Raw genomic sequence first — 72,089 nt, forward strand, 5'->3', positions numbered from 1 at the left:
ACAGCCCTTAATCACAAAGCATCTCAGAGGCTGCACAGACCACAGATTATTGCAAACCACAGACCATTTTTACACCATCCCCTGATCTAAAACCTACATGAGGGAAAGGAAAAACTGAAAAACCTCAACATGAGGAAATTGAAGAAACCTTGAGAAGGGACCGCACATGAGGTAATAATTTACTGTTTTGGGATAACTTTGCTCAAGTAATAATAATGAATGACAACGTTTTAACCTCAGTAATAAGTATGTTTTCTGTAAAGTCCACATAAAAGATGTGTATGAGAAAATTGCATAAAAACTTTAGTAGTCAAAGAAAACAAGTTTGAGGGATTTCAATAGCCATTGAAAGTCTAGAATGCAACAATCTAAATCAGGATTAGACAAAGGCAGACTGCAGAAATTTATTTGTCGGGGTAATGTTCCAATTAGTTGTGCAATGAAAAGGAGTTGGCGTGAGAGAAGTGAAATACCAAAGAGAATTACTGCTTCAAAGTAAGCAAATGTTCTCCTGCGAGTGACGATTAAGCCAAATTCTTGGAACGGGAACTTTATTTGACAGGAAAGAAGAACTTTGAAGTTGTTTTACATGTACATGCTTGCCCTAAATAGAACAGAATACAATTGTCTGTGTTGGCATTAATTTCAACGTAGTGTACATCGTTTACAGCGAGATTTGACGTGGATGAACATGTAATGACGTAAAAGATAGAAATAAGAGAAAGAATATTACGCTATGAGGGCATTGACAATTCGTGTTTTGCTGCATGTTCAATCTCTTGGATTTCGGACCGAGTATTCGAATGCAAGAAAAATTGAGCTGTAGAGAGCATTTCAGTTGAGAATATTTATTACAAAGTTACAAAATAAAATAAGACAGAGTGCACTCCGGACAAGATGTTCAGGGGAGTGTTCTCCTTACAAAAGGCAAGGAGTGTGTTCCCCGCCTAAACAAATGGCTGACCACAGTATCTTTAAGAAAGGGGCGTGGATTGGCAAAATGGAACATGAAGCTCTAACCGACACTTCTTGGAACTCAATGTACAAGATAATAAAACTGCACACAGCTGAATCTTCTGAATCAAGGTTGTATGATAAGATAAGGCTAAAGTATACTGATATGAAAGGATACATTCTTATAAATACAATGAGTTTATACTCCATAAAATATGTCAAAGTGATAATGTCATGTTTATTGAAAAACTAATACAGGTATAACTGGAAAACTGATTACAAATTCAGTGATACATTTTAAAAATCTTACAGAAAGTAAAATTGACATGGCTGTTGTGTGGTCTATTTTGTATATACGTCGTAAAATAATGCAATGACATCAGCAGCAACATTGTTTGACTTCTCGCTGACTAGTAAGTAGTCAGAAAACCAGCAGAGGTGAGTGGGGGGGATGGCTCAAAATGAAACCACAGTTTCCCAGTTTTTCCAAACGAACTGATTCAATTTTGGGTTGTGTGTTTTGTTAAAAATGACCACCGATATTTGGAGTAAATTTTGAACAACTGTCCCTTTTAATTCTTATTAAAAAAAATCAATCTTTGGGAGGTTACTTATGCAAAATATGTTCCTTCATCACACATTTTGTTTGTTGTATTGTTTCTTAACCTGGTTTTGATCGAGTCAGTCTCTGGGTTCAGTGGAGCCTCTGCCGCTAAAGTGGTTGGACAAAAATATTTTATCTAACTTTGCAAATTTACCCCTTCTTGACAACTGTGTAAGCAAGATCGAAGATATGTCTAGAATTGGTGCGATTTCTTTACCCATGAAACTTAAAAAGGTAATTGTCACGCAATCAAATAAGTTAGTAAGTAAGCTAGTAAGTCTATGACGGGTACTTCCTTGCATGGGCCTCATTCATGGTGAAGGATTTTATACATTTGACTATAAGGGATTTTATACGATTGAATAAAAGTTAGATTTATTGAGTGCAATGAAGATTTTCACTGAGTGGGCTTCAGGTCAGGCTGTTCCAAATGCGGAACAGCGTGACGTAGAAAAGCTCAGTCCATTTTTGAGCCGTGGAGCCCGCGTGGGGGCTTTCCTGGCACGCCTATTGGAGGAGCCGGCACACCAACTTGCGGAAAAAACGTGGGCCAAGAGAAGGAAGCAGAAGATCGAGAGAGGAGGCTTGACAGAGACTCGAGCGACACTAATTCGGCTAATTCGGCCATATTGGATGGAGTTCACTTAGTTAAATTGTTTAAGAAATTAAATCTGCCCCCGTGTGGAAATGCCGGGGTCTTGTCCATCTTTTCCTTTAAAAAAGGAGCGCGCATTTTTAAGTGAATGTAGTTTGTGTTTGGTTAATAGAGTCAGATAACTTATTCGAACAATTTGGTAAATGGCACATTTTAATGATTAATTCCTAACACTTGCAAGGGTCAGACAGCCATTCACATTTTATGAGGCATCAGAAGAAAATTATGTATACCTTGATGATGATAAATACATGGAAATTAAGCAGAACCAGATTCAAGAGCAACTATTCAGAACAACAACGCTATAGACCTTTTGGTGTCAATGAATGGAAAAGTTTCCAGTTATTCCCAAGAAAGGCTTAGAGTTTTCTATAACATTACTACATATCTTTGCCAGAAATATTTTTTAGAAAGTTAGACATAAAAACTACAAAAAGAAAACATCTTTGCCGTGAGAATTTCTCAGTGTAGCACTCGCCAAGGTAAAATCACGCATACCTGAACTTTGCCCTCAAAGGCAACAGCAGAAGTCACACTGATTTGCAGTTCTGTAATTAACTGTGCATTCATGCGCTATATTGGTTTTGTTTTGCGTGGTTCATTTTGTGCACCAATAGAAAAATTACATGTCTTGAATGTTAAAAATACTAATATTTTACTTGACACAAAAGTAGGGTTCGATGAATGCACCCAAGAAACTGATGAGGTTCGGTATCTCTAACAAGGTTAAGAACTACTGTTTTAGAGCATGTCAGACCTAATCAAAAGTGGTGTAAAACTATTACTTGCCAACGGTTTCTTAAGATGTCAGAATCTGGCCCGCAACTTACCATCAGAGGGTGCCAATGGGGGCGTGTGGAACTGGGCACACCTGCATTGGATCTCCCCATTGCTTTATATCATTAACCTGACCTTTATATTGACTTGTTGCACAGCACACTCCATCAAGTCATTTCCATCTTTCCCTTTTTTTGTTATCTTCCATTGTCTTTTCCATTACCTTCCCCTTCTATGTCAGGGTTGGTCCATTTCGTTTTTCTGGTTTGGATAGTGTGTCTGGGTTTCTCTTCATGCTTCTCTCCCCTGTTCAAGTAGGGAAGGACATGTTCCCTGTTGCTGGGGTGAAAGACTGTCTGACACATCCAATCTCAAAGCGGCGAGGAGAACATCCCTCAAACGCTGTCGTCCCTGTTCTGGCAGTAAGAGACATGTACCCTCGGCTGCCTCGAGCCCCTGTTCTGGCAGGGAGGGACTGTCTGCTGCAACCATTCCCTGTCCTGGCGGCAAGGAGAAAGTCCTTTGGACACTTTCGTCCCGGTTCCGCAGGAAAGGAGATTTACTCTTGGCCGCCTCCATCCCAAGAACTGTCTGCTACACCTGTTCTCTGTCCTGGCGAGAAAAGGGTTTCTTGGTGGCTTCTGTCCATGTTTTTCCTTTAAAATTTTGAACTCCCTGTGTAAACACTGAACACCAAGGCTGCAAAGAAAATTTCACTGGCATTTCATGCTAATGACAATCTTAAATCTTTAATGTTTCGGCGGGGGAGGACTGTCAGCTACAACCTCCGCAATTGTGTATTTTGTTTTTGAACCGTCCGGCATCCGGGCCTTGAGTTAGGATCTAGCACACCACATACCGCCAGAGGGCGCCAACTCTGGGGTTTGGAACTAGGATTATCGTTGTCTTGTTATCCCTATATATTGGTATGTTGTATTAGATAACACACTGGGTAGACACATTTCCATCTTTTGTCCTTCATTTTCATTGTGTTCCACTTCCATGTCAGGTTTGCTCCTGTTTTAGTTTTCTGCCTTTGTTCATTGTTTTTGGCCACTTATTTCTTATTAAAAACCATCGTTCTTTTTTGAGCACCCCAGCCTTCCTTCATGTTTCCCTGCGTTTGGTTCGACCTGTCGAAACCCAACATAGGTCTACTCCAAGATTCACCGGCCATCTCACAATTATTTGAGGCTATGTTTCAACTAAATATATCCTAGGAGTTGAGATAAAAGAATGTGAACAAGGTGATTGACTTTTTCAATGGGGTTTGTGTGTACTGACAACCAGCGTCCTTTGCTGACCTCACACACTTACGAGGAATGCGGCTGCCACCCCGGGCACTTACAGCTGTTTGCTGAATGCATTCCACGCAAATGACGATGTCTTTCTGTTGCCTTTGACTTCCTAAATGCCAAACTGGTGGTAGTGGTAGAACTTCAACTGATACCTGTTTTATATTTTTGGTCGGTCGTGGGTTGGAAGAGATTTTCTTGCACGATTAGGACTATATTTCAGCATCTAAATTGGATTAAACTGGATTTTTTTCAATGCATTCGTTTTACTTTTCAATAGACTCATTGTGCGCAGTAGCCGGATTGTGCTACAATTATTTAGGGACTTTGAACTCAATTCATCAAATCAGACCATTGGTTATGCTGTTCCTGCAGGAGTTAGAATAATGAAAAAAATTGTATTTTTAAAGGAAACGTTTTCAAGCTACAGTATAAAGAAAAAATGTTACATTAATTTATCTTTTTTGTATCTGTAAAGTGATACTAAAATATTTGCTAACAATTCAAACACAGCATTAATTTAAGTACTGTGTTTGAAGAATAGAAGCTCATAATTAACATACACTTATTTTTATCCATTACTGGGGGTGACCATTTTGCTACTGGTGAAAAAGTCATCATGATTGAGCAGAGCTAAGGTTATGACCAATAACAGGCAGGAGGAGGAGTACAGGAAATTGATTCAGGACTTTGTCCGATGGAGCGACGCAAACCACCTGCACCTAAACACCACCAAGACCAGAGAGATGGTGGTGGACTTCAGGAGAACCAGAACTCACCCGGTTCCTGTAACCATCAAGGGAGAATGTGTAGAATTTGTCCAGACCTACAAATACCTGGGTGTGCAGCTGGACAACAAACTGGACTGGACTGCCAACACAGAAGCTCTATGTAGGAAAGGGCAAAGCCGACTTTACTTCCTCAGAAGGCTGGCCTCCTTCAACATCTGCAAAAAGCTTCTGAAAATATTCTATGAGACAGTAGTGGCAAGCGCCCTCTTCTATGCGGCACCGTGTTGGGGAGGCAGCGTCAAGAAGAAGGATGCCTCTCGTCTCAATAAACTGGCTAGGAAAGCGAGCTCTGTTGTGGGCAAAGAGCTGGACAGCCTAACAACAGTAGCTGAGAGACGAGCACTGAAAAAGCTGAGGTCAATCATGGACAATCCATCGCATCCGCTACACAGCATTATCTCCAGACAGAAGAGCAGTTTCAGCGACAGACTGCTGTCACTGTCTTGTACTACGGACAGACTGAAGAGATCTTTTCTTCCTCATGCCATGAGGCTCTTTAACTCCACCCGGCAGAGTAAAGGCCCACATTAAACCACACCACCTACATTGGATATTACCGAATCTTACTGCAATATGTATTCTGTGTAGCACTATTTAGTTACTCTATATAACACGCTACAGTGGGCATTTGCACGTCACACTGGGTATTTGTATATTGTATTCTTTTGGCTTTATTATTGTACTGTTCTCAGCTCAGGGATGCTGCTGGAAATGTGAATTTCCCTTAGGGGATGAATAAAGTATCTATCTATCTATCTATCTATCTATCTATCTAATAACGTGCTCTCTGACGTAGACCCATAATTACAAATTAAATTCAGCTGAACTACACTTACAGTAGTGTATTTGAAAAGAGAAACGCAGTTAAACCACATTAATGTAATTCATTTTTCTTTGTAAAACTGGAGGGCACCTGTGCATACACTTCTTCACTCACATCATTGTATAAGACAAGCAGTAACAATTGTGTTCTTCCACTTTAAAAGGCTCTTGCTCTTTTATTCTATGCTGTAAATGGATATTTCATTTATAAATCTAAATGTATTCGAGAGGGTTTAATAATGACTTGGACTGCAAAACGTTCCGCATTACTGAATTCAATATAACCTTGGACCAAGTCAAGTATAAGGTTGGAAGAAAACACGTGATTTTTTGTTTGTAATTCTTTTTAGCATTAATAGAACTGCCTTTATGGTAAAACTCAAGCTTCTATGTTTTTCAGCTTTTCACTAACAAGAATTGGGGCGGCAGTAGCTCGGGAGCTAGAGCGCTTGTCTTTGGAGTGCAGGTTAGGTTCCCGGATCCTCCAAGTTTCATGTCAAAGTGTCCTTGGGCAAGACACAAAACCCCTTATGCCCCAGGTAAGCAGGTAGGTGTCTTGCATGGCTGACGCCACTATCGGTCTGTGAGTTTGTGTGTGAAAAGGAAAGTGTGAAGCACATTGTAAAGCGCTTTCGGAGGTCTTCAGTGACTTGAAAAGCGCTTTATAAATGCAGATAATTTACCGTTTCTATTTTCGGACAGCAGTTAAAACTGGAGCCATAAAAACTGTTCACTTAATAAAAAGTTTAGTCTGTTAAAAAAGACAGATTTAGCATATTGTTTCATCAAAAATATTACACATGACCAAAACAGGGTTGCCCAACTTGTGAGAAAGTCTTGGCTTGCGACTCCACTTCAGCAAGGATTAAAATAATATTATCTTGGAGTTATGGGAATAACCATCATGCACCCCTGTGCTGTTAAAAAAAGAGGGGGGAGTGAAAAAAGGCTTGACTCATACAAATGAAATGTAGTCGGAGGTTGAAAAATCTCGTAAACTAAGAATACTTAGAGTCGATCCTTGTAAAAACATCAACAGAATGTTATGTGGGAATCCAATGCTCACCACTTGAAAACCTCACCAAAAAAAAAAAACGCCTGAAGTCAGAGGCAAATGGGAAAAAATATAAAGAACTATCATAGGTTTTGAAATTGTATTTGAAATATGGCATGTATTTACAAATCAAATAAATTTGTTGTGTTTTGATACATTTATGTTGGCTTGGAGAGGAATGGGCACCACCAGGCTGTACTTGGCTCGACCGACTGACCGGACGACCAACCAACCGACCGACCAACCAATGTCATAGTCTCTCATAAAGTTAATTGCAATCCTGTCATTTGAAGAAGAGTGTGAAATGCCTGTACTGAGATTAATTTCCTGTCACTTGATGGCTTTATGGTCCCCTGCTGCACAATTGTGACTAAACACTGATTTTTATGTTTTTTTTAATTGTAACTTGTGAAAATGTTATAATTTATTAATTTATATTTGTGAAATTGCTCTTCAAATAAGAGGCTGTGTGTGTGAATGTTGAGAAATAAAATTAATAGAAATATTATATATTAACTAGTGCTTTTAGTGGCAAAACTAATTCTTTATTGATTAAAATAAAAACAATATTTATTAAAATAATAATAAAAATACTTAAGGGACCTTGTGTAATATTTAGCTCCTCCTGATGGTAAAAAAATGTAATTTATTTAAAAAATATAATCTAAAAGTATTTTTGAAAATTAAGCAAAAGTACATGAAGTATCTTGCAAACGAGCATTATTTAAACCCCCTTTAGGTGGATGAATTTGCATTTATTTCAGTCTCATCTGGAAGAAGCTGACATAGTTTTTGCCATCTTCCAGCTACGGAAACCCTATAAAAACAACCTAAACATCTCAAAAAGCTGGGAAAAATATTTGGGATTCAGTCTATCTGAATGTCCGAGTTTGTATTATTACTTGAGCTTTTTAGCACTCATTTTCTGTTGTACTACACAATAAAGGGACATCTAGTTGTCACAAATACACACTGTCCCCTCAAAAATGTGAATCAAATTGTTTTTATATTGTTGCAGTTTTAAACTGAATAGATTTCTTCTGATTTATGTTCACAGCCTAGGGATAGGCGATATGGCAAAAAAATATAATGTCCCAGTTTTAAAAAAATCTTGATTTTATAACAATTCAATACGAATAAAATCTTCATGACTAAATAGGACATTTCTGACCATCTTCTATTTTAGGAAGTAAAGCTTCTTTCTGGACTGGGTTTAATTTAAATAGTGACATTTTCTTTTCAATAGAATTTTGCATTGTTAAACATGAGGCATTAGTGCAAAGAACCTAGTATTGGTGGCTAGCGGCCGCGTCCATACTGTTAGCATTAGCAGTTTTAGTCCGTCTCACCAGCAATAGCTGCAAAATTATTTGGCATTGACTACCATTGGCTAAATCAAAGCTAGCCACCGAAGCAATAGTATTCGCAAATGAAGCTAACGGCTGTCTTCGTGAAAACATAAGATAAATCCAGGTACTGCTGCATCAGAATGCCATCCAATGATTTAAAAGTCTTTGAGTTTTCGAAAAAACTGTTTGAGTCCTTCAAAAAATTGCTAAGAAACTGGCATTAATGGTTAGCAGCTGCGTCTGCACCGTTAACATTTGCAGCTATGCTCTGTCTCACCAGCATGAGCTGCATTTCGCATTAAACCATCCCAAAGATAGGGCTCCAGCACCCCCGTGACCAATGTTCCATCTAAGCTGTGCGAGTTCGCAATCGCGCACTGCCCGCACAGTCTCAGCGCACAAGATAATCTATCCAGCGCAATGTTCCCTCTAAATTGCGTGTGTGCGCAATTGCGCACTACCCAGAGCTTTTCCGCGCACAAGAAAATCTAGCCAGCTCACAAAAATCAGGGCTCGAAATTGCTAATTAAGAAGCGAATTAAGTCAAAGTTACAGTGCATGAAGGTAAAAATACACAGGTTTCCCTGACCCTGCTTTCTAAATGCAGTATCTGGATGTCAATGTTGAAGTAGAACGAAGTTGAGTAAAGTCAGTAGAGTTTTTCGAGAACCGGCTTCTTCAGCTCAGCTCACTAAAAATGGCTCTTCAGGTTGTTTTTGCTTCTTTAATCCCTGCACGACCAAATATTGTGTAAAATTGTGCACAAAATGACTTAAAGAAAGGGGGAATAGAAGAAAAGAATACCAAAATGAAAAAGGAGTGAAAAGCTTAGAAAAAAGAAAAACAAAAGGAAGAGAAAAAAGAAGGAACATTTCAGAAAAAGTCAGAAAAAAATAAAAGAAAGAAACAAAGGGAAAAAAGTAAATAGAGAACAAAAAGAAAAAAGTAACAGCTAGGAAAAAATAAACACAATGAGATTTTTTTAAATGAATTAAAAAATGGAAAAAAACAGGGAAAAAGAAGAAAAAAATTGTGATGCATTCAAATAATTTCCAATTATACCAAGTCAATCTTGTTGCCAACATTGTACCTCCACTAAAAAATGTGATAAAATACAGTTCTGTTTCGTTCAACTGACTAAATAAGCCCCCCAAAATGTTAGTATTATGCCACAAAAGATACCAGGAAAAAAAAGAAACAGAAATCTTGTGAAAGAATTGTTGTAAACCAGGAAAAAAAAGAAATGGAAATCTTGTGAAAGAATTGTTTTAAAAACAAATGACGTTTGTAGGCCATACAACCTTTGCAATCGTACATCAGTCAATTCATTCAAAAGTGAAAAAAAATGTTGCATTGCCGGAAACTCAGCAAAATGTAACTTGATGTCAAGTTTTGGACATGTTTGATAATAGGTTAGTTGCCACATTTGGGATTGCTGTTGCTCACTGTTGTTTCAAGCAATGCTCACCGACTTTGTGTGAACTCTCAGACCCGTGGAAAATTAGAGGGAACATTGCCCGTGACACTAGTGATGATAAGCGGCGAAGAAAATTAATGGAAGGACGATTTAGCATTGAATACTACATGCAAAGGCTAAAGCCACGAAAGCGATACTTTTTGCCAATGCGGCTAGCAGCTAGCGGCTGTGTTAACAAGAATATCAGCTAAATCCAGGGACTGCTGAATCGGAACCACGTGTTACGATAAAACGATCTTTGAATGTTTGAGAGTATATGATCTTGTTTGAGTCTTTCGCAATTTAATATGACTTGTCGCCCATGCTGAGTGGTTAGCGCGTTTGTGGGACAGTTATGAGGTAATGGGATCAAATCAAGCTACCAGCCTTCCTGTGTGGAGCTTGTATGTTCTCCTCGTGCTTGCGTGGGTTTCCTCCAGGCACTTCGGTTTCCTCCCACATTTCAAAAACATGCATGTCAGGGTAATTGGCCGGTTCAAATTGTCCCTAAGTGTCAATAAGCGAGTGAGTTGTCCGTCTCTGTGTGCCCTGCAACTGGCTCGCAACCGGTTTAGGGTGTCCCTTGCCCACTGCCTGAAAGATAGCTCTAATGGGCTCCAGCACGCCCGCGACCCTACTTAGGATAAGCGGTGCAGATAATGGATGGATGGACGTTACGCATGCTTGTTTGGAAAGAAAATAATTGTTGTGAGTTGTTACTCATTTAAAGGTATATATTAGATAATTACATACTGTTATGTATGTTTATAAACCTTTCAATCTCAACCAATGTACTCATTGCAAAACAGACAATGTAGAATAAAAACAAAAACAATGTGTGTGAAAAATGTTAATTTTATTTACAAGATAACACAAACACTCCTTTCAGCATTTGTGTTAGTTATTTCATCACTTGCAGTAAATTCAGTGTTGATGATTATATGTAGCTGTGCAAGATTGATCGATAATAACATTTGCTTGTGTAGCGCGACAACAATAGCAAGCTACAATGACGTCGTGAAGAGGGCTGCAAACCACTTTAAAACAACTTGATTATTTTGAAACATCATTCCACCCTTCTCGTGAAAGCAGCCCATACTAATAACACATCAACAAACGAACACTGAGGAAGCCGGGGGTGGTATTGAACTCCAGATGTTCGCAACGCCCTCACATCTGCAAACCATCTCGGCGAAAAGCACCTTCCCGTTTCCGTCTTTCCCTCCTCTTCTCCATTCCCGGGATGGTCTCGCCCTCGGCCGCTTGCACAAGTCTTCCATTGTCACCATTAAATGTGACCGGCTTCACTCAACTGTGGCCAATGTCGATAATAAACGTTTTTTGGCGGGTGTTTTGTTTTTTTGGTTTGAATGTGACTTACTCAAATCTTCATGTCTGTATATATGCCCCCTAATGTTCTGGATTCTCCAAAACCTCCAAAGCAGACCTACATCTTCACAACTATGTGAAACTGACTATTTTTGGCGAGACACTGATGGTGGCTCGGCCTCCCTGAGGACCATATTAGGAATTTTATTCTGAAGTTTAAAAAGATGGTATTCAGAGGCTCCTTCAAAGCTGAAATGTGGAATGTCTGATTGTTGAGCAAGGCGTATGTCCTTCTAAAGCGTTTCTTAATCCAGCATGAAGTATGCGTAATGGGAAAGAGGTAGGTCCAGCAGGGTTCCTTCACTTGGTTGTTAGTCTTCATATGAAGAGGATAAGTAGAAGAAAACAAAGACAATGCACAGTCTCAAGTCCTTCACAGCTATTGGCGTGATTACCATTACCTCATTGACTGCATAGGATGATGCTAGACGCAATTAGCAGAAAATGAGTAATGAAACGATTATTTCAATTTAAGTGATGACAAATTAATGACACTAACCTCTTGAGACCCAAGCCCTTGCTTGATGTGCAATAATGTACATTCAAGTGTACGGCAGGTCTTCAAAATGTAGTTTTGCAGGACTGTTAGGTTTTAAGTTTTGCTTCTCGTTCTTTGTGAAGTTAAACAACACTTTTTCAAAGTTGGTGTCCATAACTCATCACTGCAGCCTCTGTCAAACTGCTTGTGTGTCGTGTGCACAATTTTTTCTTTCTTAGATACGCTCTTTTTTTGGACTGTATTGGAAACAGTCGTTTCACCATTTTCTTCCTAGAATAAAAGAAAACCACGTGCACGGGCGTGAAAAAAAAATTCCTATATTGATATTGATCTGGATATTTTTTTGGGGGGGGGACAAAATGATGCATTTTGTTGTTTAGAACAACACAAATGATTTTTTTAACAATAAAAATAACCCTTGATTCCCAAGTGTGTTTGGTGTTTGTGTGTGTGTTTTTGTGTGTGTGTGTGCAATTTGACCAATAGATTATTGTGCAGAAACAACATGATTTTGATGAGTTTGAAGGAAAATTTCTTTGGTTGATTTAAAATAAAAAGGGTTATGTATATAGCGTCAAATCTCTGTTTGTTTTGACAATTGGGTTAAATTTTATTTTTAAAACTTTTTTTTAATAAAACAATATAATTGTTGGGACATTTTCTAACAAAATCAGTTTTGTAGGAGATTATGTAGCGTTTATTTATTGTTTTTTCTGTGCGCAATACAACCCGTTTTTTTTTTAGTTAACTTAGAGGAAATGCTTTTGATGGCTTTGAAGGAACATATTTGTATTTAGTTTCAATTGTTATTCACAAAAGATTTTTGTTTTGTAAATAGTCACCCAGTTTTTGGTGGGGATTTTTTTTCCTTCAAAGCAACCCAGGAAGCAAGGTCAAATTAACACAAGTAGCCAAACAATCAACGTTAGACCCAAAGTAGGTTACAGAAAATGTTGTACCTTTAGTGATTATAATTTTGGAATTGATTTTGGTTTAACACATCTATTCGTAAAATTACTCTCAGTCGTCTGTCTTTTAACAAGTCGACTGACATTTCCATCAAGATAAAGGACCCACATGACACCCTTGTCGAAGATACACAATCGGCCTGTCGCGTCCCTTAGGTTTCAACACTTTTCGGCAAAAACATTGTAAGTTAATACTTGAGCACCCACCTCCGCCTCCTCCTTGTGTGAAAGTTCAGTTTGCTCCCTGGTTTATTATTACAAGTTTGAAGAACAAGCAGAATTTATTTACTTAAACATGCTCCGTCAGACCCCCAAAATGGACAGTGTTTTTTCATCATTGCGTGTAACCGATCAGCACAGTTCAATTACCGGTAATTCATATTTTTAGTGGACATGCTTAGCTGCTTCTGACAAAAACAAGCAGACGACCACAGTTTTAAAATGAAAATGCGTGGTAATTTTTCATTGCTTTCAAAGCGTCAAATTGCACAACCACAATAATAAAACATTATAGCAAGTAGAAAAAACAATGGCTATTGCAATTAGTATCAGATTCAAGCAGTTATCACTAAGGTGTCAAAGAAAACACAGTGAATGTTTCTACAATCGTTTTGGATCTTATTATAAATGAATTTCATTGAGCTTTAATGTTCAGTGAAATTGTTCAATATTGCTTATATTTTTTATTTAGTTTGAACTACTTGGTGTTCCACCAATATGTTTAATGATTACTTTGATGTTGGAAGACTCTGGTGTTGTCTTTTTTTGTCAAACAACCATAACCCAGTACTTTTTGGGAAATAAATTATTTTCTGAAAACTTTTGATGCTTTAAAGTTTGATATATATTCTATAGTCTCTCCCTTGTTACTGTTAATGGCAACCAGAATCCCCTGTGATTAGCAAAAATCAGCAGAGTAGTGTTACAAATTTTTAACACAAATTCTATAGACATCGCTCACAGCAATAGTTTACCAGGGATAATGGATCACAGCTGCACGGGTGTTATTCGTTTTAGGAGGAAAGAACAGAAAAAAGAGCTGCCACGTATAAACTATTTTTTTTCTCGGCCCTCGCTCACAGCAATAGTTGACTGGGGATAATGGATCGTGGCCAAAACAGTGCAGTTCATTGAAGGCAGACCACAATAGGAAGTTTCATTGGCTCAAACCAGGAAAAAAATGCGCTCTGCTAGCCTCCCCTCTCAGCAACAGACGTTGGGGAATAATGGATCATGGCCATAACTGTGCATTCCATTTTAGGCAGGTGAAAAGAGTGCACCTCCCAAAAAAACCCGCCTTCTGCCGGTACCCGCTCTCAGCAATATGCGATTGAGGACAATAGCCTCACAAGTGCGGTTAAATATTTGTTGCGCGGCCAGGCCCAACAAAACTGCACTCTCCCGGCCGTCGCTTGCAGAAATATGCGATCTTGGATAATGGATCGCTCAACGTATGGCTTGCGAGCCATAACTGGTTCTTTTTCTGAGTTTATAAGGCTCGTCAATTTGACGGATGCGCAATTGTCTGTGGGTTTCCAAAGTCAGGTGGGTTTGTTAAATGTGAAGGTAAAGCAACACTTAATTGGCTTATGGTTCAGACTAGTACATATAAGACACATTTCCAACTACAGTTTTACAGAGTGTCACACTAACATACCCTGTTTGGGCAGAAGGTCGCTAAGAAACCCTTTAAATGAAAGCTAATTAAACTATACTGTATGCTGACTGTTGGAATAATTTATAATAATGACTCACAGCAAACTGCAAATACCCAAAAACGCCAGGAAACCACCTAGAGCAATTTGATTGGGTAAGCCGCAGAGTGGGGCGGATCACTGCACACAGCGCAAGGCACTTCCTTCTTTCTCTCTCTCTCAGGGCAGTCTGCACTGAAGGTAAATTTGATTATATCATTATCGCTAGAGTATTCATTTTCAGAAATTTTGGGGGTTTAAATGGATCGAATTTGATTATTTTGGAATAGGCAAGTACTAGTTTTAGGAATCCAATAAAAACAACCTATTCACTTAATGTCCAATCCAAACGATATCAAAGCACATTTTACTGTACATTCTTACTAAAGTGACTTCAACTTTCCATAGGCATTCAATCAGAACATTGAAGCTGATCTCCTTCTTAAACCCATCAAATGATCAGATCCCCTTAAAACTGAAGATTACGCCCTTAAATTCCAGCTCGGCGTGCATGTACATCTTCTTAAGTCAGCTTTGTAAGATCCCCCCAACCCCCAGTTATTAACGATTCCCCACGGCCTTTTATGACTCTTGAGACTTCTGCCATAAAAACAAAACACCTTTTGTGTGAAACGGGCTCCAAGAAATTTGAGTTGAACAAGAATGACTGACTTTTTGTGCCGGCTCCGCTGAGATAATCAAAGCATAAATCATCTGATGTGAACTTGGAAAACATGACGATTGAGAGGACCAGATTTGACCTTGTGTGATCTGACGGTTTATTTTGTGCCTGTTATTTCAAATTCCACGCACCAAAGGTGGATATTTTGAAAATCATGAACTGCCACTATTAAAAATCTGAAAAGCCAAATAAATTCTATTTGTGTAAAAAGCACAAACACTCAAACTTTGTCATTAAGTATTATTGACTTGGTGTCGTTGATGTTGTTTGCAAATCAAAGAAAATTGTTGAAATGGAGCCCCATTGACCGAATCAGGCATCGCTCTTATCAAAAAATATCCTCATTTAAAAAAAAAAAAGCAGAATACAGATAAAACATGGATTTTAAGATTTATAACTTAAACTAGAACTACAAAGCAAAATAAATAATTTAAACTACAGACACTCAAAATGAGCATTTTTCTTGTGATTTTTCTGCCCACAAGTTTCCTCAAGATTTTTAGTTTTGGGGGGGGTTAGCCTCATGTTATCTTATAACTAAAACTATTAAAAATACAAATTTCTCAGCATAGAATAATTTTTTTGGGGGGCGGCAGTAGCTCAGGAGGTAGAGCGCTCGTCTTGGGATCAAGGGATCCCAGTTCGAATCCTGGCTCGTCCGTGTTTCATGTCGAAGTGTCCTTGGGTAAGACACTGAACCCCTAATACCCCCAATAAGCAGGTTAGCGTCTTACATGGCTGCAATACAAGGCCGCTATTGGGAAATGTGGAGCACATTGTAAAGCGCTTTGGGAAGTCATTGACTTGAAAAGCGCTATATGAATGCAGATCATTTCATTTCATTTAATAAAAAGTGCTAGTTTATATGATAGTTCATGTATTTTCGCTTACTATTCAAATCAATTTTGTTTTTTAAGAAACAATGTGTAATATTTTGTGCCACCTAGTGGTACAAAAAAGATATTTGAATATCAGGCAAAAATAGTTAAACCATTACACCGATGCTAGTTTTTATTAAAAAAAAAATCATATGTCACAAAATGGGGCAGTGTTAGTGTTTGTGGGGCACAGAGGTCATGAGATCGAACCTCCTGTGTGGAGTTAGCATGTTCTCCCCGTGCTTGCATGCGTTTCCTTTAGGCACTCAGTTTTCCACCCACATTCCAAAAACATGCATGTCAGGTTAATTTGCCAGTCCAAACTGTTCCTAGGTGTGAATGAGTGAGTTGTCTGTCTGTGTGCCCTGCGACTGGCTGGCAACCAGTTCAAGGTGTTCCCTGCCCACTGCCCGAAGATAGCTGGGATGGGCTCCAGCACCCCCGCAACCCTACTGAGGATAAGCGGTGCAGATAATGGATGGATGGAGGTCAGAAAATGTGTATTTCTTTTACACAGTGAAAACCCCATGTTTGTCCGGTCCCAAGCCACTACGCAGTGCACTGTGGCACTGACCCCCACTTGCATCTGGCAATAGACCACCATCTAGTGGCCAAATATTTCGATATGGCCTTAATGAACGTTTTGTTTTTTTTACCGCGGCAAGGCCCTAAATAGTATACAATGTCCCTTTATATTGAAATAATTTTTATTTTTCCTCAAAACTAAATTACGTTTGCATAGGTGTCCTTGCATGTGCCTGTTCAAAACTTAACTAGCAGTAAAAACTAAATGTGTTTCAGATACATATTCCTGGAAGTATAGATGATACGGTCATGTGATACAGGACCAGCCCTGGATCACTGTCAACCAGTTAAGGAACCCTGCCGAAAACCAATATTCAACATCATGATTTTTCATGGAGAATACACAAACATTGGTTTACTTTTTAAAATGTTTTTATTAAAAGAACATACCAAATTCCTAGTGGTAGTTTCGTAAGTTCAGAGGCATCTGTGTAGACGGTAGAATGTTATTCTTTTTCATCATGACTTTAATCATTGACAGCAATTTCTAGATCGAGTGTTTGGCAAATTCGGAATGAGATGTGTCAAAGATGATTTGAAAGCTGTTGTTGATGGTTTGCAGCTTTTTTACGTTTTTGGGTGTGTTCAAGGCACATAAAAATAATCAGTGTGAAGCACCTTTCGAAGCCCCTGCTCGGCCTTTGTCTTTTTTTTCTTTTTGTAACTTTGCAAGCAGACTTCTTTCAATAAATAAGACAAACATATGCATACAAATATATTTCGACCAACATGTATTGACGACATGCATTTCCTATAATTTAAATAATTTATATATATATACAGTTCCCCTTCACACCTTGACTCATATGAGTTATATTTTGTATTACTGTAAATTCCGGACTCCATACAGCTACTTAATTTCTGCATTTTGAACCCTGGGGTGTACAATTCGATGCTGCTTTATTTTTTTCTGCAAGGCGGATGGCCACAAGGGTGTCCCTTACGCAGCAACGTGGCAAATAGTAACACAATGTGCCATGATTAAGACACTCGTTTATTGACTGTGTTGGCTGCTGTCATTCTTAAACAACTCGTGCAGCAGTCAATATTTTTTTAAACTGGCATTAGGAGTGCGACAAAAACGTTCTCAAAACAAAATGCAATCTACAGTACTGACTAAATCTCAAAAGCCTATACAATCACAACAGCCTGTACAGATGCAGAGCCATATGACTGGTCTTAAGCTCTCCCACCCCTTGCGCAAATGAAAAAGTGATAGAGAAGAGCCCAGGTATTGCTACAACAACATCAAAAAAATCATTATACATGTCATTACTAGTTATTCACTAAGTAGGGGTACACGGTACTTATTGGGCTCATAATTATCGGACTGATAACAGCCTAATATTATGCACAAGTTTCGGCCTGATATGAAAAATATACTCGATAATTAGTCATGTGTCATGATTACTGATGCGGGGCACCTGAGTCTGCTCCGTTGGGGCCCACGGGCTCGGACACTGATTGGCTGCTGATCTCCTTTTAAACCCCAGTCTTACTGTCAACGATTGTCAGTTCGTCTGTGAACCTCAGCCCCAGGCAAGCACTTTTTGACCCCTGACTCAATCCTGTCCTGATTTCCGTTTTATTCCCGGCGCCGACCTCTTTTCTGAACTTACGTTTCTGCTACTCTGTCCCGGCCATCGACCTGTTCTTCCCCCGCTCTCGACACTGCCTTCGCTCGCCACGGAAGTGCCACTTCCGCGTTCCAACTGATCTACAACCCGTGACCGACGATCAGCTTCTAAATATAGCTGAGTAAAACGAACGCAAGTGGGTCCCGTCTCCGTTTCTGGTCTCTGACACACTGGCTGCCACACTAAAATATTCAATCATCCGACACTTTTTACTGGAAAAATCCAAGTATTTTTTCATGATGATTACCTTTGTTGTAGTAGCAACATTTTGTCTCTTCTTTATCACCTTGTCAAATGCGCAAGGGACGGGAGTCACATGGCTAAGCATGTGTACTATATAGTCTGTTGTGATTGTACAGGCTTCTACATTTTATTCAAAGGTCTACCAGTATTCTTTTCAGAATGCCCATCCAGAGGGCGCCAACTGGGTGTGGAGTAATATACACCTGAGGCCCAATCCCCACACACCTGTCCCTAATCATCCCAAAACTTTATTGACTGCTCAGACAGCACACTGTCATTACATTTCGGTCTTTGTTTCTGGTTTGAATATCAACAGATTTATTTAGACATTTTTTTGGGTTTATGACCCCTTGTTTATTCATAACTTTTCACCTGATTTTGTATGAAATACAATCCTTATTTTGAGCACCCCTGCTCCCCTTCACTTAAGTCTATCCCACATATGTAACAGCATATATGTTAATGCAAATTTAAATAATAGTAGACTAGGATTGACAGCTCTGACACTGTCTGCAACTGAGTGTCATAATTGCATCGCAATGTGTCACTTTTCTGTACTTGACAATTCCCTGTTACATTTTTTTTAATGTAACAAATGGACATGAATGAGTTCATTTATTATGGCTATTTAAGCTGGCATCTTAAAATCAGCGGCTGATACATGAATCAAATTTGAGTTGTCCTCCTTAAATTTGCTGGTGTGGCTTTTAATCAGGTGCGCTCTATAGTCCGGAATTGACGGTAATTGTATCCTTTAATCCACAGGGCTGAAAAGCCCTGAAATAGGAACAGAAAGTCCAGGTCCTGATGGGATGTTTACGTCTTGTGACGTTTCCTGGACAACGCGCAAACACAGGACGTATCGATACGTATCCATCTCCAGCCCACGGAATTTCGAACCTGTGTTAGCGCCCTCACATAAGTCTGCGTGGTCTTGCATTGTGAATTCCAGTTTTTGTCATCGATGCCCCGGCATCCCCCTTTAAAGGGCCTGGGGGTCCTGCAGCGCGTCTCATAAAAGTATTGTTTGATTTCCTGCGCCGAGCTGGTTTTAATTTTGTCCAAAACAGTGACCGGCGTCCCCCTGGTGTCCACCGCCTGAGTTTTATCTGTCACCCACTGACTTTCGCTGTCGCACACTGAATATTCCCCGCGATAACTTTTGTGCTCCGTGTAGCGCTTCTTCCGCGTCTTGTTAGCTGAGGTTTGGCCGGCAAAGTCGCCGGCCATATAGAGCGGCGGCGGTTGCAAGGGGGCTCGGTCACTCAGCAGCACCCGAGGGGAGTTGAAGCGCTTTTGCTGCCTTAAGAGTTCAGAGTTCAACATCATCACCTTCCCCATGTCTGCGCTGCTTTCTCCACTTCGCCCTGCTTCTACAAAATCACTGAGCGTGTCATGGTGGTCCGAGTCCATGCTTTTTTGGCTTCGGTTCTTTCCCCTGGTCAGGTCGGCCTGGAGAAGCTGTATGATGAGCGAGTTCAAAGGGTCCGAACTGGGTGGCTGCTGCTGCTGCTGCTGTCGCCCCTTGCGACTGCTGTCCATGTTGATTGCTTGGATACCATAGAGGTACACGAGGACCATCACATAGAGCAGAATGGACATCACTAGATTCACCTGTAAGATCTGCAAAGGCAGACAGAGGACATTTTAGAATCTCACAATGACCGATTGAAAACTGGCACTGGGGACCACGCTTTGGTAGATTTATCCCCATATAGTAAATGGTTTTTAGGGATCATAATAGGCAATAAATTAATTTGTAAAAGACACATCAGACACATAAAAACCAAGGTATCTAAAAGCATTTCAATAATTAATAAAGCCAAATTCCTTTTAAACTATAATACATTGTATTTATTATATTGTTCTCGAGTTCTGCCATACTTAACATATTGTGCAGAAGTCTGGTGCAATAAGTACAAAAGTTCACTACAGCCCCTTTTTATCCTTCAAAAACGTGCAATAAGAACCATACACAGGGTAGGATATCGGGATCATACTGATATTTTATTCATGCAGTCCAAATTATTAAAATTGGCTGGTTTAATAAATGTTTTCACTTCACAACTGTTATTTAAGGTCAACAAAAACATGGTGCCAGAAAACATCCAAAAATTATTCATTCAGAAAGAGGGAAATTATAACTTGAGGGGCTGTAGTAAATTAAAAATCCCAAAGGTGAGAACAACCAGGAAAAGTATGTGTCTGTCTGTGTCTGGAGTAAACTTTGGAATAATTTACAAGATGAGATCAAACAATGTCCAACTATTCATGTGTTCAAATTTAAATACAAAAAAAACATTACTGGCGAAATACAGGGATGAAGAAAATGGGATATGAGTGAGATTGGAACTACTGCGTTTAAAACTAACTTTGTTGTTATTGTTATAAATATTGTTTTTATTCTTATAGTTGTTATTATCATTGGTGCCGCAGTGATGTTTGGTAACTAGTGACATTATGGCGTTGAGGGATGGGTATTACGAAGATTAGTGTATAAAATATGTGATTATTGTAACTATTATAATTATTGATATCCGATCTATGTAATAAGTATATCCATAGGATTTTGTTACATTAGACACAAGAGGAGAAGAGGATTTGTAAAATGTATTTAATAGGGAAGATAAAGGGGTAGGGAAAATAAGCATCTGCTTCTGACTACCCCTTTTCGAACATGTAATGTAACATTATTTTGTTGTTGACTAATTGTTTTTGTCCTGTTTTTGTTTCAATGTTCGAAATAAAATTTTCATTCATTCATGGTCTGCATTTATATAGCGGTTTTCAAGTCACTGAAGACTTCCAAAATCGCTTTACAATGTGCTTCACACTTAGCCTTTCACACACACACTCACACACCGATAGCGAGAGGCAGCCTACCTGCCTATCGGGGGAATTAGGGGCCACACATTGAAATTGAGTGGGAATAGAACCTGTAACCTCTCGGTGCCAACAGCTACTGCTGCCCCAAACAACTTATCATGTATCACTATGTTGTTACCATGTTAATACCAGGTAAATTATTAGAGGTAGGGTTAAATAGACTCAGCAACTACTAAAAACATTATTTTACTAGAAAATCACAATGACCCTGGACTGTCGAGCTACTTTCAGAAGACATCTAAGGACACCTCAGCTGTCTAAGTGGTTCTAAAAGACCATTTTCCAAACGTTCTAATTTGTAAAATGTTGACAGGTGTGTACATATAAGTAAGGCTTGAAATTACACTTAGCGTTTTGCGCAAAAAACAGCTCTGAATGCTTATGTTAAAAAAAACAAAGGCAGATAAAAAGAGAAAAAATGAAACAGAATGTGAGATAAATAAAGAGAAAATAAGAGAGAAAATGAAATAAAGAGTGTAGGAGACTGAATAAAATAGAAAGTGAGAGTTTTTGAGAGAGAAAATAAAAGAGAGCATGTGGAAGAATAAAAAGGAGGCTGAGAGTGAGAGATTGAGAAAGAGAATGAGAAAGAATGAGCGGAAAAAAGAGACAAACAATATATAGACAAAATGAGAATTAAAGAGAAAATAAGAGGTCGTAGAAATAGAAGAGAGAAATTGAGAGAGAGAGGGAGAAAGTGAAAGTGAGAGAGCGCTAGAGGGAGAGGGAGAGAGAATGAGAGGAAAAAAGAAAGAAGATACATATGCGAGATTATGAGAGAGCGAATAAAACAGAATAAGAGGGAGAGCATGAGAAAGGCAAGAAGGGGGAATGAATTAGATCAATAATAGGAAAGAGAGAGAGAGAGATATTTTGCAACCACGTCTATCATTTCAAATGTCCTTTATTTACCTGTAAATATATTGTGTGTTATAACGACTTAAGAACCCATTTATCTTGAAGTTTTAGAAAAAAACAGCATTTTGTTTTGTCTCCCAATGAAGTGGCTCCAGATAGTGGTCATGTTTCTTTTCCTTGAGTAGTAAACGCATTGTGAACATGCTGTAAATTTACTCCAGTGGCAGGTTTAGGCAAGGAGCATCTCAACCCTGGGGGAGTCAAAAGAGGATTCCTTACATTCACAAGAGGTCAGATAATTTTCCAAACCAGTACCCAGGGTTCATGTAGGATTTTGTTCTGAAGTCTGGCAAAAGTCTCAACTTGGAAAAATCATTACAGCAATACTGTGGTAAAGCTTTGTATGTCCAAAATTTTATTTGTTATTGTCTTGCTCAAACAATACTTTTGGTGGACCAGGGTTACTATGGGAACGACCTGCCTGCTATCAGGTTCCATTGGATTGAGGTCAAATCAATAAATATTAAAAAGCATGATAGTTGCCTGAGGTAAAATTATTTTTCATGTGACGTTCAGATGTTTTTCTCGCCCAAATAAAACCGGGTAAATCTGGAATCTTGGGTTTCAGGGGCCCACCGCAGTGCTTCATGTGATTTTTATTATTTCCGCAATTAGTAGTGGCTTGGAGCTCCTTTCTCCCTTGCCATGTTATCATCTAGCAACTGAAAGTGAATTGTGCACATGTGTCTATGGTAAAATGACGCAGATCCAAAACACCCAGACGAGATAGAGAGAAAATGAAAGAGAGGAAAGAGAGCGAGGGAGTGGGAGAGAGAGCGAGAGAGAGAGAGAGAGAGAAAGAGAGACAAAGAGAGAAAAAGAGAGAGAGAGAGAGAGAGAGAGAGAGAGAGAGAGAGAGAGAGAGAGAGAGAGAGAGAGAGAGAGAGAGAGAGAGAGTAAAAGACAGAGCACGAAGGAGAATACATAAGAAAATAATGTCATGATTGCTGATTCAGGGCGCTGATTGGTTCAGAGACTCTTTTTAAACCCCCGGCTCCCAAGAGGAAGCCGTCAGACCGTTTGCGAACCAATGCTCCCAGCTGGGCAAGTTCATACCTTCCGACATTTTCCTGCCCTGTTTTCTCCTGCCTAATACCTGTTGCCAACCTGTTTCTGGACCCATTTCTGCCCTGCTCTGCCATCCCGACCAATGACCTGTTTTGCCCTGTTTCCTGCCTGATACCTGTTGCCGACCTCTTTTCTGGACTCGATACCACCCTTGCTCTCTTGCCCGGCTAGTGACCAGTATCCCTGCTGCCTACGATTATCCTCGCTCGACACGGAAGTGCCACTTCCGCGTTCCAGCCACCTGCTACCCGGGTCCGTTGATCATCGGATCGTGGAAGCAAGCACTGCTCTCTCTATCAGTAAAATTGAGTAAACGAACGCTGCTGGGTCCTGTCTCCGTTTCTAGCTTGTGACAAATAAACTAAATGAAAGAAACATATAGAAAAATAGAGAGAGAATGAAATAGTGAGTGACAATTAAAGGGAGACTAATAGAAACAAAAAATGAGGGACAAGAAAGAAAAAGACTGAGAAAGTAATAGGGGTATAAAGTTCATTATTTTCCAAAGTGTAATGATAAAAATGAAAACTTTCATACTGAAATATTTCAGGTCTTTTATTGTTTTTATATGAATGATTCAAGCAAAATACCTAGCTACAAAAATTAGCATATCATGAAAAGGTACGTGTTTATGTTATCTATTGTGTTCCAGAGTGGCCGTCCCATAAGCGTGGACAGGTTGGACAGGAATGTTCCCATCCTGTGCTTATGGTTCGATGTGGAGTCAGAACTCATTCAGGACTTAAGGTTGCGCAAGAAGGTCATGTGGGCCCTGCAGGAGCTACTAAAGAGGGAACAGGACCATGGCTGGAGGTCCTGATCTACGTGTACTGGCTGGCTCACGGTCTGTCTTACCGTGTGGTGTCACGGGTCTTCAGGGTTCCCAGGCCCACCGTACACAGAATTGTCCACAGTTAATATGGAATAAATTGCCCAAAAGCCATGTTTCAGGCTCTGGAAGTCAGACCCACATTTGCATCCTGTGCTTTTCTGCATTACTATTCAATAAACATCTTTATTTTGAGTAACACCTTGGTGGTTTATTTCAAAATGATGTGAGATACTGTGTGTGAACTATGTGACAGTTGGACAGAAAACAACTACAAATCACTCCAGGTTAAATAATAGTTTACTTTCAGAAAAACAAACTCACATTGGGCCGAAATACATAATAGTAAATAAATAATGTGTCACAAATTGTAACAAAAATATACCAATACTTCTATTAAGCTGGAAAACACAAACTGGAACTTCATTGAGTTCTTAAAAAAATAAAATATTTTCATTTTATAAAACAAAGGGAAACATTGCAGAGATGTCACTGTTCTGGAAATTTGTCCACGAGCTTCCCAATAAGGATCGGGAACCGCTCAGTTTTGGCCTCAGTTTCCTTGTGCCTTTTCTTCACTCTGGCAGACTCCTCTTTCAAAAAGTCAAGTAGTGTATCGTGCTTCCTTTTTTTTCTGGGTGATTTGGGGTTTGGCGCCGGATTGGAAGATGCCGACGACGTGCCCGGTGGTGTGGATGGTGTGGTAGCTGTGATGGTGACCAGCTCTTCCACGGGACGTTCTACAGTGGCCTTTAGGTTGGGTGGAAAAAAACAGAATTACTAAATGCTGGTGTATTGTACAAAAACAACTGTGTATAGGATGCTCAACAAGTTGATGTGAGACAGGAAATTGTAAGATGTGTTCTGGATAATTATTTGATTATGAATAGATACACAAAACTGACATGTTATTCTTATGGCTGTAAGAGCCTTCTATTGGTGAGCATCACATATGCTTTAGAATTGTCTCCACATTTGGACAACATTTTAAGAAGGTAATTAGTTTATTTAATATGTGTTTACAGAGAAGGCAGTGGACTGTGTGATAGTAATTTGTTTCAACTGTATTTCCACGTGAAATTCGGAGACATTACTCACGATGCATGATGAAAATAATGCATTCTGATCTCACATGAAAGAATCATATTGTAAATAAAACACGACACCCAAAATTGTGTGCAGTAAACAAGCGCATATATCCAGAACGTTATTGTGACTATGCTGCTTTAGAGTCTGGCCATGTAGATGTAAAAGCACGACCCGTTTGAAATAAAAACAGGGATTGGCTGAGCCGTGATTTTCTCCAGTTATCCAACTCTACGGTTTGTAGTGTGAGGATTTTTTTTGCGGCTCCCTCGGTAGATTTATGCACTGTATAAAGTAGCGATTTTGCAATGTTCATGTTTAAATGCGAAAATACGATTTTCTATTGCATTTACGTCTAACTAAGATATCTCAATATATTTCGTTGCAAATACATGCGTAGTTGTGGAAAACTACTTACATTTGTGTGGTTCCTTTCCAGCCATGTTTGTTGATATTGAGAATTCGCATAGCCTTCTGGGTAGACACTTGGGTCCCAAGTGAGGTAACGACCTCCCTCGGTCTGAAGTGGTTATGACATGGTTTGAGGGCACTTCTCCCTCGGTCTTGAGAGTATCGGGACACACCCCATTTTCACGTGAACGCGCAAAACCGAGTGACTAGGGCACATAGCGAGTGAAAGTGCGAAGAATGGGACTCAGCCTAAGAGTCTGATTGCAAAGGGGTCAAAAGAGTTCTTTAGACGGGTTTTCCTGCATTTGACACTTCTGTACCTCCGTCCTGAGGGTAGATGTGTAAACAGTCCATGTTGTGGGTGGGTGGGGTCCTTAATGATAGAAGCAGCCCTCCTGTGGACTCTGCGGTGGTATAAGCTCTGCGGAGAACGCAGTGAAGTCCGGGCGATCCTCTAAGCTTTCTTAACCACTCTCCTCAGGCATTTGCGGTCCATGGCTGTGATACTGCTGTACCAAACAATGATGCAGCTGGTCAGGATGCTCTCCACGTTGTAGCTGTAGAAGTTGCTGATTCCTAGGGCTGTTAAAAAATCTGAGCCTGGCATATTACTCAAAACCGCAATTATGGGTAAGACTGCTGACCTGACTGCGATCCAGAATGCCACCATTGACACCCTCAAGCAGTAAGACACAAAAAGAAATCTCTGAGTGAATAGGCTGTTCCCAGGCTGCTGCATCAAAGCATCTCAGTGGGCAGTCTTTGGGGAGAAAAAAGTGTGGCAGAAAACGCTGCATAACCAGAAGAGGGGACCGGATCCCAAGGAAAATTGTGGAGAACGGCCGGTCCATACCTTCGGGGACAGGACCTAAGAAAGCAGTAGATTGAGTCTGGAGTAGAAGCATCCAGAGCCACAGTGCACAGGCGCGTGCAAGTAATGGGTTACAGGTGCACCTTTCCCCAGGTCAAGTCACAGAAACCAGAAACAAGGTCAGAAACGGCCATCTTGGGCAACTGGGATGCAACACCGGACTGTTACTCAGTGGAGCAAAGTACCTTTTTCGGATGAAAGCATATTTTGCATATATTTCGGAAATCAAGGTGCCAGAGTTTGGAGGAAGACTGGGGAGAAGGAAATGCCAAAATGCCTGAGGTCCAGCGTAAAGTACGCACAGTCAGTGCTAGTCTTGGGTGCCATTACAGCTGCTGGTGTTGGTGCACTGGGTTTTATCAAGGGTAGGGTCAATGCATCTTGCTATCAGGATATTTTGGAGAAATTTATGTTTGCATCTGCTAAAAGCTTTATAGAGATAAAGATTATATTTTTCAGCACGACCTGGTACCTGCTCCCAGTGCCAAAACCACTGGTAAATGCTTTACTGACCATGGTGTTACTGTGCCCAATTGGCCACTATCAAAGCATTCTAGGCCTTCAAAACACTCCATGCCATGCCGCATTGAAGCAGTCATTTTTGCAAAATGATTCCCGAGTATTGAGTGCATAACCGAACATAATTATTTGAAGGTTGACATTTTAAACTTTAAAATCTTTTTTTTATTGGTTGGATGAAGTATGTTAATTATTTGAGATCGGGATTTTAAATAAAAGGCTTCGGTTGTGTGTAAAGAATCTAAAATGTGGCAAACTGCACTACTGACTACATTAACTTCTGCATGGACAGTGTTGTTCCTATAAAGACTGTACACTGCTATGTCAACAACAAGCCCTGGATCACGAGCGACATCAAGTGCCTTCTGAACCAAAAGTAGAGGGCCTTTAAAAATGGTGATCAGCAGGAGCTAAAACGAGTACAGAAGGAGCTAAGAGTCCAGCAGTACAGGAGGAAGTTGGAGAAAAAGCTGCAGAACAACAACATGAAGGAGGTGTGGGACGGGATGAAAACAATTACTAGCTACAGCACCAAGCAGGGTGTGGCTGTGGATGTAGATGTGGGGCGAGTCCACCAGTTGAACAACTTTTTCAACAGGTTTGACCACTCTGCCTCATCCTCACCCCTGAGTACTGCAGCTGTCCTTCCCCCTCCCCCTCTGGACACTAGCAGGGAAGACATCCCCCCACTAAAAATAACTGCAGCCCAGGTGTGTGGAGAGCTGAGGAGGCTGCGAACCAGCAAGGCAGCTGGTCCAGATGGAGTATCCCCCCGACTGCTGAAAGCCTGTGTGTTTGAGCTGGGAGACCCTCTACAGCGCATCTTCAACCTGAGCCTTGAACAGGGGAGGGTCCCTCAGCTGTGGAAAACATCCTGCATCATCCCAGTCCCAAAGAAATCAAGACCTGAGGAACTCAACGACTTCAGGCCGTTCGCCCTGACATCACATGTGATGAAAACCATGGAGCGGTTGCTGCTGCACCACCTGAGGCTACAGGTCCGTCACGCCATCGACCCTCTGCAATTTGCTTACCAGGAGAAGGTGGGAGTGGAAGATGCTATAGTATACATGTTCCACCGATCCCTCTCTCACCTGGATAGGGCTAAGGGGGCTGTGAGGATTACATTTTTGGACTTCTCCAGTGCCTTCAATACCATACAGCAGGGGTCGGGAACCTTTTTGACTCAAAGAGCCATAAAAGCAAAATATATTAATTTTATTTTGGGAAAGAGCCACACCATATATTATGAGACAAATTTACTAAATTGCTAAACCCGCGCCCCAGACAAAAGCTTAGTCTTCAGCACATTTATTTTTGATGATTTGATAAAAATTATGAAAAGAGAATAATGCCAGAGCCCGTGTCCCAAAATCAACAAACATACCATTTTAAACTTGTGTCTTTCTTGCAATTACTCAAGATCGGTTAAACTCATTTTGACCCTTTTTTTTCATACATATTGGTTTCAAAACCAGATGTAAGCAGTTATTTTGTAAAAACGTCACAACATTCTGCAAACAGGGAGCCTGATGTACTTATCTATGGCGCAGACGGCGTAGGGCGAGAGATGGGAGGGAGTGCTTGCACTTTTTGCATAGCTCCACCCATCCCTCCCACTCACCCAATCAAAAAACTTTAAGTTCTCTTCCGGTGTTTTGGCGTATTTACAGTGTGTTCTGTGGATTCATCATAAGGTATCTGAACACTGAAGACAGATAATATAGTGAGGTTTTATATAACGGATTCTTTAGCGATGTACAGCCAGAACGAGTTTTTTTTTTTTTTTTTTTCGTGTGACACCTTGACTGTAAATTGTAGTGAAAAACGTGCCCTATATATTCTGCCAAGCACTACTTCAATGTCAGCTTTGGTTTGGCTTTGTGTGTATCTGAACAGAATTAGTAGCTTATGTTTTGGACGAGATGGAGAAAATTTGCATGCAATCAAATTTGTCTCCGAGCCACAGGTACTAATAGAAAGAGCCATATATGGCTCGCGAGCCATAGGTTCCCGACCCCTGCCATACAGCCTCTGCTACTGAGTAGGAAACTGACAGAGATGGGAGTTAGCTCACACCTTGTATGTGAAACAGGGGGGCTGTACATCGGACATTGTGGTTAGTAGCACATGATCTCCGCAGGGGACCGTGCTCTCTCCGTTCCTATTCACTCTGCATACATCAGACTTTAAGTACAACTCTGAGTCATGCCATGTGCAAAAGTTTGCCGACGAGACTGCGATCATGGGATGTATCAGAAATGGGCAGGAGGAGGAAGAGTACAGGAAATTGATTCAGGACTTTGTCCGATGGAGCGACGCAAACCACCTGCACCTGAACACCACCAAGACCAGGGAGATGGTGGTGGACTTCAGGAGAACCAGAACTCACCCGGTTCCTGTAACCATCAAAGGAGAATGTGTGGAATTTGTTCAGACCTACAAATACCTGGGTGTGCAGCTGGACAACAAACTGGATTGGACTGCCAACACAGAAGCTCTATGTAGGAAAGGGCAAAGCCGACTTTACTTCCTCAGAAGGCTGGCCTCCTTCAAAATCTGCAAAAAGCTCCTGAATATATTCTATGAGACAGTTGTGGCAAGCGCCCTCTTCTATGCGACAGCGTGTTGGGGAGGCAGCGTCAAGAAGAAGGATGCCTCTCATCTCAATAAACTGGCTAGGAAAGCGAGCTCTGTTGTGGGAGAAGAGCTGGACAGCCTAACAACAGTAGCTGAGAGACGGGCACTGGAAAAGCTGCGGTCAATCATGGACAATCCATCGCATCCACTACAAAGCATTATCTCCAGACAGAAGAGCAGTTTCAGCGACAGACTGCTGTCACTGTCTTATACTACGGACAGACTGAAGAGATCTTTTCTTCCTCATGCCATGAGGCTCTTTAACTCTACCCGGCAGAGTAAAAGCCCACATTAAACCACACCACCTCTATTGCTTTATTATTGTATTGTTCTCAGCTCAGGGATGCTGCTGGAAATGATGGGGATGAATAAAGTATCTATCTATCTATCTATCTATCTATCTACTAGCTGTTTTCAACATGGCGGCGCGCATGGATGCTGCGGCTAGTTGCTCTCCAGCTAATCTTCTATTTATTGCCGTTCTCTTGTCTTTTTTGCTTTCACTTTTGGACACATGTGTGGCCAAAAATATTTACAGTACGGACAAACTTATTCGGTTGGGTGGGCGTCTAAATTTCGACTTTTCGGGCACTTTTTATACCGCCTATGATATACCGAGCGAACTTCAAAGAGATCCGGCATCCTTGTGGACAGCTATTCAAATAATAAACGACGACAACGGCCCCGTAAAGACAGAAAACAGAAGCGTGGTTGCCATGCAGGTAGATGTGTGTAGCGTGCGAAGTCTAAGGAGCAAGAAGGACGCGAGGATGTAACCATTTCCACCATTCATTCCTCGCCGGACAACCGACGCTTTACACTCAGCGCTCACGAACGGCCCCAACTCAGTGAGCGTTTCCGTCCGACTCTGTTCCTGTTAAAACCTTTCTCCTGCCTGATCTCCGTTTTTGACACGTTTCTGGACCTAACTACGCCTGTTCTGTCTGCCTCTGTTACCTGACCCGTTCTGCTTTGTTACCTGCCTGCCTCCTGCCTACGACCCCGATTACGAACTTGACATCGCCTCTGATCTCCAGCACCGGCCAAACGACTTACCATTTCCGCCTGTCTTAGTCCGACACGGAAGTGTCACCCCCACCTCGCTCGCTCCCGTTTTCCGTCAGTCCTCGGATCAAGCAAGCAAGCTTTAGTCTCACTCTCTTTTCAATAAAAAAAACTGAGAAACGTATGCAATTGAGTCCTGTGTCCGTTCTGGTCTGTGACAAGGTGGGCATAACTAGTGAGAAAAAGAGAGAATATGGAAGCAAGAGAATAAGGTAATAAAGAGAAAACAAGAGAGATAATTAAAAGGGGCGAGAGAAAGAATTAAAGAGAATCTGGGAGAGAATGAAAGAAAGAGGTGACATGAGGACTAAAGAAACCGCCATTCCAAGTGGAACTTTTGACTGTACTCTTATAAATAAAAGCATAGAATGCTCATCTTTAAAAAATAAAATAAAAATGAATTTGGAATGGGTTCTCCGGAAGATTTGTGGCAAAGTTCAACACCAACTCACGGAACTTGAAAAAATATAGTCAGGCCACAAGCCTCTCTTTATTTCCATAATAATTTTCATCTCATAACACTGTAGCCGAGAGTGTTTCGTTTTGTTCTAGGACAAAAGTCGTAGGGAGAAGCGATTATTTACAATCTTGTCAACATCATAATCAGTAACAGTCAAGTAAATCTCTTTTATTCAGAAAACAAACACTCAATTTTATGCAAAGAAGTCATCAATGTTGCTGTTTTTACAACAAAGTGATCCACTCAAACAAGATTACAATTTTCTTAGTTTATTATTTCATATTTCAACACAGTCGTATTCAGAAAAAAATCGTACTCATATTTAACATACAATTTTTTTCGCTAACTGCGAAGATTTCCCTGCTCTTAAACATGTTGTGCCTTTAAAACACAACTTGGTGATATCACCGCTATCCCTTTAGACGTGTGCATTATTCTGTCGGGCGGAAGTCTTAATATGAGTGCCAGAGCATGTCTTAGACTTTCCGCTTAAACTCTTTTGTTTATCATCATAAACTCCGTAAGTACGGTAGTTCTTCCCTCTTTTGCTAAGTTTACTGCATTATGAGATTGGACAGGATTTGCTGGTATTTGTCGCCCGCTTGTCGAGATTCTGTGTAAAATGTCCCTGTAGTTAAAATTTGAAGGTTCGATCGTTATTTTCACACGTATTGAACCCCTCCCTCACCTCATGCTCTGCAAAACATATTTTGGAGGTAAAAATACTGTTTTTAGCTTGTTTTTTGCACATTTTAGTCACTTAGGGTCAAATCCCGTCCAAGGCACAAGCGGCTGCTTAGGGCCCCGCGACCACGAGGGGGCCCCCAAGACCAGTTAACGTCTATATATTATATAAATTATTTGACAGAAGTTGTAGGAAGAAGCGATTATTTAACGTCTTTTTTCATCATCATAATCAGTAACAGTCAAGTAAATATCTTTCCTCAGACGATAAACACTCGATTTTACGCTAAGAAGTCATCAATGTTCATGATTTAATAACAAAGTGATCCATCCAAACAAGACGACAATTTCCTCAATCATGTTATACTTACTATGTTAGATTTATGGGGCCATAAATAAGTATTAGAGACGCTGTATGAAAGCAAGACTTCATCACAAAGATGTGTCTTGACAAATGCTTATAAACGATTTAATATGGGGTTCTCGACTTCTTCTTAATATTGCCACTTCTACTTCAAACTGAAACCAAGTTAAATAGAGGGTGTATGTTCAAAACAACCACAAGCTTTCTCCACAAATATATATTGAACAAAATTTTATCAAAGCTTAACGCTAAACACAAGAAAGGTAACAAGTGATACTATAAAGTGGGAAAAAAGTTTGGAAAAAACAAAAAAGATCTAAAGGTTAAAAAAAAGTTGGGAATCAGGCAAAAAAAACAAATGTTTTTAATCTGAAACCAAGACGATTTGAAATGGAAAAACATAAAGATCCGAAAGAAATTGGGGATATGATAAATAAGATTTTAAATAAAACAAAGAGGTCTGAAAGTGAAAAAAATAAATATATTTTTAATAATTATGATTTGGTCCAAAACTATAAAAAGTAACAAAATTTGGGATCTTCAAGAAAAAAATTGATATGAAACTAAAAATAAAGGCACGGCGGCGCAGTGGTTAGCGCTTGTGCGGCACAGTTCATGTCATGGGAACCTGTCGTGGGTTCAAATCCAGCTACAGACTTTCTGTGCGGAGTTTGTATGTTCTCCCCGTGCTTGGGTGGGTTTCCTCCGGGCACTCCGGTTTCCTCCCACATTCCAAAGACATGCATTTCAGGTGAATTGGCCGGTCCAAATTGTCCCTAGGTGTGAATGAGCGAGCGAGTGTTCTGTCCCTGTGTGCCCTGCGATTGGCTGGCAACCAGTTCAGGGTGTCCCCTGCCCACTGCCCGATGATTGCTGGGATGGGCCCCAGCCCCCCGCGACCCTACTGAGGATAAGCGGTACGCCTAATGAGATGAGATGAGACGTTAAAAAAATGTTTGAATCTGAGAAAATACGATCTGAAACTCCCAAAAATGATCTGAAAGTAAAAAGAAAGTTTTGAGTTTGAAAAGTGAGATTCAAAACTGAAAAAAGTCTGAAAGTGAAAGAAAAATTAGAATTTTCTCAAAGAGATAGGATAAGAATTCAGATTTTAAAAATGATCAAGAATTTTAAGAAAAAAGGGTGGGAGTAAAAAATTAAATTTCAGAAAAGAAAAAATAAGTTTAAAAAATGGTTTGTATCCACAAAAAAATGTTTGGAAGCTAGAAAAAGACTGTAAACTGAAAAAGATCTGGGGGAAAAAGATTTGAAAAGAGGAAAAAAAGGGGGAAAAAGGATCATCAAAATAAATATTCAAAACTAAAAAAAGACCTGAAAGTGAAGCTATGGCAAAAAAAAAATTGAATACGACAAAATAATATTTTTCAATGTCTGTTTTTATGTTATATAAAACAGGCTAATCTTTATGTCTCGTTTAAATGACCCCTTCCATTGTCACAAGACAACTTCAACATACCACTGGTGTTTTTTTTGCATGTGAGTTGCGTGTGTTCACTTTATTCATCATATGGAAAACTCCAATTAGCCCCTTCAAAGTCGACAAGCGATAATGTATTGAGGCCAAACGAGTACAGCTCAATTCAGGCCGAAGAATAGAAAAGACCCACCATGCATGACATAAATTTGCTCTCTCAGCTCCTGCTCTCAGAAATAGTCTACAATGTATCGGGGCCTAAACAGTGCAGTTTATTTATGTAAGGTGTGCCACACTGGCATGCTTCAGAGGACCGAACAGATAAAAAGAAAGCACTCCACCAGCCTTTGCTCTCAGCAACAGTTGACCGCTGATAATGGATTGTGGCCCCATGAGTTTTGTTGTTTTTGGACGAAAAGAACAGCAAGAAGACTCTCTAGGGCTCAGCTCTCAGCAATAGTCCACTGTGGATAATGACTTACTCAGACAATTAAGTTTTTCAGACTGAATTGTTTTAAGGTTTTTTTTAAGCTAAAAGGCTGTCAAGTCTAGTCAAAAAGGGAAGGGCAGATTTTTGACCATATTAAGGAACCTTAATGAACTTTTAAGTGCCTTAAGGCAGGCAGGTGAGTCATGGACTTGCCTTTATGTCAAGACAAAACTAGTTTTTAGGGGTGCTGCAGAATGCTAGTTTGCTAGTTATTAGCAGGTATGCGTTCGCTCACCTCTGTCATGGAAAGGGGACGTCTGAGTTTGTTTGTGCTAGCAACAGCTGACTTGAGAAAAATGAGTGTACAATTTTTACATTCTTCAGACATGAGCCGGACTTCGGCATTGACGGGCAGTGTTGTGTGACAAAACCGATATCATTTAATTAGATGACATACTTTGAAAAACTCAAAATGTACAATGGGTTCGATGCTTACACAAATGTGCTCCGATTGCGCATGTGATAAGACAAAGCATGCATCAGGGAGCAGATGGTGTACCCAAGTGTTTAACCTGGTTTGAGGGCGCTACCTATAGGAAAAAAGTGGGCACTGCAGCAAAAGGAGAAAAATAAATTGTAGTAGTACAATAATATCTTGGTACTTGATCATGATATGTTCGGGATCTGTTTGAACACTGAATCGTTCGTGTAACGAAAGAACAATTACCATACAAAGTAATGGTATCTAATTCCTTTGCATTTGAAACTATCCAAAATATCAAAGAAACGTGTGCCTAAACACAATAATGATTTAAACATGTTGATAATGAGGGTTAAACATAAGATATATAATATATAAAACCATATTAAACCATTTACTGTATCGGTGAGCATAGTTGATCTATTTGTATTTTTGTTATTAATGTTTGTAGTTATTTTCAGAAAAAAGATGGGTTTTGTAGTGCTGAATTTCTGTGTTTTCTAATTCTAACAGTGTATTGCTTTAGCGTCGTCACATGAAACATAAATTCTTAAAAGTACAAGCAAAAGAGCAGTCTTTCTCTTCTAAAGCAATTCAAGCTACAGAAACGGCTTTGACAGTTTTCATTTGGCTGTTCTAGGGGCATGTGGGGGCGCGGTGATGTGGTGGCTGGCTGGGGGGGTGGACAGAATGGGGAGATGGGGCGGGCTGGCTGGTGCCGCATGGCCGGGTTCAGGAGTGGCTGCTCGTCCTCGTGGCATTGCTCCGGGGCTGGTTCTTTGGTGGGTGCTGCTGCTTGGGATGGGATTGGCGAGCCCGGTTGCTAACGGTACTTTGGGGAGTTGGTTGGGTGGGGGGATGGGAAGGGATGCTGCCCTGTAGTGCCGCACACCATTTTTGATTATTATTTACCTAGCATGATTTGTGAGAATAATCCCCTTTACGAGTATTCAGATGATGGATGCTGGTGTTTGTGGCTATCTGCGTTTGCTAACTTTATTCATATTTATTTTTTATTCTTCTTCAGAGAACGGGCATTGACCTTGGTGAAACATCTGGTAATAGAAAATGAATTGGCATATCAGGGGAATATCACCTGTGTGTCAATGGGTATGAAAAACTATATACAGTGGCTTGCGAAACTATTTGCCCCCCCCCTTGAACTTTGTGACCTTTTGCCACATTTCAGACTTCAAACATCAAGATATAAAGTGAGTTGAGTGAGGATCTCTGAATGATTCAATGTTGATCTAAATGACTAACGGTGATACATGGAATCCACCTGTGTGTAATCAAGTCTCCGTATGAATGCACCTGCACTGTGATAGTCTCAGAGGTCTGTTTAAAGCGCAGAGAGCATCATGAAGAAGGAGGAACACACCAGGCTCGTCTGAGACACCGTTCTGGAGAAGTTTAAAGCTCAATTTAGAAACAAAGAGATTTCCCAAGCTTTAAACATCCCAAGGAGCACTATGCAAGCAAAAATATTTAATTGGAAGGAGTATCAGACCACTGCAAAGCTACCAAGATTGGGCCGTTCCCCTAAACTTTTAGCTCATACGAGGAGAAAACTGATCAGAAATGCAGCCAAGAGGCCCATGATCACTCTGGATGAAGTGCAGAGGTCTACAGCCGAGGTGGGAGAATCTGTCCATAGGACAACAGTCAGTCCTATACTGCACAAATCTGGCCTTTATGGAAAAGTGGCAAGAAAATATCCAATTGAGAATCTGTGGAAAGAACTGAAAACTGCTGTTCACAAACGCTTTCCATCCAACCTCACTGAGCTTGAGCTGTTTTGCAAGGAGGAATGGGCAAAAATATCAGTTTCTCGATATGCAAAACTGATAGAGACATACCCCGAGCGACTTGCAGCTGTAATCGCAGCAGAAGGTGGCACTACAAAGTATTAACTTAATGGGGCTGAATAATTTTGCACACCCACTTTTTCGTTTTTTATTTGTTACATTTTTTTTAAAATATCCAATAAAGTGTGTTCCACTTCATGATTCTGTCCCATTATCGTTGATGCTTCATAATAAGTTACAGTTTTATATCTTTATGTATGAAGTCTGAAATGTGGCAAAAGGTCACATAGTTCAAGGGGGCCAAATAGTTTTGCAAGCCACTGTATGTAGAATTACAGTATATGAAGGGTCTTTGAACTCAGATGGGAAGTTTTACTCAATAGAGAAAATATTTCATTTTAAACTGTTCAAACTACGCACCTCACCTTTTATAGTAAGAACTGATAGATATGAACATGTTAAAAATGATCAGCAACGACAATTACCCTGACAGGGAACTGGCCGTGTCTTGGAAAAAGTCTGTGCAGTCCTTCATCTCGTTCCCTTGATATTTAGCGGGCATTATCAAGATCTTTTTGTTAGAACTATCAGACGCAAATCCCCTACTAGAAGTCATTGTATTGAGATAACAATCAAGTACGCCGCTAGTAGGCTGTCTTGTGAGGCATCTTCAATGAAAATAGCAATAAAATAGTGGTTACAATTTTCGGTACACCATGGTCCCAACTCGGATAACGAATCTGCACCACTAGAGTTAAGTGAATTTTTGATTCTTTGTGCAAGTGACACGTTATTTATTGCTTTGCAGAGCAAGGAATGTGTCCTCTGGCTTCTCGCGCTACTGTAAGATGGTTTTCATTATGCCAAGAGCGGATAACACATAACAGAACAAAACAAAATACCCTTATTCTAATCCGCCTCCTACGTCCTAGTTTTATGACTCTCAGCTTGATAAACGGTTTGCCCAATCTCATTGAGCTAATAGACCTGTCTGCTCTCACAGTAAGTGATTGTTGGACGTCAAGCAAGTTGTGTGTATAAAACAGAGAGCGCAGTTGATTCAGCATTATAACCAAATTATCCTCGGAGATCAGGGCAAGTTAATCCAGCGTCAAGCCTAATGGAATCACCAACACCAGAATAGACCTGAATGTCTCTACACTTGCTTTGACCTTCCTTTTTCTGTCCTTTGTGTATTGGTAGTGTTTTTATAGTGCATCAAAGTATTGTCATTGTAAAGACCAGTATTTCAAATGTATTTTCTTTATGTTCAGTATTATCATTTTATATGTTTGTTCTCACATAGTGGAATGGGACCTCCTGGGTGGGTGCAATTGTGGCACAGGCGCGTAAGACTTCAGGGAACTTTTTTTAACATTCTCAGAACAAAAGTCTCATCCCGTAGCACTTCACTGTGACCTTGGAGATAGCTGGGCAACAATCAGGGTGCTTGCTAAGAGAAAAATGTTGAAAGCAGACAGCACAAAGCCAAATAGATTAGTCACTTAAAGACATTATAACCCATTAATACTGATAAGACGCTTGAGTTTTACTTCTTTAAGAATCTGCATAAAAGGGGTAGATTTGGCATAGATGGAGATGACGTGTTACCATCAATATAGAGCAATCTTTGTTTTGTCCTCACCAATTTTATGTGATCACTAAAAAAAAGATCGATCTTGTGTGGGGTCCTTTCTTCCTCAGACGGGGTCGATACAGAAAATAATTGAGAAGCACTGATTTAATGTGTGTTATTCTGTTTTACAGATGATTAAAGCTGCTTATATTTTATTTGTTTCAGTGACACAAAAAGGGGCTAAAGGATAACATAATCCATTAACGATTGTCTAGATTTGTAATTATCCTGTTTTTACTATTGGACACCTGCAAAGAAGTTTGCTGAGGATGCAAAAGGTTGTTATTTATTTTGACTCTTATGTCGCACTGTTGTTCATTATATTGACTATTATGCGCCATTGACATCATTGTCACAATTCTCCAATCATGTTGCTGTTCTGTGATTTCTATGCCCCTTAGGGCTGATCTGCTTTTTGTAAATTAGGATATTTGACGAAAAAAATTGCTTGTCTGGAAAAGTTTGGAATTTGCATCTTGAGGTTTTTTGGGTTCAGTCATCTGTTCTCCTTGCAAGTTCAAAGTTCATTGTTGTCTTCTCTCTTCATTTTAAGTGCCTACTAAATACAAACTTTAATTAAAAATATTTTAAACTGCCATGTAAAGAATAGCATATGTTGCGAGGGTTGGTAACAAAGTTAATGTTCTTGGAATTTTCTTATACATTTTTTTTTTCAATATTTGGTCTCATCTGTACTGTAACTGAAATATTTATACTGGGGCTGTTTTATTGATACAACAGACGATTCCATTCACTGGAAGAGGTACTTTTGACTATTTGTTTAAGGATGAAAACAATTTTGATTTATTTTTTTTCTTTAAATATATGTAATCGATAAAGATTATATAAATAATTATATATAATTGCTATACAAGAAAACGAAAGTTTTAATAAAGCAAAATAAATCAAATAAACCAGCTCCCAGCAGACAGAAACACCCTGACAGAGAGTCATAAACACAGCCCAGAATCATTGGCTGCTATGACATCTATCAGTGATAAATATATGTTTATATGTATATGTATATGTATATATATATATATATATATATATATATATATATATATATATATATATATATATATATATATATATATATATATATATATATATATATATATATATATATATATATATATATATATATATCTCATCTCATCTCATCAGCTGCACCGCTTATCCTCAGTAGGGTCGTGGGGGTGCTGGAGCCCATCCCAGCAATCATCGGGCAATGGGCAGGGGACACCCTGGAATGGTTGCCAGCCAATCGCAGGGCACACGGGGACAGACAACTCACTCGCTCATTCACACCTAGGGACAATTTGGACCGGCCAATTCACCTGAAATGCATGTTTTTGGAATGTGGGAGGAAACCGGAGTGCCCGGAGGAAACCCACGCAAGCACGGGGAGAACATACAAACTCCGCACAGTAAGGCCAGGAGCTGGATTTGAACCCACTCAGGAGGTTCCCACGACCTCAGAACTGTGCCGCACACGCGCTAACCACTGCGCCGCCGTGCTGCCCATATATATATATATATATATATATATATATATATATATATATATATATATATATATATATATATATATATATCATCTCATCTCATCAGCCGTACCGCTTATCCTCAGTAGGGTCGCGGGGGGGGCTGGAGCCCATCCCAGCCATCTCTGGGCAGTGGGCAGGGGACACCCTGAACTGGTTGCCAGCCAATCGCAGGGCAATATATATATATATATATATATATATATATATATATATATATATATATATATATTTATATATATATATATATACTGTAAATTCCGGATTATAAGCCGCTACTTTTTTCTCAAATGTTCAGCACTGCGGCTTATTCAGTGGAGCGGCTAATTTATGGAATTTTTCTAATGACCACCAGCAGCGCAGGAATTTAAAAGGTAAGGTTAAGACTAGTTGAACACATGCGCCAGGAAAGACTGCAATCTCAGGTTTTGGCATATTTTAAGTGAAGTCAAGGTACATTCCAATATTGAGGATGATACTGAGAAAGATGTCGATGATGGCGATAGTTGTAAGAAGGAAGTTCAAGATGATCTATCGTGAATTTCATATTTACGGGGTGCATTGTTTTCACAGGTATGTTTGATACATTGCGAGCGTGATCCTACTAGCGTGTTGGTACCTTTCAAAGGCACGGTTTGGGATGAAAGCTATATTATTATTATTAAAGCTTTGAAAACTCTCTCGGTGTACTGTCCACTCCACGCATCGCCCCGGTATTGCAGTACCTCCGGGAACGGTGCATTCGCAATGATCGCAGCAAGGCTTTAAGGCTAGGACCTTAGCTTGGCCTTTTGGCTGAGAGTAAGAGTCCCGGCTCCTAGGCTTTGTAGCGTATTATGAACTGACCGATAGCAGATAATGGATAATGAATAAAGAAGATAGATCAATAACCCTTAAAAAAACTTACAGTGTGACCTGGGTCAAACTTGTGACTGTGTCAAAAGTTTTACTGTGGGCGCCCGCGGCTTATACATGATCTGTATAAGAACAAAAGTGTCAAAACGCTCAAAAAATGACGGGTGCGGCTTATAGTCAGGTGTGCCCTATAGTCCGGAATTTACAGTATATATATATATATATATATATATATATATATATATTGCCTATGTGCAGAAAAGTACCTTATTTTATTTATTACTTACTTTGCAGATATTTTGCTGCTAAATGTCATTGCGTGACCTTGTAGATAGTTTTGCCTTTTTATCCTAACATCATTTTTGTCTCACGTTTCTCTTTTAAGTCTTTGTTACATGTTTATTCTGTCGTGCCATGTCTAACATTGTTGTAAACAGTGTTTACTATATTGTTATTAATGACAATAATGAGAATTATAAATTAAAATCATCTATCAACTGTGATTGTGAAGTTTTTGTTAGCTAATTAAGTACTAATAGTTTTGTTGACTCATAATTCATCACATTGAAACAGTAGCTGTCATACAAAATGAAGTGATTTATTATGTAAAGAACCTTTAGAGATTTCAAATGAACCCTCCAAAAGCCCAAAATACTCCCCATAAAATCATCAGCAAAAGCAGGGCGTTTGAACAAAAGTGTAATAAATTGGAGCAATTGTTGCAACAGTTGTAACACATTTAAGAACAGAAGTTTGAATGATCATTCAAAACGTTCAAACACAATAAGTAGTGGGGTCATCTTGGGCTGCTTGGCCACCTCAAGGCCTCAATGAATTCCAGACTCAATTAAACTAGTCACTCGTTACAATTTTTTCAAAAGATTATTTTCTGATTGCATCGGTTTTATTTATTTTTTTTAAATCCTCTTTTTTGGATGATCCAAATATCTTTCCTGAGGTTGTCTCAATCATCAAACAACACCATGATAAAAAATAGTCATTAATGCCACAGCCTGCCCTTCCAAAAAGTCCTGAGGCACTAATCTACTGGAATAGTTACAATTTATTTAGTTTACTCAACAGGGAAAAAACAATGAAATTAAAAGATGAAAAGAAGTCGTAATAATCATTAAATTCACCATTGTAGCACTTAGATGATTATCAAAAGAGTTGGTAGAAGCCCATGCCCTAATGTGCGCACATAACTTGTTGACAAAAAAAGATAACAGGCAAGTTTCCGTTTCAAAACTGCATGATTCAAGTTGGCGCTGTTCTTCCCGGGATGTTTTGTGAGATACTAATAGATATTAGCCATTAAATACGCACATTATAAGAATAGTTTTAAATCACAGGAAGATATTAAGCATTTAAAACAACATTAGAAAGGACTCTTCTTATCCCGGGCCACCATTTCTTTAACCTGCTGTCCTCTGGTAGGTGCTATTATTTATATGGACTTATATCTTGGGCGTGTCTCCAAGCACTACCTTGGAAATATTTCATCTAGTTATCTTATCATTTATCATTCTTTAAAGTCTTTATTCCATGATTATCCTGGAGTTTATTAATAAGATTATTCTACTTCTACTTAAAGTACTGAAATTTCTGTTGTGTATTGCAAAGTTCTTGTATTTAATGAAATAACATTTTATCGATTTATTCAAAATAAACCTTTTAATTTATGTAGTTTTTAGACTTCTACTCATCGGTCAGAGCTGTGATCTCCAATTACTATTTGGTCAATGTTCTTTACTTTCTTTACCTTGAATAATTATGTCAATTCGACCATTCCTGGCTTTTAGTTAAACATGAACGGTAAATGATCAGAACTGTGCTAAATAGTCCTATTGTTCTTAATTAAATCAGTAAAGTAATTTTATTTTCCCAAAAGTGTGAAATGATATTTTTGCCATATCACCCACTCCTAATATATCTATTCAATGGCTTTGCCCTCCAGCAGCACTCAGTAGGAAACTACAACAGAATGAAACAGTTTCAGCATGTACAGTAAGATTGGAGCATTTCAACACTCCCTCTGATACAAAGCCAAAACCACATGTAGCTGCCCAGTGGGAACTCCATGTTCGCTGACACAAAACAGAACGGAAGTGAATGAGATTTTGATTTAATGCATCCTTTACAGAACCCAAGCTGTACAACAAAAAAATATTAGTTGCACATGTCTGCCCAAGACTTCTAATCCTACTCTCTACTGGGACCGCACGAGAATGTCTTTCAAATTGTTTTTCCACTTAGGGAAAAGGGGACATAGTGGACTGATAGACGTCACGGTGTATGTCTGCATAGAATTATTTACTTATTTAATTGTTTTTAGTGAAATAAATTAATTTAATTAAAGCGGAGGCCATCCATGAACCAATTTCAAGAAATTATACCACCAATTGCAGTAGACAGCAGATCCTTGTTTTTATGTTTTGTTATTCGGCCAGATATGAGATAAGTGAATAGCTATAAGTTCCATGTCTAACTGTAAACAACTATATATATATTACACCTACAAACTTAGACAGTCTCCGAGTACTACTTTGTAAATATATTTCATTTTTTATTTGGACAATCTGTTTTGTCTTATTTTTCTCTTTATGTCTTTCAAATCTAACTATAATTCTTCTTCATTTCAATTGCCTTGTTTGGCTTTGTTCAGATCAATACAAATTAGGAACAGGCTTGTTCCAAACTAGGTAAATAGCACTTGAACAAAATTGCGGTTTTCTACTTAGCATGACACTCCAGGGACTTTTGGTGTATTATTGAGTATTGGGTGAAATCTAATATATTGTTAAAGTAACGGTATTCGTGAACATTTTAGTTGCTCTCAGGCTGAAACAACATTTCAAATCTTGAATTGTCTTTATTGTCATTGATATCAATGTTGTTAAATATAGTGAGCAATGAGATTAGACATGGCACTTCAGGGACACTGGGCAAAATACTTTAGAGAGAGAGAAAAAAAAGATAAAAGACTATCAGCATAAAAGGCAGAACATTATTGACAATGCAGTGCTTAGAGACTGGCCTAAGTTATTTATAGATAGATAGATAGATAGATAGATAGATAGATAGATAGATAGATAGATAGATAGATAGATAGATAGATAGATAGATAGATAGATAGATAGATAGATAGATAGATAGATAGATAGATAGATAGATAGATAGATAGATAGATAGATAGATAGATAGATAGATAGATAGATAGATAGATAGATAGATAGATAGATAGATAGATAGATAGATAGATAGATAGATAGATAGATAGATAGATAGATAGATAGATAGATAGATAGATAGATAGATAGATAGATAGATAGATAGATAGATAGATAGATAGATAGATAGATAGATAGATAGATAGATAGATAGATAGATAGATAGATAGATAGATAGATAGATAGATAGATAGATAGATAGATAGATAGATAGATAGATAGATAGATAGATAGATAGATAGATAGATAGATAGATAGATAGATAGATAGATAGATAGATAGATAGATAGATAGATAGATAGATAGATAGATACTTTGTTCATCCCCGAAGGGAATGGTACTAGTTGAAGGTTTGTGAATGGAAATGAATAGTGCCTTGTTACAATAGTCCAATGAAAAAATGTGCAATAAGATATAGCAGCAACAACAACAACAAAATAATTTACAAGGTATACATTTTTACACTTTTATGCAATAACATTTGGCAGCAATAAACAAAAAAGAGAAATAACCCCAAGTGAGAGGCAAAATATGTTTTCACGGGTTTGTGTGCTTGTTTAGGTCTCTGAGCCTATTTGTCCTTGTTTTGAGGGACATATGAGATGGAGGTAAGAGCTCGTCCGGTGATTTTTTTTTTAAATAGTTTTGGGATTGAAAAACCCAAATCACGTCTTGATGAAATCTATAAATGGCAAATGCATGGTACTGCCCCAATGAATGTTTTCCATATTGTATTGTGTGTTAGGATTTCCTGGTTCAAGTTGTCTGAAAAGCTTTGAACACCAATTGACCTGATGCATGATACACAAAATCTCTTAAGATTAAACTTGTTTTCAGAGTAAAAATATGGTCTGCCGGGTCTTTAACAGAAAAAAAGTTCCTTGAAAAAAGATGTTTTCTTCAAAGAAGTAAACACGGCACAAGCATCGACATTGTTTTGCCACGGCTTTTTGGATTTTCTGACTTCTTTTTGCCTTGATTGCCGCGGCAATTGGCTCAGTGCCTGTTTGCCTTAAGAGCAAACCACACGCAATGAGAAAACAATATTTTTAGAGAGATATTTCACTTTCAAGATATTGAAACGACCTTTGAAGTTGTCATGGTCAGTTTGATCACACCACACACTGTAGCAGCATCCAGATAAGCGTCAAAAGAGGGAAAATCATGGACTAATATTGAGCTAATCTCCTTGACTTTTGAACCAGACCTGGTCTTTTCAATATACTTGGGTCAAAATTTGGACTAACCAAATACTTCGAGTGAACTCATTTTTCTGGGTGGTTCGACACAAACAACCCAATCATTTAGGTTATTATAAACAAAATGACCCAGAATGTCATCTTCTGGCTTGTGTCATTATCCAGCCCCGTGTCATTATCAAGCCTCGGTCAAGCTCTTTATCTTGTGCATGTAAGAACGTACATTACTTAGACGTGCTTGGACAAACTCTTGTTTCCCATCTATGTTGGGGTTTCGGTTTGGGATTGGACTGTATTTGAAAAAGGCCTTTTCCAAACTTCACCTTTTTTTACGCTACACTAACAAGAAATGTGGTGACAAGCATAAAGTCGTTTTGACTTCCCTCTTTTCTCCTACCTAATGTTTTTAAAAGTATGTTAAAATCAGTGAAAAAGCACTTAAGATCTTTGAATTCAGTTGGGGGTTTGTTAACCCATACTTGTTAACACATGTTGTACATTTTAAGGACACCTTAAATTACGCACACTTCCTTTCAAATAAAATGTCCCAATTGTGATGTGTTTTCTCTTAAATATTTTTTTTTAAAATGCAGAATATTTATTTACCAAACATTAAAATCTTACACAATGGGTTTTTGTGTGTGTGTGTGTGTGTGTGTTGTTTCCACAAACAACATAGGACAATGGTCAAATCATTTTTGACCAAAACTTATTTTTGCCCCAACTATTGTTAGAGTATGTTGCCAGACACTAAAAAAAAGAACTGGTGAGGAATATGGTGGTCTGTTTTTTTTTTTTTTTTGTTTTTTTGAGAGTAGAATTGGCCCCATGTTCTCCAAGGATCCCTTTTAATTTAGGTTTCAATATTTAGCTTCGATGCAGAGATTAAAGTTAGGATTAGTTTTATTTTAAGGTTGGGTTAAAACCAAATAGCAGGACAAGCAAGGATTAGGTGTGAGCGTGGCTGTGTGCATGTGCGGTTGACACACTGGGCAGCAAGTTGTAACCACCGGCCATAAAACATCTGTCAGCTCATATATCAAAGTCACTGCTAACCAGGCTTATGTCACAACAGATCACCTGCTGGCATCGTATGTCATCAGCACTATGCTGGTAACCTGTTAGTTCACACACTTTAATACACTAGTTACCATCCAGGCTTTATGTCCATGGTTTATTTTACCTATGAACTAAAGTCAACCGGTCCAATACACTCAGCCACCTTGGACAGGGATGGATGGGGAACTCATAATTATTTAACTTAGAGTCCACCTTTTAATGTTGAAAGCAAGATGGATGAATGGGAATGTTGGGAGCTGGGGTCATCAAAAAGAGAAATGAAGTTCGTAAATTCAAGTACAGTGAAAGTGAGGTAAATAAAGTAAATGATTCCAGATGAAGAAGCAGATTAGAAGGTCAAAAGAGTCATCTGAGTGAAGTGCACAACAATCAACCTCACCTTGGGACATCTTGAACCTTATCTGCTTTTCCTGGATGTCCAATCCAATCGAATTGAGATAACGGCCTTTTTTTTTTTTTTTTGCAACGAAAAAGCTCACTTGTATTTTTCTTCCTGAGATTTAGTGTAAGCTTCACCAAATAATCCATGTCTTCTTTGCATGTACAAACCATAAACATGTGCCGTTTATAAACATTATGCAAAAGCTAAGCATTTCCAAAGCCAACGGCTTGCTAAAATGGAAGAAACCGACTAATCTCTTTCAATAATAGATTCAAACAAAATAAAAAGGAAGGTATACACATTAAAGATTTCATTTTCTGTTTTTAATCCCTTAATTTTTAGCAATGCAGAATAAAAAAAAATAAACTTTCTTATTTGTTTCAGATCAGTACCCTGGCTGGCACTGTGGCAGCCAAGTGTGACGTCTAATACAACATCATCCATCTGCCCGTTATTTCTGTTTCTATTGTTTTTCCGGAATTATATCTTCTGATCAGTAATTGATCTCAGAGCTGTTTTTTCACAATTAGGTGTTCTTTCTGTGTGTGTGGTCTTGTTTTTTACATGATTTTTTTAGTTTGAATTAACCTGAAACTTACCATGCTAGAACTTCATATGGACAAAAATTGTGACAGGATAGAATTAATCCAAATGTAAAGACTTAATTTTCTTAAAAGTCCAAAATATATGTTGTAAAATTGAAATACAACAGGGGCTGGCACCCAAAATATTGAAAGAACCACATTGTTTGGAGCTGCAAAAGAGTCAAAAGCGTTATAAAATTGGAAAATGTTAAGAATGTTTGTGCTATCATTTTCATCCTAGAGAAATCATTTAATTTCCCATAATATGCATTTCCAAAAAAGCGTCAGGGAGCAACTAGGGAGCGCAAAAGAGCCGCATGGGGCTTCAGAGTTGCTTTTTGCTGTTCTCCAAAATAAAAAATAAAACAATGCAAAAATCTATTTGAAAATGATTCTTTCCCAGTCTAAGGGGTTGCAATTTACAATTGAAATTGATCCAAGCAAGACCCTTGGGAAGAGTGTGCTTTTCTCTCAAAAGTAAATCGCCTCACGATAAATAGACAGAAGTGATGCTAAAAGTTACCCCTGAAACTTAACGTGATTAAACTCCATCGTTTTTATTGCCACATGATGTTCTTGTAGTTTTTGTCTTTTGGAGGGTTTACGAAACTCAAATGTTGCAGCTGTGCCCCACTGTACCACAACTGCCCAAGATCTGTGGTCGTAACTTGCTCTTGGGGTGTTTTAAATTGCCATTTTATGGGCCTGTAAAGTAGACAGAGCACTGGCTCATGTCTTGTCTCCTCCTTTATGTCCTAATTGCTAACCCTGCTTTGAATCCATGCTGTAGTGGCGATAGGGCATCCAATCAGCCTCTGCAACAGCTGTTCAACATCCGACTCACTTACAGACACAAGCTCAAGTAAAATGACAGCAACAGAAATCTGTTGGGGAATCAAGTCTGGGATCAAATGTTCGGCTTTCAACTTTGACTTAATAACTGATTGGATAAGCAATGACTAAATTTCGTATATAATATGGACTGTAATTTAGTGGACGAATAAATGTGTCTTTATGCAGGACAACTTCACATCAATTGGACTAAAATATACAGTCCAAATCTAGACAAAACATGATACATAGGAATTGATTTTATCTCTAGGGTACAAATAGACTGTTAACTACAGCTAATATTGTTTTTGTTTTTATTTATGATAGTTATAGATAAGTAGACTAATACTTGTCAATGGTGCAAAATGGTTGACAAAAACTTAGATTGGAAAGAGATGACCGCAAGATTCAGTTCGACTCAGTAATAATAGTTTGGTGTAGCCCAATTCCAAGAAATATTATTAATGAACTTGCCAATCCTGTAAATACACCATCACCTTAAGATCTCTCAGTTAAAGACAATTTTGTACGAATCATGCTAGAGGTATGGATCCATTATGTCTGGTTAAAGGGTTCTTTCATATTAAGAAACGGTCTTCTAGTTCAAATCAGTTATTGATTGACATCACTGCACAGAAAAAATAAATATACACACATGATTTTACTCTTCAAATCTGTTTTCGATTGACATTCTCTGAACCTAAAATTCAACATATACTTCTAGGCATTCGATAGCATGTCGTGTTTGTATTAGGTATGCCAACAACTTTGATTAGTCTTCATATTCCATCCCAAAGAAATCCAAGCTCAACAACATCAGCTCATTCCACTCCCTTGAACACGTCCACACGCCTTCCCAAACAGCTCCAGGGGACTCTCCCAATATTTATGCGCAACTTAAAGAAACCCAACCCTCTACCTGCACAAAGGCATGCAAAATCTCTCCTCCCTGCATAGTCTCATTTGTGCAATGTGGCTTTGTGTTGGCAGAAACAAGCTTTTAAATACATCACGCTGCACAGAAAGTAAATATTTATCTTCCGGCCCTTCAAAGTATTTCAAACTTGCCTTTGGTGCCAAGTTCAGTTCATTCAAAAGTTTTTCAAAATCATTCTTCTTTTAATCATTAGTATTATTATTATTATTGTCTCTTCCAATTGTCATGTTTTGTTAAATTAATCTTCCTACCGTAATAAAGGTAACCATAGCATCGGCCGGTTCGTATCCAACAGAGTCGACATGAAGGTGATTTGATCCTTGGACAGAATACTTCGCCAAAAACTTCTATCTCTCCAGAGAGGGCTGCAGCATGTCTGCACAGCACCACAGCCACACGGGTTTTGGAAGGAAGGAGAGGATCAGGGTGTGCGTAATGCTTGCTCTCTCGCCTGCACCCCCCCCCCCCCCCCCCCCGTTCTCACCCCCTTCCAACATAATCTATACACACACTCTCTGAGGCAGGACAGATGGCTCTCGGTGCATGTCGCTGCAAATGAACGTAGCTAAGGACCTGGAGGAGGACTTTGGATTCGGAGGGGCATTTCTCTGAAGCTGATATATTGTGGGGCGAGTCAAAATCATCTGGTTGTGTTAGAAAGGAACGATTACAAACCATTTAGAAAAATGACTGACTATGGCGACAAATCTTCTTGGGGTCTTGCATGTTTCTGTCACTACTGCAGACGTTTCCCTCTTGTGTTCCATACAACAGAGTGTGACAAAGATAGAGTTTCACTTGGCGTCCTCGCCAAAAGTTTTGCAGAAGTATCTTTTGGAACGAGCGACGATCGCAATCGCCAAAGACCGAAGGTTTATTGTGTAGGAATGTCACTGTTCCACAGAACGGTATATTCTTGCCTTGGTGGCCCGAGGTGAGTCAGAAGTCCTCAGGTAGATTTGGAGATGAGATGATAAAATTTTCATAACGCATGACTGAAATCTTTTCTCACTTTCCAGATTTGGAATTTGCTTGTTAACACGAATGTAAATATATACCCCTTTTCAGAATGAATAACAGTAGAACCCCAGGATCCAATCTTAATCCGTTCTGAGGTGGGAATTGCAAAGAAAAAATGTTCTTTGCCCGCATGTTGGTTTAAGATCAGGTAATTGTTTAATTGTAATCCTGTGCAGTCCTTTGAGACATTTTTGTGATTAAGGGCAATATCAATAAATGTGACTTGACTTGACTTACTGTATATTGCGGGGGATAGAAACCTATGGTAATTAGCATATCCCCAGTAAAAACATTAAAATAATAAAATGACATATTCTAAATCAGGGATCGGGAACCCTTTTGACCCAAAGAGCCGTAATAGCAAAATATTTAGATTTTTTTTGGGAGAGCCATACCATATATTTTGCGACAAAATTCAACACAACCGCCAAATCCACTTTCCAGACAAAAGCTGATTTTTTAGCACTTTTTATTTCTCTTTATGATGTTAGATGATTTTTCAACATTTATGAAATAGTAATAATGCCACAGCCTGTGTCCCACATCAACAAATATACCACTTTAAATGTCTCTCCCTCCCAGAGTTACTTGAGAGCATTGAGGCTCATTTTGACCTTATTTTTTGGGGGGGTTAATAATGTTTCTAAACAAGGTGCAAACAGAGTCCTTTTTTAAATAAGTCCCCAAAAAACTGAAAACGAAAAGTTTACGGATATATTCCTTGCACTGGGCACGTGTGAGAGAATGGGTCACAAGCTGTGTTGCCTAGCTCCGCCCACACCTAACACTCACCCTATTCGATTGTTCTGTTCTTTAGTGTGTTTTTATCATAAAGTGATTCAAAAGTGAACATACAAACTTCGCCAAGTTTTTAGGACACACAAAATTATCTGTTGCTGATGTCGTATACCGGGGGAATGCTGTAAGTAGGGGCCAAACAAACAACACTGGAAAGTCAAAATATAGTAAATGAATCCCGGGTGTCTACTGTAATTAGTTTTATCATTTGTTTTTGTGCTTCAAAGTCAAGGTCTAAGATGACCCACGTGAAAACTCTACGTAGCCTCGAACTGGACTTTATACAGTTTGTAATAGAATTCAGCCTTGTTGCTAGGAAATCAATGTCGAAGTAAAAAACAAGAAGTCATGTGATACTAAAGATACTCAATAATGTACTGCACATAAATACAACAACATACGTTCTCCTGAGGGGTCATAGTATATATATTTTTTTCCATGGCAAAGCAGTGTCCTGTTTTTCTGCGCCATCACTGTAGCGTGTGTTGCATCTTTAATGTCCACAATGGCAGCACTTTTCTTCACGCAGCTTCCTCGTGCTTTTTCTCATGACACCGGGCGGAGTAATTATTTTCTTGGACCAAAGTGAAATCATCAAATATGCAAGGCAGCAACTTTGGGTGTTGGAGCGAGTTTTACATGGATGACGTGAAAGAGGACAGGAAAAGACAAGTCAGCTGACGGATAGAATTATGACTCAGAATAGCTGACGTTATAAAAGTTACCCATTTTAAGCTATGGCATGTGTGTTTTAGGGATGTAACAATATTCATGTCATATTGTAAGAACACGAACCACAATACAATTGTTTAACATGCCATTTTGTTTCTGTGCAAGCTTAATTTGTTCAAACAGTTCCGATAATATTAACATACATCTAAACGTGGTACCCTTAAGGGTTTCCCCTTGAGGACAAATGAGGTGCCCTTGACCTGTTTTTAAAATAGCTTTTAGTATATGCCTGAGTCTATAAAATCCTATTTCTGATAATTAACTTGGTAATAACATATTAACAACATATTATAACATAATAAATTGAAGTGCATATCAAACTGGGTGCCCTCTGCGCTAATTAGTAACAAATGTTGCTCTTCGCTTGAAAAAGGTTGGACATCCCTGATCTAAAGTCACTGGTGTGATTGGTAAAAATGGCGTCTAACATTTTAAATTATATAATAGTCTCAAGCTCACAATTTTGAAGATTTAGTTGTTGTTGTTTTTTTAATATTTAAAATTGAATACTCTTATGTCAAATCCCTTGTTTATTGTGGTAAATAGAGACCAAACACCCTGCTATATGCAAAAATCCGCAAAATAGCCTCAACCTATTATTAACATCCGCACTGCTATTTGATAGCAACAGTCGACTTGGGATGATGGACAATGGGCAAACGGGTGCTGTTCATTTTAGGTGGAAAGACGGACAGCAATAGTCGGTAATGGCTGTACGAGTGCAGTCAATTTCAGGCGGATTCAAACAAACGCGAAAAAAATAGCCGCCATGACTGACAAATATAGGCTCTGCCGGTCCTCGCTCGCAACAATATACGATTGGAGGTAGTGGAACAATCACAGTTCACTTTTTTCCCATAAATTGTCAAAATTATGGACTACCAGCTGTGTTTTACATCTGAAATCCTTTTTTTAGAACTTGATCACAACCAGATGCACGCAAAATAGCAAGTGTACTCAATTTTTATGTATTTCAGACTGACTGAGTCAAATTTTTAGTCTTAGGGCCCACCCGGTCTTTATTCCCCAACGCTTTACACTTCGGTCTGACAACCAGGTGCATTAAAACTCATCATGCAACAGTCCGCCCGACAATTCATGGCTAAGTATCAAGTATCCCTACTACGTATATGCTGCTTCTTGTAAATAAATATTTGATGCAAAAAATACTGGACCACCAACGCTTACTCAGGCAATAAATATATTCACGTGGATACCTCTCAGCACCTTAAATAGGTAGAGCAGGGTGAACACAAACCAAAACCAGGGAAAATCTTGTGTGAAAAAATAATAATTATGATAGACCCTTGTCTAGCACATGCGATTATAAACCGTAAGGTTTAGTTTTCACTGATAAATGAGGTAATGAGAACAATGCCACCTGCAAACTGCAAATATTGCAGCTGGATAATTAAACAAGTAAACAAATGCTACACCGCACCGCAAAAGAGGATGACAAATGAAAAGGAAACATGTTTGCAGAGCGAGAAAGGATAGAAAACTTGATTTTGGTTACAGGAGGGCTGGGGTTCTTCCCTGCATTTTTCAGTGGAACACCGTTTATGATTATCAGAGCAGAACATTGCATAATTTATCTCGCACTCACTGGGAGTTAAAAGCTTGAAGACAGAATTGTGGATGGAGGGAAGCTAGTAATGTACAGATGAAATGTAGATATTCTAGAATTTATCCATCCATCCACCCATCCATTATCTGTACCGCTTATCCTCAGTAGGGACGCGGGGGCGCTGGAGCCCATCCCAGCTATCTTCGGGCAGTGGGCAGGGGACACCCTGAACCGGTTGCCAGCCAATCGCAGGGCACACAAGGACAGACGATTCGCTCGCTCATTTACACCCAGGGAGAATTTGGACCGGCCAATTAACCTGACATGCATGTTCTTGGAATGTGGGAGGAAACCGGAGTGTCTGGAGGAGACCCACGCAAGCACGGGGAGAAAATGCAAACACCACAAGTAGGTTTGATCTCACGACCTCAGAACTCTGCCGAACACGCGTTTACCACTGCGCTGCCGTGTTGCCCATTCTTGAATTCATTCAGCCTTAAATATTCTTGAACTTAATGCTAAAATGCTTCCAATCACAGATGTAACAGAAGAGCCATCAATCTCTCGACGGAAGAGCTTTATACAAGTTTCTAAATTTGCATTTGACGCGTCCGACCTGTCACCATATGTCAATTATGCGCACAGTTGACGTGTGAAGGCGCAAAAACATCACGACAAAGGAATGCGCTGACGACAAGACGGTGATTAAGCATCTGCTGCTACTTGAACCTGACATGATACAACAGGGATGCCTTCGCTGACTTGATAATAGAGCAGAAACTGTTATACTTGCTACTTTGCACTCTGTGGCAGTAGTGCAAGGGTGTCCAACTTTTTCTGAAAGTGGTCCAGATTTGGTAAGCTAAAAATGTGTAAAAATATTCAGAGTGGCATTCTTTGAACCGTTAAAATTAAGACTAATACAAAAAACATGCATGAGAAGCTGATTGGACACCATAAATTGCCGGTAGGTGTGAATATAACAGTGTTCATTTTACCTCTGAAAAGTGATGGGTCCCGGGGACTCGCATGCTCAAAAACGTATGGGTCACAACAGAGATCTATTGGTCCCAAAATTTAGTGTCATCGGGGTTGAAATTGTAAATCGGCGACAAATATATGAATAAATATATAAATCTATATATTCATTCAATTTTAATCATCACATTGGTAATACAAAGCAGTCACTTCAGATTTTTCAGTTCACAAAAATATTTTACATTATACAAAATAATATTGCTGAAATATTAGTCTATATATTCATGAAGTTTTAATCACTTAAGATTTTTCACTTCATATATTCTTCGTGGTTTGCTGTCCTGCCACAGTTGTAATGCCTTCTCAATGTCCAATTGCAGCAACAAAATTTCCATAGCTAGTTTGTGGTTTTCATGTCGTTGTGGCGATCCAATGTGCTTTTCTGAAAGTTTGTATTGCGAGATGATTTATGCAATCCAGTTTTTTTTTTTTTGTCACGCTGGGTGCATGCATCACAAAACATGTAGCCTCCATCTATCATCCTCCTCATTGCGTAGCCAGGAATATAACGCAGCACGTCATTAATGAGGGACTGGAAGACAGCAGGGGAGTTGATTAGTCCGAAGGCCATGACTAGGTACTCATAGTGCCCCGTGGGCGTATTGAAAGCCGTCTTGCACTCATCCCCCTCCCGGACACGGACCAGGTGGTAGGCGTTTGGGAGATCCAGCTTTGAGAAGACCGTGGCCCCTTGTAGTAGCTCGAAGGCGGAGGAGAGCAACAGTAAGTCCATTTTGGCAGAAAAGTCCTTTTTTTTGTTAGGAGTATTCTTTTGTTTATTATCTTTCGTCGAATCGTTTGCTTCTTTCCTTGCCTTCACGGTCTTCTAAAGAATTTCTCCGCTGTTTTTTCGTGCCGGAATTATTTCCGTTGTTACCACTTTCTGTATTATTACCGACACTGAAGAAAATTACCAATTTTTTGTTGATTTGCACCTAATACCAACTGTTTTTTTCGGAGGCATACTTTTCTTTCACTCGACAACCACCAAGACATTGACGTCATCTCGAAGCAACGAGATCTCGTTTGCCGAGATCGGCGCGAGACCAAAACAACAATCGCGGATCTGCCTAATGAAAAGTTTGGAGTGCGGTAAATCTTTGTTAAAAAAAAAAAAGTAATCGGGTATTAATGACAATTTGGTGTCAAAAAAGTTGCGTCCCGGGGACGCACGTTGATTTGACACAATGTGTCACCAGCAAAAATGTTGCGTCTAGGACGCAGGGACGTGGGCAAACAAGAACACTGATATAAGTGTATGGTTGTCTGTCTCTGGAATGTGGGAGGAAACCGGAGTGCCCGGAGGAAACCCACGCAAGCACGGGGAGAACATACAAACTCCGCACAGTAAGGCCGGTAGATGAATTTGAACCCACGCAGGAGGTTTCCACAACCTCAGAACTGTGCTGCACACGCGCTAAACACTGCGCCGCCGTGCAGCCCCTCTTGATATTATATTATATGAAAACAGCCAAAGCCTCTTGGCAAATAAGCAGGCGCAGTTGTTTCCGTTAAGTTGTAGAAATTTGAAGGCCTGCCTTTTTGAGATGCAAAGATAGATGCCACTTAGTCTTTGGCGCCTTAGACCAGAAAAAAAACGAGATTATTGGTCCGGCTCATTGTCGTGACGTTTTTTCAAACACTGCTCTGAACCTTAACAAATGTAATATCACCCAAAGTGACTTGGTCAAAAATGTACCGTATTTTCCGCACTATAAGGCGCACCGGGTTATAGGGCGCACCCCGAAAAAATAGTTTTTGGTCCTATTTTTGACATACATAAGACGCACCGGATTATAAGGCGCTACAATGGGAACGTGGATAAAACAGTCAGATAGTTCAGTCCAACTTATTACCTCCTTTACATTCCCAAAGCTTGCAAAGACGCAAATACGTGTCGAGAACACGTGCGGATGCGGTGTCCGTAAGATGTCACTCAAATGCATCGTTCCATCATTCGGAAGGTTAAAGTCTTGGGATTCAATAAATGATAACCATTCCTTCGTATCTATTTTCTTTTTCGCTCGCAACTTTACTGTGCATATGACAATAAACACTTGGAATTGAGTTGAATTTAAAAATAGACACTGCATTCCATCCATTATCTGCACCGCTTATCACAGAAACATCGAGTTCAGTCTGAAACAAGATACAGGGATAATATAGAAAGCCGGAGTAGCTCACCGAAGTCGTTGTGTCATAATAATGTGCAGGCAATGTCCTCTTATATCCGTGAGGGTAGTAAATCCAGGAGAATACAATATTTACAAATACAGAATAGAAAAAAATGCTTTCTCTATGCCGTCAGCCACATGCTATACGCATACGTATTTTCGGCCAATTGCAGGCTTTGTTTCGCTGTTTAAGCCAATGGCAGCCTGTAAATTATAAAAAGGATCCGCCTCTTGACCTCCGAATAACTTTAGCCAAAAGTGATCGTTTCAACTGATGATTGACACGTCTTTTTCGGCCAATTGCAGGCTTTGTTTGCCGTTTGAGCCAATGGCAGTCTGTAAATGATAAAAAGGATCCGCCTCTTGACCTCCGAATAACTTTAGCCAATAGTGATCGATTCAACTGATGATTGACACGTCTTTTTCGGCCAATTGCAGGCTTTGTTTGCCGTTTGAGCCAATGGCAGTCTGTAAATGATAAAAAGGATCCGCCTCTTTGTAGCGACCCTCGTTCATGCACGACACAAGGTTTCACAATCTCTGGTTTATTGCCTGCATTCAGTAAATAAACAATACAAAAGTCAGGGGTCTCTGTTCACGACTGCAATTATCTTCAACGCTTACAAAAATCACTTCAGCTACGGCAAGCAGACAACATGCGAGCACATTAATAATGAAACTTCCATAATAACAATGAACATAACTTTCCCACGTACCTGCATTCAGTAAATAAACAATACAAAAGTCAGGGGTCTCTGTTCACGACTGCAATTATCTAAAATATTAAAGATACAAAAGAACGAGTCATCACTCAACAGGCCGCACCTCGTGGCGTGTTTGCATCAAAACACGTTGCATTTTCATTTCAAGCTGTATTACTTAACTTCTTATTTAGTGCTTTTTTAATATACATCATTTAGAACAACTTATATATCTTTATATACAAAAATAATTTCGAAAGCAGCTCAAATGTCTAGCAAAATATGCATTCTTTTTATCCAACTGATATTGGGCACATCTTACCTTCAACGCTTACAAAAATCACTTAAGCTACGGCAAGCGCTGAAGCCCATAAAGTGCCAAACGAAAAAAACAGTCGCAGACGCCCATGACTTAACAACTGAATGAGGTACCGGAATATTAACAGTAATACAACAAAAACACAGATTTTGTGAGAATTCAAAAAAACATTCAAAACAATCAAATTTCAACTCTGTTACACCCACCCCCACCGAATTCTGGACAAAATCTCACACTTGGTTATAAAATCAAAATCAATATATAACAGTAGTCATTGGGTCAGACATATTAGGACCGACTTGAGAAGTATCCTTTAAGGATGCAGTGGCCAGAGAAAATTCTCTGAACCAGCCACCGGCTATAGAATGCCTTACACATTCCACATTCACCCAAGACATATACAAGACATAAATGAGCACAAAACATTCTCTCCAAAACCAAGTTATTTCAGAAGAATTTTAAAGGGAAAAAATGTCATGCCCCAAGAGCTCGAACTACTGTGTTACGCATAGTCTAAACATTACACTGTAGGTGTCTGGTGACATCTTGTCTAGCCATAGTGTGAAGAAGCCTGTTGACTGGTCGTATAACACGACCGAGGCGTGTAGTGCGGTGTGGTGCAGACTCTGGTTGATCAGTGTGGCTAACGTTACCTCCAGAGACAGCAGCCACTACAGATTGAACATGGTCATGCTCACTAAGAGTCGAATTGTCATCCCTAACCGCAGTGTCGTGAGTATGAGTGGTCAAGGAATGACCAGAGTGATCAGAACTTTCAGAGTTCAGCCCATGCACCCACTCTCTGGTTCTCTCCCCAGATGCAGGTGTGAGATCTGTGTAGTTGTCAGAGCCTGAGATGCTTACAAGACTCTGCGCATCATCTGCCGCACATCCAGACCGGTTTAGCTGAGCAGGCACTCGAGCATGAGACTCTTCGGAGACAGTGGGACTGGTCATTGAAGAACAAACAGAGGCAGATGATTGTGCAGAGGACAAAGACAAATCAGACTGGGGAGAGGGCTGGTCTTGAACTGGGAGAAAGTTAACCAACATCAGCAGGTTACGGTGAACAACCTTCTCATTCCCTGTGATGGTGTCTTGAATTCTGAATGTGTGCGTTTGAGGGTTCATCTCAATAACAGTGTAGATGATAGACTCCCACCTATCAGCCAATTTTCGCTTGCCCCTCTCATTTTTGTTCGCCACAAGGACTCTATCTCCAACTCCAATTGACGGCCCTTTTGCTGCCCTGTTATAGAGTCGAGTCTGTCTGCCCTGTTCCTTTTTTGCATGTTCCTGAGCAATTGACATAGCCTCCTTCAGGTCTTCAGACAGTTTTGCAACATATCTGCCGTAGGTGGTAATGTCAGGGTCAGACAAAATGTTCCCAAACAGAGTGTCGACTGGGAGGCGAGGAACTCTCCCAAACATCAAGTAAAATGGTGCATATCCAGTAGTTTCATGAGCAGTGCAATTGTACATGAATGTGAGTGTTTGTAAATGTCTTGGCCAGTCCTGCTTTGATTCAGGGGGCAGAGCTCTGATCATATTGCCCAAAGTACGATTAAAACGCTCAACACTTCCATTTCCCATCGGATGGTACGGGGTAGTATGTGACTTACGCACCCCAGATAATTGTAAAAGTTCTGCGACCAAATTGCTCTCAAAGCTTGGGCCTTGATCACTGTGGATCCTCTCCGGAAAGCCATAAACACAAAAATACTTTTCCCATAGAACTTTAGCCACTTGCCTGGCTGACTGGTCTCTACATGGAAAAGCTTGTGCCAATCTGGTGAAATGGTCTGTTATGACTAGTACGTCAACAGATTTGTTGTGTGAATCTTCAGCGGACCAGAAATCAATACAAACAAGTTGCAATGGGCGGGAAGTGGCAATGCTTTCCAGAGGGGCCCTCCCTGCAGGCTCAGTGACTTTGCTGACTATGCAACGCTGACATTGACGAACATGCATCCTCACATCTCTGTCCATATGCAACCAAAAGAATCTCTGTCTGGCGATGCTCAGGGTTCTTGACTGGCCTTGATGGCCCGCACTGTCATGCACCCCTTTTAAAACTTCGGCCTTCAGGCAATCAGGGACCACTAACTGATGGCGTTTTGCATTTGAAATCTGATTACGGGATACTCTGTACAAAACATCATCACTCAGAACAAACTTCTCCCAGTGCTTCAGGAGGCCCAGAACTTGACTTGTCTCGTGTGCCCTTTCACGTCTTTCATCAGGGGCAAAAACTAAAATGTCGTCCAAGTAGCATAGCAGACTTAAATAGTTTTGGTCCCCGAAAATGGATGTCATCATCCTCATGAAACTCCCTGGGCTATTACAGAGCCCCTGTGGCAACCTGTTGTACTCATAAAGCCCCATAGGCGTAGTGAACGCTGAGTACTTTCTATCATCTTCGTGTAAAGGCATGTTGTAAAACCCAGACGTCAAGTCCATTGTACTGAAGAAGGAGTTGCCACCAAGTGCTGCTAAGCAATCAGCCTGATGTGGCAGAGGATGAGCGTCTTTCAGAGTCCTCTTGTTCAACCACCTAAAGTCAGTGCACACACGCATATCACCATTCTTCTTCCAGATGAGATCTAAAGGTGAAGCATATTCACTTGTCGACTTTCGAATGATCTCTTTCTCTTCCACTTCATTCAAAACTTGGCGTAATTTTTGATACTGATTCGGTGGCACACGTCTAAAAGGGAGTCTGAACGGCTTTTGGTCAACCAGATGGATTCTGTGAACAAAGTCCTTCGCCTTTCCGCAGTCAAGGTGATTACGCGAGAAGATGTCTTGGTAGTGAATGATCAGCTCTGACAACTTGTCTTTACACTCAGACGATGCATCACAACAGCCAACATCTAGTTCACCCAGGCCAATAGACTGTAGCTTCTACTCAGCATTACTTACATCAGAGCAGGGGGCAATTGCACAACGGAAGTACTCTGATGGCCACTGACCAGGTCTAGATCCTCCAAAGCAACACAAGGCACCAAGTCAGCCAGCTTTGCATTGCGTCTCAAAAACAGCGGATATTCTGTGACATTCATGACCTTCAGTGGAACCCATCCATCTGCCCACAGAGGTGTGACGATTCTGGCGACCATTAGACCCTTGGGGGCAGATCGTGCCGACGTAGGTTCTGTCATCGCTGCGCTCCCAGGAGATACTCGTGCAGTTTTTGACAGCTTCCCCCACAAGAGGTACTCACGGCCAGGCTCAAGGCATGTGGCTGAATTGCAGAGCACTGTGCCTATCTTCTCGGGCATTTCACCACCACTCCATCTATGCAAGCCAGCTAGCAATGAAAGATTTTGTGAGAATTCAAAAAAACATTCAAAACAATCAAATTTCAACTCTGTTACATCTTGACCTCCGAATAACTTTAGCCAATAGTGATCGATTCAAATGATGATTGACACGTCTTTTTCGGCCAATTGCAGGCTTTGTTTGCCGTTTGAGCCAATGGCAGTCTGTAAATGATAAAAAGGATCCGCCTCTTGACCTCCGAATAACTTTAGCCAATAAAGATCAATTCAAATGATGATTGACACATTGGTTAGCCAATGAAACGCCGGTAAATAAATCCCAGCATCCACCGCGTTCTACTTGGCGTTCGGGGGAAAATCGAGTCGGCGGCTGCAAGTTAGTTGGAAAACTTAATGTTGATCCATAAATAAGGCGCACTGTATTATAAGGCGCATGGTCAGCTTTTGAAAAAAATAAAGGCTTTTAGGTGCGCCTTATAGTGCGGAAAATACGGTAGTTGTTATATTTGATCCTAATCGGTCGTTGCAGTTACATTTGAAAAATATTCCTATAATAGCTTTTTTTCACCTCTGTAATATTGCAAAAATTCACCCGATGCTGTCACAATCAGATGTTGAGATTATGTTCAATTCATGCATTTATAACTTTTCTGCTTGATTATTGTAATATGTTTCTCTCTGTCGTGATTGCCAATTTGGAGCACCTGCAGCGGCTTGATTGGCGCCAACAGCCCGGACAGCTGATCGGTGGACACTCCCTTTTTAAACCCCCGGCTTCCTCTCAGTCATTGTCAGATCGTTGCGAACTGTTGTATTCCACTCAGTGAGCATTCCCGTCCGACTCAGTTTCTGCTAAACCTTTCTCCTCGTTATTGACCTGTTTCTGGGCCTGATTACGCCCGTTCTGCCTGCCCCCTGTTACATGACCCGTTTTGCCTCGTTACCTGCCTGCCTCCTGCCTACGACCCCGATTACGAACTCGATATCGCCTCTGATCTCCAGCCCCAGCCAAACGACTTACTATTCCCGCCTGTCTTCGTCCGACACGGAAGTGTCCCTCCCACCTCACTCGCTCCTGTTTTCTGTCAGTCCTCAGATCAAGCAAGCAAGCAAGCCTTACGCTCCCTCTCTTTTCTAATAAAAACTGAGAAACGTACGCTATTGAGTTCTGTGTCCGTTTTGGTCTGTGACACTCTCTGGTATCCCGATGTCTAGCATCAAAAATTTGCAGCTGGTTTAAAATGCGGCAGCGAGACTATTGAATATGACAAGAAAGTTTGACCATATTACTCCTAAATGAACTAACTTAGACTGGCTGCGAGTCTGCTTAAGATGTGATTTAACTGTTCTCTTACTAACATACAAATGTTTTAATGGACTTGCCCTTTCTTATCTCTCTGATTTGATTACCACCATGTTCCTGCACGGGGCCTGCGGTCGGAAAATGCTGTTTTACTTGTGGCTCTAAGAGCCAGGAAGAAATCTGCAGGCTCGAGGGCATTCGCCATCTGGGCCCCGGCGCTGTGGAATCCTTTGCCTCTAGAAATAAGATCTGCAACCTCAAGGGAAGTTTTTAAATCTAGACTTAAGACACTTTTATTCAATAGATTATGATTAATATCCACCCCATACTTATGCCAAGCTGATTGTGAGACGAGGGAGAAGGACGATTTGAGATGAGTCAGCGGACCAGCATCTGGACCTAAAGCAACACCTGCATTGACCAGCCGGCAGAGATGGGAAGCTGCGTCATTGCTGTTATAGGCATGAGGCGTCATTGCTGTCATGCACTTTCTGGACAAATTTCAAATTTGTTTTTTTTAAATTTACAGCTACCCTGTCGGTAATAAGGTGGGCTAACATTCTCACAGAAAGCCAGGGCAAGGTGGCCAAAGGGCTACTGCTGTCATCTGTTGAAATGGTGAATTTGTTTTTTGTACAAATGTTTTTTATAATGCAGTCATCATTATTGGAGGCCCACACATTAACGATTTTATGGCAGAGGCCGGGGGCCAGGAAAGATTAACATAGGTTGTAACTTTGGACATAACTTCCTTGGTGCATGGTGGGTTGAAAAGTATTCTGCAATTCATTTGCCCCGATCACATTTTAATGGGCCTGGCAGCTCTTTTTTTGCTTTTCTGTCCACTACAAAGTGAACTGTACTTATGTGGCCATGATCCATTAACCCTGATCAAACTTTGCCACAAGTGGGGACTGGCAGGGTGTCACGGGGACCAGACCAGAACGGAGGCAGGAAGGGAGAACTCATGTGCGTTGACGATCAAAACTTTTATTTAGCAAAATAAAAGTCGTCCAAAACTCCGGGACAAAACAGAACAAAAAAACAGGCTTTTACTCAAAACGTGAAAACACAGGTTTCCTCCAAATCAAACAAAACAGGGCAGAGCAAAACAGAACGGAAAATGCAGTCAGAAAATGCAATGAGCCAGCACCCGCAAAACCCAAAACCCCCCTTAAGAAGCAAACGCACAAATTAGGCGATCTGCTTCAGCTGTTGCCCAGGGGGCGGGGCCAGCCGGTTGCCACGGCGACCATGCTGGACACGACAGAGCCCCCCCCTTTAAGGGACAGCTCCTGAGGTCCCAAAAAGAAAAATTATTACCTCGCACCCCGGAATGGTTCGACGCCCTCGATTGGGGCAACCCCGCTCCTTCCTCCGAACACGCAGGAACGGGGAGAAGCAGGCGCCATCGGCGTCGGACGATCGGACTCGGCGCTCGGCAGGGAGGGTCGGACAGGCGATCGGCAGCGGAGTCGGAAGGGGTCGATGCTCTCGATTGGGGCAACCCCGCTCCCTCCTCCGAGCACGCAGGAACGGGGAGAGGCAGGCGCCATCGGCGTTGGACGACCGGACTCGGCAGGGGGGGTCCGGCGGGGAAACAGGACAGGTGGAAACAGGACAGGCGGAAACAGGACAGGCGGAATCAGAACAGGCGGAAACAGGAGAGTCGGACTGGCAGGCAGGAGAGTCGGACTGACAGGCAGGGGAGTCGGACTGGCAGGCAGTGGAGTCGGACTGGCAGGCAGGGGAGTCGGACTGGCAGGCAGGGGAGTCGGACTGGCAGGCAGGGGAGTCGGCCTGGCAGGCAGGGGAGTCGGACTGGCAGGCAGGGGAGTCGGACTGGCAGGCAGGGGAGTCGGACGGGCAGGCAGGGGAGTCGGACTGGCAGGCAGGGGAGTCAGACTGGCAGGCAGGATAGTCGGACGGGCAGGCAGGAGAGTCGGACGGGCAGGCAGGGGAGTCGAACGGCCAGGCAGGGGAGTCGAACGGGCAGACAGGGGAGTCGAACGGGCAGGCAGGGGAGTCGAACGGGCAGGCAGGGGAGTCGAACGGGCAGGCAGGGGAGTCGAACGGGCAGTCAGGGGAGTCGAACGGGCAGGCAGGCGAGTCGAACGGGCAGTCAGGGGAGTCGAACGGGCAGGCAGGCGAGTCAAACGGGCAGTCAGGGGAGTCGAACGGGCAGGCAGGGGAGTCGAACGGGCAGGCAGGGGAGTCGAAAAGGCAGGCAGGGGAGTCGAAAAGGCAGGCAGGGGAGTCGAACGGGATCGTCCGCTGAGTTTATTTCTGGGCTGGCTCATTCTGTCACGGGGACCGGACCAGAACGGAGGCAGGAAGGGAGAACTCATGTGCGTTGACGATCAAAACTTTTTTTAGCAAAATAAAAGTCGTCCAAAACTCCGGGACAAAACAGAACAAAAAAACAGGCTTTTACTCAAAACGTGAAAACACAGGTTTCCTCCGAATCAAACAAAACAGGACAGAGCAAAACAGAACGGGAAATGCAAACAGAAAATGCAATGAGCCAGCACCCGCAAAACCCAAAACCCCCCTTAAGAAGCAAACGCACAAATTAGGCGATCTGCTTCAGCTGTTGCCCAGGGGGCGGGGCCGTCCAGTTGCCACGGCGACCATGCTGGACACGACACAGGGCACACTTTTTCTGACGTGGCAGCTCTTTTTTGCAGTCACGATCCTTCCAAAATGAACTTCAAGTGTGCGTCGGCGAGAAAGCAAATTTATGTCATGCGTGGCGTCTATTTTTTCTGTCCTTTCCGCGCAAATTTAAATTCACCTGTGCGGCCGCAATCTGATATGCCCGGTTGACTATTGCTGTGAGCGGGGGCCTGCAGAGCACTTGTTAAAAATGTGTGGGGGTTTATTTGTCTATTTTCGCATATCACAGGTTCTGGTCCCAATTAATAACAATAAACAAGGGATAACAGTACGTACAAACACAACTTGTTGAAAAATCCCCAAATATGGGGATATTTACATGAATATGATATAATTGCATTGTTTTGAGACAGTGCTATTTTTGCCAATTCCAGCAGACTAATAAATGCATGATTATGTAAATGGTCTGCATTTATATTGCGCTTTCAAGTTAATGAAGACCTCCCAAAGCGCTTTACAATGTGCTTCAAACTTTTCCCTTTTACATACAAACTAACCGAGAGCAACGTCAGCCAAGCAAGGCAAACTACCTCCAATCGGGGGCATTATTGTCTTGCCCAAGGACCGTTCGACAAATAACACGGTTGAACTTGCGACCTCCTGATCCCAAGACGAGCGCTTTACCTTTTGAATTTTCAAGTTTGGATGAAATGCCTTGAGTCTAACATTAAAAAAACTTTTTTCAGCACGGTGTATATGATAGGCATCAATTTCAATCATTTGTTTCTAAATATCTTTGGGTAGAGCAACCTTATGCTGTAAAATCTGTGACAGTCAGTGTTTTTTTTCTTGACTCTAAAAAAAACTTCGTTTTTCTCTAAGATTATTGTTAAACATAAGAATAATCCAAAATTTTTGTTTGACACAGTGGCGAAACTTACCAGACAACAACTTAACCCAAATGGTTGCACTTATTCTGCTAACGACATTATGGAATTTTTTAATAAAAAGATTCAACTAATCAGGAATGAAATTTTAAAAGAACGCTCTGTTTCCTCCTCCTATATCAAAGATGTGGAGGTGTTAGGTATGGACCGTGTCGGCGGTTGTTCAGAAACATTCTCCAGTTTCAATGATTTGTCTCTTGATAATCTAACACAGATGGTCAGTAGGGCCAAACAAACTACGTGCCTGCTTGATCCGTTTCCAGCTTCACTGGTGAAGGATCTGTTTGGGATCTTAGGACCATCAGTTTTAAATATTATTAATATATCGCTATCCTCGAGTATTGTTCCTGTAGCCTTCAAGTCTGCCGTCATTAAACCCACGCTTAAGCGACCTAACCTTGACCCAGAAAGCCTAGGTAATTATAGGGCAGTGTCAAACCTGCCATTTTTAGCAAAATTACTTGAAAAGGTCGTTGCACAGCAGCTAAATGACTTCATGTCAGAAAATAACCTTTTTGAAACTGTCCAGTCAGCATTTAGGGCAAATCACTCTACTGAGACAGCCCTGGCTAAAGTAACCAATGATCTCCTTTCGACAATAGATTCCGGTGCCTCATCAATGTTACTGCTGCTGGATCTCAGCGCTGCTTATGATACGGTCGACCACAACATATTATTGGTTCGTCTAGAACGCATTGGTATCTCAGGAACTGTACTCTCGTGGTTTAGGTCCTACCTGTCAGACAGGATGCAATGTGTTAACTATGGCAATATGACCTCTAAACAATCTAATGTCCCCTGTGGTGTTCCTCAAGGCTCTGTACTTGGTCCCCTTCTTTTTAGTATTTATATGATCCCGCTTGGTGACATTATCCGCAAGTATAATATTAGTTTCCATTGCTATGCAGATGACACTCAACTGTATGTGCCACTGGAAAAAACTGGACATTTAAGGTGTAGAAATCTGGAGGCTTGCCTTACTGAGATTAAAGATGGATGTCAAATAATTTTTTACGCCTTAACCCAGAAAAAACTGAAATGTTGATTATTGGTCCAGCTCACTGTCATCAGTTGTTTTCAAACACTACCCTGAACCTAGACAAATGTAATATCACCCATAGTGACTCGGTCAAAAATCTAGGTGTTATATTTGATCCTAATCTGTCGTTTCAGTTACACGTGAAAAATATTACTAGAATAGCTTTCTACCACCTCCGTAATATTGCGAAGATTCGTTCGATGCTGTCCCAATCAGATGCAGAGATTTTAATTCATGCGTTTATTACTTCTCGGCTTGATTACTGTAATGTATTGCTTTCTGGTCTCCCGATGTCTAGCATTAAAAGTTTGCAGCTGGTTCAGAATGCGGCAGCTAGACTTTTGACTAAGACCAAAAGGTTTGAGCATATTACTCCTGTATTGGCCAACTTGCACTGGCTCCCAGTCCACTTAAGATGTGACTTTAAGGTTCTCTTATTAACATATAAATGTTTGCATGGGCTTGCACCCTCTTATCTCTCCGATTTGATCTCCCCCTATGTTCCTGCGCTCGGAAAATGCCGGTCTACTTGTGACTCTGAGAGCCAAGAAGTCTGCAGGCTCGAGAGCGTTCTCCATCCGGGCCCCGGTGTTATGGAACGCCCTGCCTCTGGAGATAAGATCTGCAACCTCAACGGAAGTTTTTAAATCGAGGCTTAAGACACACTTCTATTCCAAAGCATATGATTGATGCCCACCTCATATTCTGTTTTGTCCTGTCTTTTTCCGACGCCTGCCTGGCTGATACGAAGGAGAGGGATGATTTGGGATGGGTCAGCGGACCAGCGTCTGACCTGCAGCATGTCAACCCCTGCATCTACCAGCTGGCAGAGACGGGAGGCAGCGTCGTGGCCGTCATAGACTTTCTGGACTGGTTTGCAGGCTGGGGGCGTCGTTGATGTTATGCACTTTCCGGACATTTTCAATATCTTACCTAATGTTTACTATTATGTGTACAGTAATGCTAATTGTAATTCACCCTGGTCAATCCTGGAAGGGGGATTACCACGTGTGAGGTCCTTTCTAAAGGTTTCTCTTTTTTCCTCACACTGAGGTTTTTGAGTTGTTCCTTGCCCGCATGCGGGTTTAGGATCAGGTCATTGTGCAATTTTGTAATTGTAATCCTGTGCAGTCCTTTGAGACATTTTTGTGATTAAGGGCTATATAAATAAATTTGACTTGACTTGACTCAGCATCCCTTTCAGGATGACTCCACGCAGCAATCACCTTTTATTCCATTTCCACCATATGAAGTGCGTTAGCGTGCCTGCGAAAGGACATTGCTTTTCAAAACATGGTGTTTGATTAACCCACTATTGAGTACGTAAATAAAGGTCAATAATAGTCACTCACTCCCTGGCACATCCTGACAAACAAAAACAGGCAGGAACATCAAAATGAAAAGCAACAATCCAACTGCTTTTGCTGTTGTCCCTTTCCATACATACCCCTATCCTGATTAAAGTCAGGTGCGGGTAATGATCACATGTGTGGGGTCCTCTTTTAGACCTTAGATTTTAGACACAATTTAGACATCTTAAAATCAGGTTTAAGGGCCCGGTCACACAGCCTTTCACGGGCGTATCGAGGCTGAATCACGGCCAGAAATTTCTGCCTGTGAAGCAGACGCTGTTGGACGCTTTGAGATCGCCATACAGACGAGATACAGCCGTGCTTTACACGCGGTCGGAAATTCACACGCGGTTGGCCGCGCGAAAAAGTTTTGCGCTGCTCAAAACTTTAGACCACGTGTAACCGCGGGCGGCACACGTGGTACACACGAGGTAATGACGCGGTACAGACACGGAACGACGTGCTACAGCCGCGGCCAGGGCGTGGTTACATGCGGGTAGGACGCGAAATTTTAGCGGGTAATCGTGGGTGGAGCACGGTCATAGCACGTTTGTTCTGCACCTGTATCGCGGTGTTATCACATGAATTAGCGTGTGTAACGCGTGTGTCGGTCAAACGCCTTTCTCCGCGTATATACAGCGCGATTTGCCGAGCACACGTCAGTTGTGCTCGAGACGTCAAGGGGTGAACATGGATCCCCGTCACCGTAGTGACCTCGTCTTAATCCATTTTTATTTCTTGACATTTCTTTTCATTTCATAACAAGATAATAAAATAAAAATGAAAAACTATTACAATAATAACATATTGGCTTCTTCGGTGCCATAGCTTGAAATCTTGATCTTCACGGGACTCTGTCTTGAGCGGTTATGATTTCTACAGCCCGGCTTGGCAGCTTTCATACCCGTGGTCCACACGCGGAAATGACGCGGAAATGACGCGATGAGGAAGCGGAACAGTTGTCTGTGTCTGTTTTGCGGGCATACCACCGATGAACAGCGGGTTGGCCAATTTTGCGCATTTTCCATCGCGGGCAACCACGGGCAAAAAAAAAATCGCAAAATTTTACCCGCAATACAGACGCAAACGGCTGTGTGACCGGGCCCTAACCAGTCCATCCAACGTGGACCAGATGAAGTAAAGACATCATTTGTTTTTTTTTTTTTTTTTTTTAATTTTACCTCATCCAATTCAGCTCTTGACAACATCTAGTCAAGTCATGTTTATTTGTATAGCCCTTAATCACAAGGAGTCTCAAAGGGCTGCAGAACACAGATTATTGCAAATTTACTGACTATTATTACATCATCCCCTGAACTAAACCCTATATGAGGGCAAGGAAAAAAAAACTCAACATGAGGAAAATGACGAAATCTTGAGCAGGGACCTATCTGAGAGGACGGATATGCACCGTAAGAGGATTGTTCCTGAGAGACTAATCATTTTTTTTAGCGGATCTAGTAAGATATTATGGTACACCGTGTCAAAGACAGTACTAAGGTCCACCAGCAGCAACAGTGATGAAACGCCGGAGTCCATTGCTAGTAGAAGAACATTGGTTAACTTAACCAGGGCTGTCTCAGTAAAGTGATTAGCTCTGAATCCTGATTGCATAGATTCAAAAAGATTACTCGCAGATATAAGATCATTCAGCTGCTGTGCCACAACTTTTTCATTACTACTTGGCTAATCGTGAAAAATTCATGAGATTAAACCTCCTGTGTGGAGTTTGCATGTTCTCCACCAGTGCTTGCATGGGTTTCCTCCGGGCACTCCGGTTTCCTCCCACATTCCAAAAAACATGCATGTTAGGTTAATTGGCCGGTCCAAATTGTCCCTGGGTGTGAATGAGCGAGAGAATCGTCTGTCCCTGTATGCCCTGCGATTGGCTAGCAACCAGTTCAGGGTGTCCCTTGCCCACTGCCCGAAGATAGCTGGGATGGGCTCAAGCACCCCCGCGAAGCTACTGAGGATAAGCGGTGCAGATAATGGATGGATGGATGGACTTTTCAACCAAGGTTTCTTTGGAAAAGGGCCTTGTTTTTTGGTTGTTGTTTTTTTAACAATTTTTAACATTTTTGACAAACTTCTCAATCTCCATCCATCGATTATCTGTACCGCTTATCCTCATTAGGGTCATGTTTTGCAGAGCCTCCGGTGTATGGGCAACCAGGGCACAGTCATCAGCATACTGTAGCTCAATGATGGTCTCTGAAGTCAGTTTGGTAGTTGCCTGTAGCCTCCTGATGTTAAACAGGTTACCATCAACCCTGAAGTTGATGGTAACTCCAGCCTGCTCCTCCATCCTTCTACGTAGCAGTGTTGTAACACAGACGAGGAAGATGTTGAAGAGAACTGGAGCCAGCACACAGCCTTGCCTCACTCCAGTTTCGACGCCAAAGGCCTCTGAGCTGTGTCTTCCAACTACCACTCTGGCCGTCATCCCTGAATGGAACTGTGCAAGAATGGTGAGAAACTTGGGTGGACACCCAAATCTCTTCAGGACTTGCCACAGTAGGTCCCTGTTCACTGTGTCAAATGCCTTTGAGAGATCGACAAAGGCGATGAACAAGTCCTTGTGCTGCTCCCGGCATTTCTCTTGGAGCTGACGTGTCACAAAGATCATGTCGACTGTTCCCCTGTCCTTTCGAAAACCACACTGTGACTCTGGGATGACGCGTTCCGATATTTTGGAGATGAGTCTGCGGAGCATGACCTTGGCAAGGACCTTTCCAGCAGTGGCCAACAAAGAGATACCCCTACTTTGGAGCGTTGGAGCAGATGGATTTATCTCCTTTATTCTTGAAGATGGTCACAATGTTCGCATCTTTCCACAGTTGCGGGACACACTCTTGTCTCCACACCTCTGAAATGTATTGAAACAGTGTCTGTGTACAGAGGTAGCCTCCTACCTTGAGAAGTTCAGCTGGGATGTTGTCAGGTCCAGGGGATTTACAAAACTACCGTCTACAATGACACCCTTCAAAAATCTATGTGGACTCCGACTGGACTTTTTATAAAGTTTGTGATTGAACTGAATCTTGCTGCAAGGGAAGCTGACTTGTGGAGACTTGAATGTAGTGAGTAAAGTTTTATTTAATATTTTTAATTGTCAGAGCTAAAAATAACGACCGAACTCAGTCAATATCTACTGTGTGTTTGATAAAATGCATGAAACTGAAACCAGGCCTTGAGCCAAATAGAACAAGGCCAGTATACAAAAGGTATGCAAGGAGTTGGAAAACCTCATAAAAGGAATAGAGGAGCATGTTTGGAAATTGGATGGGGTTGAAGCGACCACAGCTAGAGAGACAGCATTTGCTCTGGTGTCCGGCTCGAATTCCAAGTTTCATGGATCATCGCTTGCCATTGATACGTAAAACCGTCACACACAGTCCTTTTTTTTTTTTTACTGAAATGAGAGCAGGATTTCCTTTTTAAAGAAAACGAGCGACTGAAAGATCAACGATGTCCTGGAGAAAAAAAAAGAGAATAATAGAAAAGGGAAAAGATTGAAAACAGTTACTGCATGCTCACAGTATTGGTTTATTTGTCACTGCAAGTTTTTAGCAAATTGATCTCTTTTTTAGTGTGTGTAACACAAAAAAGATAGGAGTGTGTGTGAAAGAGTTTCTTGTTAAGAACGCCAGTTTTGATAGTCTGTACACAGCTCTCGGATTTGAAAAGGAATTCAAAAGTAAGTCTCATCTCATCTCATCTCATTAGCTGCACCGCTTATCCTCAGTAGGGTTGCGGGGGTGCTGGAGCCCATCCCAGCAATCATCGGGCAGTGGGCAGGGGACACCCTGAACTGGTTGCCAGCCAATCGCAGGGCACACGGGGACAGACAACTCATTCGCTCATTCGCACCTAGGGACAATTTGGACCAGCCAATTCACCTATAATGCATGTTTTTTTGGAATGTGGGAGGAAACCGCAGTGCCCGGAGGAAAGCCACACAAGCACGGGGAGAACATACAAACTCCGCACAGGAAGTCTGGAGCTGGATTTGAACCCACGCAGGAGGTTCCCAAGACATGAACTGTGCCGCACATGCGCTAACCACTGCGCCGCCGTGCTGCCCTCAAAAGTAAGTGCTCTGATAAATTAAAAAAAAGAACAGAGAACACTAAAGGCAGGTGCAAAAGCCCATACTCCCAATTTAGTGGTGAGTCTGAGAAAAGGAGAACTCAACAATGAGATAGGAAAAGGGTGTTGACTTTTAAGAACGATGTAACAATACAGCAAGTCATTAATAAGCGATATGAATGTAGACAGGAAAGGGAGTAAAGCTTGGGAAATCAATGCTGGGAGACATCACAAAGAAAAACCTGACCAAACGAGAGAATGTCATCTGTACTTCTTTATAAAGGTTAACACAGCAAATTCACATTTATATTCACATTTTTCCAAAATAAATTAGATCCATAGATCTAGATAGAGAATTAGATCCTTCATGTGATCCTCCAGGGCAAAGGCAACAAAACACCTTGGCTGTGTAACACACAAAGCATCTGTCATGTCGCCCATTTTTAAGGGAGAATACACAAATGCCACTTGAAGGTGAGCGATAACGGCCATCTGTGGCCTGCAGCAGGATAGGGACGCCATTTAGCCGCCAGTGTACAATGTCA

General features: G+C 40.7%; 1 protein-coding gene across 1 annotated transcript; it reads right to left on the reverse strand.

Moving 5' to 3' along the window:
* Positions 1-18,405: 18,405 nt before the first annotated feature.
* Positions 18,406-48,962, reverse strand: ntf3 (neurotrophin 3). Its single transcript, XM_088347178.1, has 2 exons — positions 48,820-48,962; positions 18,406-19,955 (listed from the first exon to the last, which is right to left on the reverse strand). Exons 1-2 carry the CDS (start codon positions 48,835-48,837, stop codon positions 19,149-19,151), a joined length of 825 nt encoding a protein of 274 aa, XP_088203304.1. The 5' UTR covers positions 48,838-48,962; the 3' UTR covers positions 18,406-19,148.
* Between the last annotated feature and the right edge of the window lie 23,127 nt (positions 48,963-72,089).

This window comes from Urocampus carinirostris, chromosome 11, assembly GCF_059441175.1.
Source record: "Urocampus carinirostris isolate Australia breed hairy pipefish chromosome 11, RoL_Ucar_1.0, whole genome shotgun sequence".
NCBI lineage: Eukaryota > Metazoa > Chordata > Actinopteri > Syngnathiformes > Syngnathidae > Urocampus > Urocampus carinirostris.